This window comes from Eubalaena glacialis, chromosome 3 (genome assembly GCF_028564815.1).
Source record: "Eubalaena glacialis isolate mEubGla1 chromosome 3, mEubGla1.1.hap2.+ XY, whole genome shotgun sequence".
NCBI classification, from domain to species: Eukaryota; Metazoa; Chordata; class Mammalia; order Artiodactyla; family Balaenidae; genus Eubalaena; species Eubalaena glacialis.
The window spans coordinates 92,720,628-92,777,622 of NC_083718.1; the positions used below are offsets into that span (position 1 = coordinate 92,720,628).

Here is a 56,995-nt window from a genome sequence, read left to right on the forward strand (position 1 = left end):
ACTGAAAAGGACTGTGTCCAATTGTATGATACAGCTTTTCTGAAAACTTACATTTTTTAAAAAATGCCATTTACATTGTTCCCACTGCACCAGTAACTCAAGCTATTAAGAGTTACAAAGATCCTGCATTTTATTACGTTGTTCTTTCGAAAAGGACTCAATACAAAGTCAGTGTAAAAAAAATCAATATTCAATTTAAAACAGAAACAGTAATTTCACAAAGTCTGACATTCTCCTATGCAAAGACTGGGAGAGAGAGAAAAGAAATTCTTTAATTTAAACCTTTCTTCACCCTGCTGGGAAGGCAGGCACCAAAGCCATGAATCCAACTTAACCTCTTCTGGACTGGTAATTGAAGACAGGGTTGTAAGCACAGTTTTTTAGAATGCTGATGGATAGTGTCATTATTAACCATATGAATATACATGTATGGCACTTCTATTGCTGGGTTTCTGATGCAGCAGCCTCTGATACATTTAGTCTGGGACAGTATAACCTTTATGCAGCCAAAGTCTCTTATACATTCACCATCCCTTGCCCAGTCTCCCAAAATATATTCCTGAGAAAGACATTATCAAAAGGAATGTCCGGCTTGAAGGGACCTAAAGGCAAAACTAAGAAGAACAAAAGCACCATGGTTACATGGTATGTTTTTCATAAACGGAAGCCATGTAGTTAAATAGTACGTCTTGGCTCCACCCCATACCGACTGGCGCCTCCTTCCTGCTTTTCCAACACATCTTCTTGTTGACCTGAAGGCTGTGGAATCAAGAACGCTGTTTACTTTTCCAGGTACAGGTGTGTGACAAATATCGAAAGCCAATTTTGGTTTAAGACAGTAATAACAAACACTGCACCACTTGTGGAATGCATAAACCAGAAAGGGTACATGCGAACACGTGCACAAAGAGCATCTGACGGTGCCATCATTGGCTATAGCAAGGTGACTGGTTACCCTAAACACTGGGGAAAAGCGAGAGTGAACACTCTGCAAAGGTTTGCCGTGGATACAGGAAGGCAGATGGAGGAAATGAAGGCCGCTGCAGGGCTCGGCCCGTTGGCGCCTCCGCTCGCCCGGCCCGGCTGCTCCCCTGGGCCCGGGCCCAGGCAAGCCCACTGAAACCATCTAAGAAACAGACCAGGCCGGCATCATGCTGGATCACAAGCTCGGCTCCCTACTTTCCTTTCCCCAAATGCTGCAGCTTGCCCATTCCCTCTCCTCACTCCACTGCCAACTACGAGTGATTTAGCACCAGGACCTAAAGGAGCCCCTGCCCGGGTAGTAAGGGGCGGAGGTGATGAGCGCACAGTGACGGTGGTCAGCAGCCAGGGGCTGGATGCCGCAGCTGTCCCTTGGCAGGGCAGCTTGCTATGGAGCTTTGTGAGGACGCATCTCCCGGGAAACGGAGGCTCCGAGCTGAACTTGCCAGTCCCTGAGTCACAGCGTGGGTCTCCCCCCGGTGGGTGTGGGGCAGTGGGAGGAGGATCGGGGGGGAGGGGCTCCTGCCGCAGCCCAAAAGGGACATCCTAGCTGCCATGCCCTCCCTGGGACCTACCTGGGGGGTACTTCACCCTTCCCTACGTAAACAAACAATCCGTGGGGCGGACCTGAGGCTGTGCATGGAGCCCGAGGGCACACGTGAAGAGCCAGGTCCTGGGCGGCTCTGAAGGCTGGGCTCCCTGGCCGGGGCTGCCAGCCAGGTAAGGTGTGGTGTGTTTTGGGGGGGGGGGTGGGATGGAGTGGGGACAGGTAGGCCATCACAGGGTTAGGAAAGGGCTACCTGCTCAAGCTGATAGGCAAGCAGGTCAAAACCGGGGCAGGCAGATTCTCTCTTTGGGGAAAAAAATAAAATCATTAAGAGCTGTAAACTGACAGTACACGTTTGTCGTTGTGATCTTTCTCTGCAGAACCTAAGGCAACACAGAACAAAGATGAAGGCAGGCGTTTCGTGAACAGCCCGTGGCTCCCGTGGTGCCGGATGTTTACATATACAAACACGTGTGGACACGTCCTGTCTGGTTCCCTGAAACAGGACTAAGACGTGTCCCCAGAGGCCTACGAGTGGGATGGCCAGAAGCCAGGGCAGGGCTGGGTGCTGGACGAAAGGCAGGGACGAGTTGTAAGGCGAGGTTCCCAAGACCCTCCAGCTCCGCTTTGGTTTGCAGCTGTCACAGAAACGCCAGGGAACGGCTTCTTGAGACGTCCCATCCCCAAGTCAGATGTCATCAGTCACTTTTTTCCAGGACGGACATCTTCTGCTTCCTTCCAAATAAAGTGCAGATGGTCAAAGGACCCTGGTCTCTCACCTGCCAGTTCAGTCAGCAATGAAGAATAATAAAAACAAAGATGCCCCTCTGGTATACATAATATATCTCTCTATATACTTTTTTTTTTTTTTTAATAAAGCCACAAATATAGAACTTTTAAACCGACGTCTCGGACTGTAAGCGAAGGACAAATTTGTGAGACTTGGGGTCTATGAACTCTTCCGAGAGCATGATGAACGGGATTTTCTTCACATTGACTACGAGGCTGAAGTCCAAGCATTTGAGGACAAAAACGAGTCCATCCCGCAGCCCGCTGGTCACGGCCTCATCACTGACAAGCCGCCACTGCATGGCGAGCCAGCGCTCCCGGTCGTACTGCAGCGTGGGGCCCGTGCTGAGGTACCGCTCGAGGAAGGCCTGCAAGGACAAGCGGAGATGCTATTAGGGAGGGAGCACCCGCTCCAGGCCGTGCTGCTGGGGGCTGCCTGCTCTCACTCCTGGGAAATCATGTCCTCCCAACAAACCAGGACGGCCCCGCAGATCACACCCAATTCCATCAGGCCTGCCCAACGGAGTCCTTGCTGAGGAGGGGAGGCTCCCCCACTTCCTCACTCTCCAACCAGAGGCTGCCAACAGTGGTAAGCACAGAGGCGAGGAAGGTGGGGTGGCTGGTACCCACGTCTGCCCAGAAGCCATGGCTGAGGCACCAGCCGCCTTTAAGGGCCCGGGTCCCACGGCCCATGCCACGGCTTGTACCTGTTCATAGGTCGGCCTCCTCCCATCCCGAGAGCTCCTCGGGGCAGGTGTCAGGCACGGAGGAGCACTCTGGGAATGTGAGCAGGGATATACCCTGCACACACAAAAACACAGGGACACACAGGGATATACCTGCACACACAGGGATATACCTGCACACACAAAAACGCGTGCTCTGCCCTTACTGCTGTGTGCCTCTGGGTGAACCGTTTAACCTCTCTGTGGATGGAGGGCACGACAGCGCTAATGAACAGGGCTGCCGTGAGGACGGAGTGGCTGACTCTAACCATCTCACGGTGCCAGGCTGTTTTATGGTGGATGGAGTGTGCACGTGGCAAGTCCGGGGGATGGCCGGGCCCCACGTCCACCTCCCTGTCTCTCGGCTCCAGCAGGGCTGAGCTCCGTGGGTTCCTCGACGTTCCCCTCGACGTGTGCTGTTCCTCCTGCTGAATGTCGGCCTTCAGCAAACTCCTCCTGGCCCTTTAAATCTTCTCACACCACTCCCTGAACCTCTCAGACAGGCGAACATGTCCTCCTTTAAGTGCCTATAATCATGGGCATGACTCCCGGGTGACATTTTGCTTTCTGAACAATTACTGCCAACTTGCTTGTCTGAGGCCTACACTAAACTATACTCTCCTGGAAGGCAGGAACTATTTTTTAAATTTGGATTTTCCACGTGCCTGGCATATGCTGGGGGGCTCAACAGCATGTGTGTTGCACCAATAAATACATCGATTTAGCTTTGAGAAAGAAGAAGAACGAACGAACCAGGGATTCAGATAGAAAATATTAGGATAAAACATTCTGGTCCTTAACACAGGTCACAGATGGTTTCTAAATGGTATCCTCTTCCATCCACACCTCACTGCTGCTGCCAGGTACATTATTTCTGATCTATAAGCATATATTCTAAGGCAGGAGGGAGAGTTGTGCCTCTACTACAACACACACGCATATAAAAATAACTCCTATGTGGGAATTTCCTGGCGGCCCAATGGTTAGGACTCAGCGCTTTCACTGCTGGGACCCAGGTCGGGGAATTAAGACCCTGCAAGCCACGAGGCACGGCCAAAAAAAAAAAAAAACCAACTCTTATGAATCATAAGGAAAAGAAACAGCTCAACAGTTAGAGAAATGAAATTAATAAGACAATTTATAAAATAGAAAATTAAGATATGAAAAGATGTTCTATCACATTAATAGTTAAAGAAATATGACTTCAAATAATAAAAATGTATTTCCTTCCTCTTAGATGGGCAATGATCAAAAAGAATGATAACACCCAATGCTGGCAAGGGTAAGGGGGAAATAAATGGTCTCATATCCTAAAGGCAAAAGTGTAAAACACTAACACCCCTTAGAAGGACAATTAGGCAGGATCTGTACCTTTGATCCAGCTGTTCCTCTACTAGAAATTTATCCTTCAGAAATACTTGCATAAATGCACAGACTTATGTAAAAAAGAGATATTCACTGCAACACTGTTTAGACCAGGGGTTGGCAAACTTTTCTTTAAATGTAAATATTTTTGGTGTTGCAAAGGCGCACACTGTCACAACTACTCAACTCTGTTGTAGTAGAGAGAAAGCAGCCGTAGACAATCTGTAAACAAAAGGGTGTAGCTGTGTCCCAATAAAACTCGATTAACAAAAACCACCAACCCCTAGTTTAGACTAATGAAAGATCTTAATCCAAATGTGCATCAGTAGGCAATCCATTAAACAAACCATGGTATTCAGTGGAATAAGATGCAGCTATTACAGGGAATGAGTCAGATCTGTATGATGGAGATTGGGAAGTACTGACATGGAAAGATAGCCAAGAGACAGCTTTAAGAGAAAAAAGCAAGTTTCCAAACTTTACCTATATGGTATGAGATCCCATTTCTGTTTTTTTTTTTAAATCCATTTCTGCTTTAAAAACGCACACACACAAACACCTGAAAGAATATACCCCTACTCTTTATATCAGTAAGAACTGTCTGGGGTAGGGGAATGAAAACTTCGCTTTGTACATTATACTTTTCTTTAATGTTTGGATTTTTATACAAAGATTATTAGTTTTAATTCAGAAAAGTATACTTTTTTTTTAAAATAAATTTATTCACTTATTTATTTATCTATTTTTGGCTGTGTTGGGTCCTTGTTTCTGCGCGAGAGCCCTCCCCAGTTGCGGCGAGCGGGGGCCACTCCCCACCACGGTGCGCGGGCCTCTCACTATCGCGGCCTCTCCCGTTGCAGAGCACAGGCTCCAGACGCGCAGGCTCAGTAGTTGTGGCTCACAGGCCCAGTTGCTCCGCGGCATGTGGGATCTTCCCAGACCAGGGCTCGAACCCGTGTCCCCTGAATTGGCAGGCAGATTCTCAACCACTGCGCCACCAGGGAAGCCCAGTATACCTTTTTTAAATGAAAAAGAAAGCAACCAGGAAACTTAAAAAAGAAAAGAAAAAAACCTTGAAAAAAGGAAAACCACCACTTCCATTCTATGTGGTACGAGCTATCACTTTGCACATGCAGACATATTGTACTCACTTGCAACCACAGTGTTCAAAGTTTTTTGCATTCTGTTTTTTGTAACTTAATATTCTAACAAAGATACTTCCATGTTTTAACAGGTGAAATACCGTAATATGTAAGCCACTGTTCTATTTTTAAGTTATTTCCAGTTTGGATTTAATACAGATAATTTTGCAAAAATCACCTGCATATATATTCATGAGTATAGCTGACTGTGCTGAGTACTTTTTCTAGGAGAGGGATTAGTGAGTCAAAGAATATGGGAAATGTTATGGCTTCTTACTGAATATTTCCATATTGCTTTTCTAAGGATCGTTACTGGTTAGTGACAATGCAGCCAGCAGTTGTATATTACAAGGCAATGTATGAACACAGGTCCTTATACTAATAATATCACTACCAAGTGTTATATGTGTACTATATGCAAGCTCATTTACTTTCTACCACATGATTTACATGTCATGCTGCCATATTTAATATAATTCTCATACAACAATCCTATCAGGTAGGTACTATTATTATCCCCATTTTACAAAAGAGGAAACAAGTGAAGAATAACTTAGGCAAAGTCACAAACCAATTAGGTGGTGGAGCCAGGATTTGAACCCACTTGTTTGAAGAGAGGTCCTTTGCTGAACCCTTCCTCTACTTTGCCTCCTTGGCCACAGCCCTCTATTAGATGCATGGTTGTTTCTTGTAACATCCCCAAAAGTGTGCTCATGTCATAATCCAAAAGAGCATTCAGTAAAACTAACCCCCTAAGAGCCAAAACACCAAAGTGATGGCACGTTTTCTATTGTTGATAATAATGGCTATTTATTTGGTCCTTATATTATGACAGATGCTGTTTTAAGCACTTCACAGGAATGCACTCTCTTAGTTCTCATGACAACTCAGTGAGGTAGACATTAGTGTTATCCCCAATTTACAGACTAGCAAACTGAGGCACAGAGCCATCAGGCTCTTGGCCCAAGGTTTCCCACTAGTTGGTGGAGGTGCCAGGTTAGAGTGAGTCAGCTTGGCCCCAGAGTCCGCAGAGTAGCCTGAACTACTACCTGGACAGTCTCTAAGTGAAAGCCTTTCCTCTGCTTGAATCTAGAGGCCTTCAAAGGCACATTTTAAAAACGACTGTACCAAAACAACATAAAATAAGTGAGAATCATTAATTCTTATTAGTTGGTGCTTTAGAGAAGCCTTTGATTTTATCATTCCTGGTAATACCCTAAAGTGGGACTTTCCAAGCCCGGTGACAAGTCGCACCTTTGGGGTCATGCTGTTGGTGATGCAGAAGGCCAGGTGCTGCAGGATGCTCTCCATGCTGTGGTAGTGCTGTTGCCGGGTGGTGCGCAGGTACTTCTGCAGAGCCCGGGCCATGGAGGGGAAGATGGCCTGGGCGGCCTCCCTGGGGTCCATCACCTCCCCTGGGGCTTTCTGCTGCTCCTCAGCCTGGAGACGCTGGATGTGGATGAAGGCCTCCTCCACTGCAACCACCAGCCTGCAGGGGATGAAACACAGCAATCAGGACCGTGGTGCAGGGCTTGAGAACAGAGTCATACTGAACGTGGGATGACTCCTCCCAGTCTGCCACCAGCTCAGCCAAGGCTCCAGTCCTTAGCTGTCACTCCAGATGGTTGGGAGAGGAGGGAAGGGGAAAGGAAGGCAAAGGCAAAAATAATACGTGGGATGGGAGCTCCAGGGTGAGGAGGAAGGAGGCTGGGAGTCGGAGATGACTTCTGTTCTCCATTCTGCCACTAATTTACTTGGGAGACTCACTTCAGTCCCTTTCATCTTTACAATGAAGGGTTAGATGAAAAGAGTTTTAAGGCCCCTCAAACTCTGGCTACAAAAGGCTCTGCTTGCACTGAGAGGTGGCTGGTGGTGCAGAAGCAGCCTTACAGAGAGCCAGAGCTGTATCCCCGGATCCAGCCGCCCATACCAGCAGCCCCTGGGAGAAAAGAAGGAAGGGGCTCAGCACACATGATGAAAACCATCTTTGTCCACTTCTGCTAATGTGATCAGATCTTGAAAATCAGCAAGAGCCTGGGGATATAGGGCGGGCCACTCAAAGTTCGGGCTGAGGGCCAGCAGCTTCATCATCAGTTGGGAATTTTAAAGAAATGCAAATTCTTGGGTGGGCCCCACTCTAGACCTACTGAAAAAAGTTAAGTATCCGTTGCGGGTAGGGCCCCGGAACCTGAGATCTGTGTTTTAACAAGTCCTCCTGCTGATGCTTTTGAATGCTAAAGTACGAGAAACACTGGAGCAAGATTCCCTCCAAAGGCCCAAGCAGGTCATGTTTATAAACTGAAATTTCATTCTGGTTAAAAAAAAAGTCTTACAGAGAACAGACTGTGGGTTGCCAAGGGGGAGGGGGCTGGGGGAGGGAAGGACTGGGAGTTTGGGATTAGCAGATGCAAGCTGTTATACATAGGATGGATAAACAACAAGGTCTTACTGTATAGCACAGGGAACTGTATTCAATATCCTGTGATAAACCATAATGGAAAAGAATACAAAAAAGAATGTATGTATATGTATACCTGAGTCACTTTGCTGTATAGCAGAAATGAACACAACACTGTAAATCAACTACACTTCAATAAAATAAATTTTTAAAAAAGAGAATTAGTATGCCATTCAAAAGAAAAGTGTTACAGGCATGCTAGTTTTGGGGGGTGGGAAGTGTACCTTGCTCTCCGCTTCTTCACCCGCCGTTCATGTTCCGCCTCCTCATAATACAGCTCGTTGTGGCTCGAGTCCCTGCGCCGAGCAGCTGCGGCGATCATTGCCCGGGACTGACCAGTGGCGTTGTTACTGGGGCCTTTGGGGGAAAGGACGATGGAGGAAGGACAGTTTTAATGCCTTGGGGCTGCGAAACAGAGCAGAAATCTAGTCCACAGTCTGTCAGTACCGTCCGCCCATCCCCTGTGAAGCACATACACAAATCCCAAAAGTAACTTCCCAGAAGGGTGAACAGGACCCCTGCTCTGTGTTCAAAATGCTCACAAGAAGAAGGAAATCTCCCAAAACCCCAACTTGATGAGTGGAAATGGAAAAAGAACTCCGAAGGAGATGAAGAATGCTTGACGATCAAAATGCTGGCCAAAAATAGCACAGACTGTGCTGAAGGTGTTACTTACCACCTGTTACATAAAGTTCCATTTTGGCCATAAGGGCAGCTGGAACATGCATTTCAGCGACAAGACAATGGGAGAGAATGAGAGGGATGGGGGCAACAGGACAGAGGAAAAAGAGAGTCAATGGCCACAGAGACACTGACCACACACGTGCTGGAGTGTCATGGTAGCCACAACTTTTACAGAAAATACCCATGCTTGGGGTCTTGCAAAATGTCATGTTTATTAATACACACCTAGAACTCCTGGTCTCGTTCCCCTGACCACGGACTGTCTTAACTTTTCAGAAGGACGAGGCAGATCGTGTGCTTTCTTATGCTGCATCTACTTAATGGCCTGGCTTGCTAGTGGGATTCTGCACTAGGTTTGTGAAATTCACCAATCCTTTAGGATTCACAAGCAAGTGCACATCTCATAGAGCCAAAACAAAAAAAGGGGGAGGATATTGTCACTAAAACTGACACCGCCTATAAATCACTTGACTTGTTAACAGCATGATCCTCTTCTAGGCTTTGCAAGTTCTTGCCCTGACCCAAGGTACCTGGCAAGAAATGACACCGTGTCCTGTTTCTTGCACTTAACCATCTGATAGCCTGAAACACAGCTCTGATGTCCCCAGCCTGGCCTCCGGCCTCCAGCCACCCACTCAACTCTAGTTCTCAGCCAGGACTGACAAATGCCTGTAACAATCTCGCCAGAGGCCTGGATTATAGTCTTAATGGATTGAGGTAGCTGAATCTTCGGTAATTTATCCAAATTTTGAAAAGCAGCCTTCTTTTCCTATGAGCTTTCAATGTAAGATGTTCACAACAGGAGGCAGGAAACCCACATCACTACTGTTTCATGTAGTTTTCATAAAATCCTCAAATGAATGAATCTCCCACATATGCAGACTATCAATCAACATTTCTCTAAACATATCTTTGTCAGGGAAAAAAAAAAAAAAAAAGGAAAGGAAAGAAAGGAAGAAAAGGCAAAAGAAAAAGAAAAAAGGAAAAATTGTTCTGAAATGAGAACGTACAATACAGGCAGACCCTGAGAGGGGTAGGACCAAATGGAACATACAGTTTAGTCTAAGTACTGGGTTGGCCAACTGCTCCCTGCACCCACCAGAGACACCACTTCAAGGCACGTACCATCTACGTTGTAGACTTTCAGCCCAGCCATGTGCTTGGCTGCTCGGAATTTGGAGGCTGTTAGGAGGTTGGGGTTATAGATGGTGAAATCTTTATAGTAATTTTCCAGAACCACCAATGCTGCTCGCTGGATACTGAGAAAAGAAGGCAAAATTAATGCAGTTTTTCCAAGCAGGTCCTATGTGAAAAAAAAAATCCTCTTTTGGAGTCAGGTAAAATAACAGATCACCAAGGATAACCGCACATAGAAGGCTCCTGGGTTTCACCACATCTTTTGTCTCCAGGACAAGAATTTAAAGATGCAACTTAAGTCCCATCGTTCAGTGGCTTCTGTGCCTTCTCCCAGGCTACATCATTAGCCGCATCCCATCTAGCCAATAGGCGAGAAAGGAATGTTATACCTTCTCATTTAGATTTGCTTAGGCTACACAAAACGTTCCTCGTTTTCTCAGTTTACAGAAGAGCAAACTGAGGACCCCCCAAAAGGTCAAGGACTTACAGATGGCTGCAGAGCTACTGAGTGAAACAACAAAGTGTAGATTCAAGTTTGTCAGGTCCTAGAGCAGTGTTTCTACCTACACCTCATTGCCCCTGATGGAAGGAATGTAGGGTTTTCAGTTTTCTGTAGGTCAAAACAACACCCACACAGGGCAGAGTGCACTGGAAAAATACTGGCTGCAAACACTGGTTAATCCTGATTCCTACTCTTCGTCCCATCCATCCCAGACCAGCGAGAGCTCCCTCTTTCAGAGGAAACAAGACCCTTTTCCCTGAGCCCCCTGAGGCCTCAGCTGAGACCTCACTCTTCCTTGGTCTACAAGGCCTCCTGCTCCATGGGCTGCTGTCCCCAGTCCTCCGCAGGGGTGTGTGAAGAGGACTCCACTTGCCAGTGTCCTGCGATCTCTAACCTGTCACCAGCCTGGCCCCTCTGAGAGCAGCAGAGAAGAGGTAGCAGGGTGGGTGAAGGGGGCACCCATACTCAGTATCGGTCGCAAAAGAACATGTTCTTGGACACAGATACAGGACGCTCACCACTTCAAAGAGTGACCTGTAATAATACCGCCAGGGATTTTACATACCTCATCTCATTTGACCCTCACAATCATTCAAGGGAAGAAAACCAAGGCTCAAAAATCTATGACCTGCAAACAGGACACATCTACCAAACAGCAGAGCTGCAACTCCAATCTGCGCCTTCTCCCAGATGTGTGGCCACTGTAGGACAGTGTACGTATGCACTGACCTCTCCAGGTCTCTTAGATGTTCACCAAGCACCAGTGTGCTAATCTCCACACAGTTATTTGTATCTTGCCCTTTATATTTTTCTTCCTGTTTCCCTGCTAAGTAGGTGAGCTTGTAAGGATTATTTACAATAGCCTGGGTACCAGGATAGGGCTGCCTTCAATTCCTGGATGACCACACTGCCTTCTACAGCTCTCCGAGTGGCTCAGGGTTCTTCACACCAAGACAAGACAGCCCCTAACCCATCAGCTTGACACTCTGCCAACCCACTCCTCAGCTCCCCTTGGGGCTGTGCCCCCAGCGTTTAACATGGAGTCGAAAAACAATCTAGAAGTCAATCAGCTCATCTCCTTGAGAGCAGAGTCATGGCAATGATTTCTTACTCATATCCCCACAATGCCTCGATCCGTGATCTGCATTCAGTTGGGGCTTAGTATCAACATAGATATGCACACTCACGCGGGGCTGGGGAAATCTGGGAAGACCAACTTCCAATAACAGAAGTATAAGATTCCTAAGAGCAAATCCACATTCAAAAGCCCTAGTCATTTAGTTTTCCAGTCGCCCACTCACCACTCTCACATTTAAGAACCTATGTCAGCCAAGCTCTGGGAATGCAAAGATAGGGTGGGAGGAGCTTCTCCTTGCCGGCGTATGTGGAACAGAAGCTCTGTGACCACCAACTGGAATACACAGGGGCTGAGGAAGCACAGAGGAGGGCTTCTAACCACCTAGGACTTGGGTAGGCATAAGAGCAACTTCCTGAGGAAGTGAAGTGGCCCTTGAGTTGAGGTTTGTGTGTCATAGACCTTTGTGCAGAAGTCCCCTTGGCTTCCACAGACACCCCTGCCCAGTGGATCCCCGGCTCAGCATGGCCAGCCTCCTCTCTGTCGCTCTGTCTGTAACATTCTTCCACGGGCGGGGCACGTGCTGCTTCTCTACCTCCTGCTCTATCCTGAGGCTGACGGCGGCCTCTGCCTGCTCACCGGTCACACACAAACACTCCCTCCTATGCACCTCTACCCGCCTGCCCAGGCACTGCTTTTCCGAAGTCTCTGGGCTTTTTGGAGATGAGGAGCCCCTTTACACAGCAGTAGGTCTGTTCATGTGCACAGACTTGCCGCATGCAGGCTACTTCATCCCAGGCTCCTGTGCTGACATGGACACATCTCAAGGTGCCTGGATTCCAGCAGAGAAGTATTTCCCTGATCAAGATTTAAAACTTAAAAAGGCAACTCAGAGGTTATTCTCAGGCCTGTCTTCAAAGCAAACCCTCTTGTGGTTGTGGGGTTTGGCTTTTCTGTTCAGCCAGCCCGCAAGGAGGGGCCCAGGGCATCACACTACCTCAGCTGGGGCCTGAAAGGCAGAGAGGGAACGGCTGGACCGGAGCCTGGCGGCCCTGTTTCCCAACCTCTCTACCCCCAAAACCACCGTGCTGCCCAGAGAAGGGGTGTCTGTCCACACCCAGCTCTGGCAGGGGCCTTGCTCTCCAAACTGGGCAAGTCCACAATCAGCATTACGCCAGAGCCCTGGGCGGCCTGGGGAGGGCTCAGGGACTGGACAGGAGCCTCCCCAGGCTCAGGAGCCTTTGCTCAGACAACCAAACAAGGGGGAGAGCTCAGGTGATGTTTTCTTCCTCCAGCCCCGTCTCAACAGAGAGGCACCAGAAAGCCCCAGAATCAGCTGTGGACCTGCCCGCTTCCACAGGCTGACAAGCTAACACGGGAGCTAAAAAAAAAAAAAAAAAAAGTTGAGATTTGGATTGAAATCCAATCTGCCTTTCTTCACCTTTTTGAAGAGAGCAGACTATGTAATATACGATGTAAGCCTTGTTGGTGAGCCAGGATGATCACCAGCCCGAATTAAGTACTGGGCTGTGCCTCGTATGTATCAGAGGGGAGGTGTCAGAGCCCTTAGGAGACAGGGGCTCCTCCTGGTGCCCACGCTGCAGTCACCTTGAGTACTCACAGCCGTTTTTTCTCATTCTTCACCATGTCCTCCCTCACTACTGGCTACCAAAGTCATTCCTAGCTGCTGTCAACCTAGCTGCCTCAGGCAATGATCCTCTGTACTTGTACACCTTCCACCTTGGTATAAATAGAGAAAATGGGCTTTGCCGCACCGGAGTGAGGAGCTCTGCTCGGGCTAAGTGATGTCCGCTCCAGTACGGCAGTCCGATGTCGATTTCAACCCCAAGTCTAAGGGCTTTCTCATTTCTGTTCTGGCTCCCGATTCACGCTCTGGACTGGTTGAGTTTGTTAGATAACTTCAGGATAAAAGAAATCTACGACTACTATATCATTTGGCATCTACTGAGGGGACACCCTGCAGGGCACCCTAGCATCAGCCTAAGTTATGGCCCCACAATGCCAGGATGCAGGAGGACCCCTGTCCTCAGCCAGTGTCGGGGTTCAGAAGCCCCCTGCCTCTGCTCCTTGGCGTCTTCCAAATATGGCATCTCACAGGGCCAAAGCAGGGCTGATTTCTTGCAGGAAGCCTTTTCCAACCCTCCGGTCCCCACTGACCTGTCAGGGGAGTCACACGGGCGAGGCTCGCTCTCCAACAAGCCCCGGGAAAGTCCCCCACGCACAGGGACACCTGCGGTGGCTTCCCCACGGGGCATGGTACTTGTTGGCTCAACCTGCACATTTAGGAAACCCTAGTAATTGCCACAGGTATAGCGTCAGTTCTGAGCATGTATAAAACCATGGAGTTTCAGAGGCAGAGGGGCCTCAGAGATGAACAAAAGCAAACCCTTCAACTAGCCCCAGTCTCCGGACCAGACTGTCTCTGGGGGAGGAGGGAGGCAAGAAAAACCGAGCTGGTGAGAAATTTGCTGCCTCTCTTATGACTACCACAGTCATAGACAAAAGACAGTAACCTGACTAAACGATCCTCACGCAGAAACCCCGTATACAGGCAGGCGGAGCCTGACGTCCAGCCTGATTGTGGACATGGCCACATCAAAAACCCATGCCAAGGAGAACTTCCCCAAGATACGGAACTCTGAGCTCAATAATTACTGTGTTCCAATACACCCTCCCAGGGAAATACCCCTTTTCACAGACCACATATATTTGTGGAAGACAGCGCATGGATATGCATAGCTCGTAACAGAAATTCACTTGAGACCTGCACATAAAAACACAAGTATAGGAATCCCAGATATGCCTAGAAAAGGACAACATGGATGATGGCCTAGCCATGATCAGGACCAGAAGAAGTTGATGCTGTTCCCAGTGGGAAAGTAACCCCCTCAACTCTACTTGGTCCAAACTTGAGCTCGTGGATGAGACAGGGCAGCAATGGATCAGCACAAATGTCTGAGGGAATTCAACAGCCACGGCTGAATCTGAAACTCACCCTTGACCATGTTGCCTTACTGGTCTATTTTCTTTTCAGGACAAAGAGGGTGCAATGTGAAATGCTATGTCTAATCAGCTACAAAACATCCTCCAGTGTCAGTGACAACTGTCATACAAAACTGCCATGGCAATGGAGGAGAGGGCTCACCCTTGTGCTACATTTCTAAAACACATTTGGAGAGAAGCACCTCCGAACACAGTTCAAATTTTAGTTCATAAAACTCTGAAAGACATGTTTTTGAAAAATAAATTCTGAAAAACAAAACCAAACTAATGCCCGACGTATCTGTACCTCCGCAGCCTCCCCACTCTCTCTGACTGTGGGTTTAGGATGCACACTGTAAATGGTGCAGGCTCAGGGCCCAGAGAGCATGACCCTTGACTCTTCCATTTATTCTTTGACCTTGAACGAGTTAACTCATTTCTCCAAAGCTCAGATTCTTCATCTGTAAGATGAGAATATAACAACACAGAAAACCCTGCTATAACACGGTAAGTGGGCTCCAAAACAGTCAACTGTATAAATGTATTACTAAAAGGTTAATGAAGTGACTTGGGCCAGCCCGGTGCAGGTAGCTGGTCAGAAAATCTAGTGACAGACTGCAAGACCCAAATATACAGGTTTGGGCTGAGGTCTGGAGTCACCCGTGGTAGTTGTCTCATAAGCTTAATGTCAATGGGGACAATTCCAAATTCAATGACTTTCTGAGACTTCAACAGTTGGCACTGAGGCCAGGAAAAATACTGGAGACTCAGGAGTCCACCCTCCACTTTCTTATTTCCCAAGGAGAAGCTGCCTGCCTGGCTTAGGTTTTTGTTAAAGATTAAATGAGATAATATATTTTAAAGTGCCTGACCCAAAGCAAATGGCTTATGAACGGTAGCACCGTGAGCTTACACATCCGTGTTTGTTGGGGAGGCCAATCTGTCCCCTATGTGTACCTGCACTGCCCTCCCCACCAAGGGCTACCACGAGGGCACTACTACAGGAAATGAGCCAGGACCATTGCTTTCTTTAGGGACTTAGACCATAAAGTCATGCTACTCTCTGTTTTTATGCAGTATTTGCTGCCAACTCTCAGCCTCCTGAAAAATCAAACCTATAGCTACCGAGAGGCATCTGTGGTACAAAAAGTAGAAAAAGCACTGCCTTGGAGTCAGAAGGCCTGGATTCCAGATCTGATCCTGCTACTCTGTAAACCACATAAGTTACTTCCCCTTTCTGGGCCTGTCTCTTGGCTGATGATAGAGAGGGAATACCAACTACTGCATTTGGTTGTTGAGAAGAGCAAATGAAATACTGCCAGTGAAAACATTTATAAACTTACAGGATTATACAAATATAAAATAGTATCATATTACTAACGAGTGAGCATTTTGTAGCAAGGGATGGGGTTGGTTGTTGGCTAAACTATTCACACAGTTCCTGGACATAAAAGCATGACCCAATCTCCACTTATATATATATATATATTTTTTTTTTTTTTTGATTTATTTATTTTATTTTTGGCTGCATTGGGTCTTCGTTGCTGAGCACGGGCTCTTCTCTGGTTGCGGCGAGCGGGGGCTACTCTTCGTTGCGATGTGCAGGCTTCTCACTGGGTGGCTTCTCTTGTTGCAGAGCACGGGCTCTAGGCACGCGGGCTTCAGTAGTTGTGGCACACAGGCTCAGTAGTTGTGGCTCGCGGGCTCTAGAGCGCAGGCTCAGTAGTTGTGGTGCACGGGCTTAGCTGCTCCGCGGCATGTGGGATCTTCCCGGACCAGGGCTCGAACCCGAGTCCCCTGCATTGGCAGGCGGATTCTTAACCACTGTGCCACAGTGGTTAAGTCCCTCCACTTATATCAAATCAGAAAATTTTTGAAATGAAGAGAGTTTTAGCGTTCAGCCAAGCAGAGACTCAAGAATCGAAGAAATAGAGTCCCTCTAGTCCCAACTCGCAATCCAAGCACCAACTCTTTAAAACACCCCAGAAATCATTCAGCCTCTGCTTGAAAAGAAAATGTGCTCTCACTTTGTACTGAAATGACCTTATTTTAAGTTCTACCCATCGGTCCACCCACAGCTTCCTTCCGCACCCAAGCCCCTCTTTCTTGTGGAAGCCCATCATATACTCGAAGAAAACAACTGTGGACATAAACCTCCTTCCTTTTAACCTTCCTATTTTGCAGATAAGGGCCCTGAGGCCTAAAAAAGCATGTGCACACCACCCCGCCCCCCCCATACAGAGCTGTCTATTTCCTATTCATTCACTTTCCTCGGATTTGATTGTGGCTTCTGCAATTAAACTAGCACATGCTATTAAAATCAGAAATATTAAGGCTGTAAGAGCTCACCCAGTCAGGCCTCACACTCTGCAGCTTTAAGTTCTCCCAGAGCAGGGAGAAAAGGTGAGATAGGGCCAGGTGGGGAAGCCTTGTTCAGGTTTTAGCTACTTCTTTTCAAATGTTAATTGCTCCCTTGAGCTCTGTCAACAAAAACAGCTTTCCCAGTGTGTGAAAAATGAGCAAGCATTTCCTACATGCCAAAGCCCCATATAAACACTAGCTAGCTGCCTTTATTCTGACTGCCTGGGTATGTGCTGACAGGAAAGCTCTGGAGAGACAGTGTGCTGGTCATAGAGTGAAATCTGCAAAGGCCCCCCCTTCAGGGTTAGTGTTCATTATCCTGCCAATCAACTAAGGATGCTAACATTCAGAAAGATTCTAATGACCAGCCTTGACCACTCCATCCAAAGGCAAGTAGGAATTATGAGCACCTGCTAAGTCCTGCTAAGTCCCAAGTGCTGGGATGGATGTGAACACACCTCAAGGGGCTCACACTCCCGTCGGTGACAACCACCCAAACAGGTAAGTACAGCTGAGTGACATGGGGACCAAGACAGAGCATGTGAGTGGGGGTGGGGAGTTTCAGGTGAAGATCCACAGAGGAGGCAAAGCTGAGTCTCAAAAGATGAATGATGGTCACATCACATGGACGACAGCCTATAAAGCCAATTCCAGGCAGAGGAAGCAACGTAGGCAGAAACAGGCTGGTGTTCAACAATCCACCTAAATGGCTACAACAAGAGCAATGGGGTCACAGTGCTGAGTCCTAGGACAGCTCTGAGAAACCTGATGGGGTGGGTTGAAGAGCATCTCCCCAAAATCCGCATCTACCCAGAAACTCAGAATGTGACCTTATTGGTCTTTGCAGATGTAATTACAATTAGTTAATAAGATGAGGTCATACTGGTGTCTATATAAGAAGAAAATAGGACACACAGAGAAGGCCGTGTGATGACGGAGCTGAGATGGGAGGGATGCAGCTACAAGCCAAGGAACACCAAGGATTGCAGGCAGTGGCCAGAAGCGAGGAGGAGCAAGGGAGGGCTCTTCCCTGGTGCAGAGGGAACACGGCCCTACCAACACCTACGTTTCGGACTTCTAACCTTCAAAACTCAGAGAGAAAATTGGTTCAAGTCACTCAGTTTGTGGTCCTTTGCCAGTAGCTGTAGGAAGAGAATACACTTGTATTTAGGGAAAGCAGGATGGAGGCAGGTAGAGGGCAAGGCTGAGCTAAGGTTGGGTGGCCGAGGCGCTGCATGAATGGCAAAGGGGAGGGGGTGAGGAGAGAGGACGAGGGAGGGAAAGGTCGGTGGGGGCATGGGGGGGTAGCAGAGAGGGTGAGCCAGCTAAGAAGACCCAGAGGACAACGGCCGTAAAGGAGCCTGGGTACCACGGCTCTTTAAGGCATGCCTACTCGGTAGGTGAACTTTAGGCTGGAACCCAGGTCTTTGAGACAACTCTAACATGCAGGCTCCAAAATGAAAGTTGACTCAGCTTCTTGGGAAAATTCCCACCCTGGGAGAGAGCTTGATGCCCTCAGTTTCACCTGACTGCTACTTCTCCCCGGGACAGTCAACAAGGGTTACATCTTCCTGAATGTGTGGGCTTCACTGCTCCCTGGACTTGGAGATAAACCGACTTTGTGACAGAGAGTCAGAAGCATTTGCAGCAACATTCGTGTGAGTCCCAGAGAGGCACATATAATTAGCCCCTGAATGTTGCTGCCACCTCCTCTGCTGAGAACCGGACACACGAGTGTTCATACCTCCTGGCCCTCCTGTCCTTCAATTAAAATGTTTGTCTTACAGCTGCATTGGGGGCAGTAGCTTACACAAGTCCCACACAGACAACAGGCAGTAATCACCTGGGAACTTGAGAACAGGGAGCGGCAAAAACTGGAATCGGCTCCTGTTTACTGACAGGTCTGGGTTAGGATGCAGGAAGATCTGGGAGAAAGGCAGGATGTTCCGGGACCTTCTCATGACAGAGCAGGGGGGACACACGTGGCTGCCTGAGATCTTGAGATGCAAGGCCCATCCTGAGAGGGGACAGTGGCCAGCGTCCCTGTCCTGCTGGGGAGGCCCATGGAGGCCCTTCTCCAGGCCACATGGATCCTCCAGGGACCCAGGTGGGCCGGCTCCTCAGCTTCAGCGACCAAGTTCTCTGAATCGAGATTCAAAAACTGGCAGGTGTCCCTGGACGAGGCTTTGAACACCAGCTGCGGACAAGCGCTGCAGGGGATCCCCATTGAAAGATAGCGAACTGAGACCGGAAGCCGCATAGTTCTACGGGGGAAGGAGGTGAAATGTGCTGTCTGGCGGGGCACATAGGGCACTTCTCCAAGCCCTTCACTGTCCCGCTTTAAGTTCCTGCTAAGAAAGTGTAACCTGGGAAACACCCTCTCTAATAAAGCAAGCAAAGTCACACTGGGAGGAGACAGTCTGTGAGCACAGAAGTGGCCAATAGCTACATGCAACGCCCTGGTCCTCCTGGTCGCAGCAACTAAACAACGAGACGTGTGTCATTCCTCTAGGCTGCAACACGGAGAGACCACCGGGCGGTTCTGAGAATGCTGACAACACTGATGAGAAAGCCCCCACCTAGGGGATGATCCAGTCAGAGCTGGCTGTCCCATAACAGAAACAGCATCTTTCGATGCTGGCAGACCCCTTGCACTGGGGGGACCTATGAGATGTGCTTCCCCTCAAGTGGCAGCTTTGGCTACGACCACATCTGCCCAGAGAGCTAGCAGCCCACTTCCAGGCCAGGGCACAGGCCCCTCCCACAGGATCCAACCTGGGCTGCACCTGCCATGGGAACACAGCCTTCCAAGCTTTAAATCACTGAGCTAAATCACACCAGATAAACATCAAAGACGACCACCTGTTCTGGGTGCCTTGAAAAGCAGATTTAGATCGGGACCAAGAGCAGCTCCAGACCCACCCAAGATGCTCGGCTGGCCTGCCCTTATCCAGCCTCACATCCTCTTGACACGGGTACCTCTGGCCCTGGGAAGAACCGCAGGCACCCAAATGGAAAGGTCTGGAGGCCAAGGGCAACCAGTCTAGCCAATGGATCTCTGCTCACAGAGACCAAGCGAGGCCAATACGGAGCAGGATAGGGAAAGGGGACCCTGTTCACTTGCCCTCTTGAGTGTTAGCGTACCACACACACTGAACCAAATCACACCCATCAATCCGTGGCGGAGCGTGCAGAAAGCCAGGCAGGCCGAGGGGCGAGTCCTTGGGAAAACGGACCACACACCACTCCAGTGCGGATCCACCACCCGCCGCCAGGGGCTGGGGGTGGGGATGGGACCATGGAAACCAGGTTCACGTCCAGGGCTCCGTCCCCTTACTCTCCGCCTCAGAGCGAGGATCTGTGGGCAGACGCTGTGCGAGGGCAGCCTTCCCAGCTGTGGCTGCTGCCAGTAGGCAGCTGAGCAAACACAGGCCCGCAGTGTCCGGCACCTTCCACTCTCATTAAAGCCACTTTTAACAGGCACCACGGGGCCAAACCACAAACGGCAGCTCTGAGCCTGCCTTCGAAATTCTCCCACAGCAGAGCAGAGCCTGAGCAAAAATCTGCACACGCTACTCTTTAGCTCTTACTCGTTTTCATCCTTTGTTTCCTTAGGGAGTGGGGGTGGGGACTGCTAATATCTTTACTGAAAAGCAGCTACGCAAGAAGGCATATTTCCAAAACTGAGACTGCATGGGAAACCATGATCATAAAAAACATGAACCAAGACCTTTGGCGGTCATTTTAAAACACGCCCTCACTTCACAGGTGATGGAGCCAGGCCCACGACAGTTGGTGCTGGTCTTGAACGTGGGAGGGAGGGGCCCACAGCCCAGCGTGACAGCCAAGCCTGATCAGTGGGGTAATCACCAGCTTTGATATCATTTGACCCAGAATCACAGACGCAAGATTTCCAGTGGAGCTGGATATATCCTGGCGTTACTGGAGTAACCTTAACCTCCCCAGGAGACTCTCCTTTTTTCACTTCTAATTAGAAAACCAAAGTGCCATGGAGAGAAACAAGGCCCCCACTCAAGCTGGGAAGATGCAGGCATGAGCTGGAGAGAGGACAATAGGAGCTCTGTTTCATGGGGTTAAGCTCTGCTCATTGATCCGTGGTTTCCTGGGGCTTTAGGGTCAAAGGTCACCAGGGTGCCTAACGTTCTTGTCTTAGCTCGGGCTGCCATAACAAAATACCAGAGACTGAGTGGTTTAAACAACAGAAGCGTCTTTTCCTACAGTTCTGGAGCCTAGAAGTCCAAGCTCAAGGTCTGGCCAATTCAGTTTCTGCTGAGGGCTCTCTCCCTGGCTTGCAGACGGCTGCCTTCTCACTGTGCCCTCACATGGTATTTCCCCAGTCCGTGTGCACCAGGGGAGAGAGCGTGCAGGCAAGCTCTCTGGTGTCTCTCCTTCTAAGGCCACTAATTTTAGAAGATCTATGAACTCCCTTAACCTTAATTACTTCTTTGGAGGTCCTATATCCAAACATAGCCACACTGGGGTTTAGAGCTTCAACCAATGAATTTGGGGGTAACATTCCACCTCTGGTTCCCCCAAAATTCATGTCCTTCCTGCAAAACACATTAATTCCATCTCCACAGCCCCCAGTCTCTTAACTCATTCCAGCATCAACTCTCAGCCTAAAGTCCAAAGTCTTATCTAAATATCATCTAAATCAGATATGGGTAAGACTTGAGGCAAAATTCCTCTCCAGCTTCACAGTGAACCTGTGAAACCACACAAGTTATGTGCTTACAAAATTTCATGGTGGATCAGGCATAGGATAGACATTCCCATTCCAAAAGGGGGAGACTGGAAAGAAGGAGGGAGTAATGGGTCCGAAGCAAGTCCAAAACCTAGCAAGGCAAATTCCACCAGATTTTTTTTTTTTTTTGGCTGCGTTGGGTCTTCGCTGCTGCGTGAGGGCTTTTCTCTAGTTGCAGTGAGCGGGGGCTACTCTTCAGTGTGGCGCACGGGCTTCTCATTGCGGTGGGTTCTCTTGTTGCGGAGCACGGGCTCTAGGCATTCGGGCTTCAGTAGTTGTGGTGCACAGGCTCAGTAGTTGTGGTACACGGGCTTAGTCACTCCACGGCATGTGGGATCCTCCCGGGCCAGGGATCAAACCCGTGTCCCCTGCGTCGGCAAGTGGATTCTTAACCACTGCGCCACCAGGGAAGTCCCTACATAGATCTTAACGCTTGAGAATAATCCTCTTTGATTCAACACTTTGTCCTTGGGGCTCACTGTGGTGGCAACATCACCCTCCTAAGGCTCTGTGGGGTGGCCCTGCCAATGGAGCTGTCTGCACTGGGCACCTGGCCCACTGAAATCCAGGCAGGGGACCATCCTCTGAAACCAATGGGGAAGCAGCCTTGCCCCTGGCCCTGTGGTAGTAGTGATGAATCCGAATCACCTTTGGAGTCATTCTTCTCTTTTCTTGAAGGATAATGCATGTTCATAGCATTCCCTCATTCCACCCCACTTTCTCTGTTTCCTTTAGTCCCAGTTGACAGTGTTTCTACTGGTATAATCCCAGTAGTATAATCTTCTGCTGAGATGGCTGATTCCATCCCTGATTCACACCCATACTAATCTCCTTATCAAATGGCTGTCGGCCACCCCCTTGGTGTTCTCTTTAGTATATGCTTCATCATTTTTTTGCAATATGGATAGGCCGAGAATTTTCCAAATCTTCAAGTTCTGGTTACCGTTTGCTTAACAATTCCTTCTTCAGTTCATCTCTTTCCGCCCATTTTACTATAAGCAATAAGGAGGATCCAAGCTGTACCTTCAATGCTTTGCTTAGAACTCTCCTCAGCTAAATATCCAATCTCATTGCTTCTAAGTTCTACCTCCCACAAAAACACTAGAACATGCACATAATCCCGCCAAGTTCTTTGCCATTTTATCACAAAGATCACCTTTTCTCCATCATCCAATAACAGGTTCCTTGTTTCCTCCTTTCTAGCTATGAATTTTTCAAGGAACACATTCAGTCTGTATTAGTTCCTTTTCAACACAATGCTACAATCATACATGATCATAAATTTCCACTGTTTGAAAAGCAATCCAAGAATCATTTCTTCTAAAGCATGGGTGGTTCTGTGATCAGTAACCAGAACTTTGATTAAATGGTCCACAGTCAATGCCAATTTGTAAGATACTTTTAGTCTCAATGAATGAAGCATTGAGTTAAAAAACCTGCTGGCTGAATTAGGTACAATGGAGCTTCGGCAATATGAATATCTTACAGAATGGGTCACTGTGAATAGACAAGTTTCCCAGACGACTGAGACGAGAGCTAAATCTGCTTTTGTGGTTTCTGTCCTTGCTGATGACTACCAGCGATCACCCTCCATTGATGTTCATGTACCTCCTTATCGCAGCTCTTTCCCTGACTTGAAATATGTTACTTCTGGACTCTTGGAGATCTCTAAGTCAATAATTAAATTTTTTAGAACTGTAAGAATATGCAGGCTCTGAGACTGAGGGCCTGAGGTTGTTGTGGGAGCCTGCCACACAGTGAACCCCAATGAACCAACACTTCCAATATCCCCCACCTGGTGCAGTCTTTGCCCCTTAAATCTGGGCTGGGGCTCTGACTTGCTCTAAGAAGAGGATGCAGTGCAAGTAGTACTGGGCGAGTTCCAGGCCTAAGTCTTATATATAAGCCTGAGAGCTTCTGCTTGTGTGTTCTTAGGAGCCCTGAGAAGTTGTCTAGCTACACTAATGAAGACACTACTCCCCCAGAGGGAAGGCCCTCTGGGGAAGGAGAGAACCACAGAATACTTTGGACAAGAAAGCAGCAAAATCCCAGTGGATTCACCACATGACTGCACAGGGACCACTGGCCAGAGCAGCCAAAGAACCTCCCAGCTGAGCCCAGCCCACAGAACTATGAGAAAAGATAATAATGTTGCCCTAACTACTAAGGTTTGGGGTGGTTTTAACAGCCATAGATAAAAGAGGTCTTCTTTGGCAGGGGTCCCCAACCCCCAGGCCACAGACCAGTAGTGGTCCTCGGCCTGTTAGGAACCGGGCCACACAGCAGGAGGTGAGCAGCGGACGAGCGAGCAAAGCTTCATCTGCCGCTCCCCATCCCTCCCCATCGCTCCCCATCCCTCCCCTTACCGCCTGACCCGCCCCCCACCCCCACCCCCACCCCCCCCAGCTCATATCCGTGGAAAAATTGTCTTCCATGAAACCGGTCCCTGGTGCCAAAAAGGTTGGGGACTGCTATTCTTCAGGACATGTGACAAACAGAAAGTTAAAAATGTTTGACCAGGGGACTTCCCTGGTGGCACAGTGGTTAAGAATCCGCCTGCCAATGCAGGGGACACGGGTTCGAGCCCTGGTCCGGGAAGATCCCACATGCCACAGAGCAACTCAGCCCGTGCGCCACAACTACTGAGCCTGCGCTCTAGAGCCCGCGAGTCACAACTACTGAGCCTGTGAGCCACAACTACTGAAGCCTGTGTGCCTAGAGCCCGTGCTCCACAAGAGAAGCCACCGTAACGGGAAGCCCCTGCACCACAACAAAGTGTAGCCCCCGCTCGCCGCAACTAGAGAAAGCCCGCGTGCAGCAATGAAGACCCAACGCAGCTAAAAATAAATTAAAAAAAAAAAAAAAAAGAAAAAAAAAGTTTGACCAGACAAAGGCTCAAACCTACTTACTACTGTGGTTATAAGGCAGAGGTTTTGTTTGCTGAGCGACTGAATAAAAGAACCAATGGAGCTAAGGAATGACCGTAGAGTGGGAGCCAGCCATCTCTGACAATCCTCTTCACACCCTCCTTTCCAGCCCTGAAGCTATGATTTAAATGAGATAGAAAAAGGTGTACAAAAATATCTAGCACCCAGCCTGGTTCATGGTAAGCACTCAAAAAATGCTTACAAGTCCACTCATGCGTTCTTAAAGCAGTGACGTGAACATGAACACATCTGTTCAGGGGCACCATGGTGAAACGGTTAAGATCATTCTGGAACCAGCCTGGGCTCAGATCCTGGCTCCCACAATTACAAACTGTGTGGCCATAGACAACCTACATAACTCCTCCAAGCCTCAGTTTCCTCACCTGAAAATGAGGGTAACAGTGCCTATCTCACAGGATTGCTGTGATGATTCAATGAGTTACATGTTAAGAGCTTAGAAGGTGCCTGGCACATGTTAAGGTCTATGTCAGTGTTAACTGGTAAGGTTTCCATTGTTGTTGCTTTGTTCTGCATCTTGGATTCAGTCAGTCAATTACACTGGCTGCTATGCTCCAATATTTACAGGATTTACCTTTAAAGATTTCAAAACTGAGAAATCATTAATGAGGATCATTAAATGTCATTTTAAGTCTCTTTTTTCTTCTGGGTTTCTCCCCAGATACAGTCAGATCAAAACCTAGTGTTTGGTGAAATCCTGGAAAAGTTAGCAACTCGTTGCGAGAACTTGGCCAAGAAAAGTGACACGTGAGGTATGTGTGGAGAATTACGAACCCAATGTGCCAAGACCCCAGGATGCTGCAGAGAACACGGGGACGGAGTGTGATGCACAGGTAGGCGCTGGTTCCTTGCGGTCTCAAGCAGGTCCCTGAACCTATGGCTCGGGGCCCTCAATTGTAAAGGGGCGACACCACTACAGCACCTGCCCCCACCCCTGACAGCAGCGAGGAGGGGAAAGGGAGACATCCTGAAGAGCCCTGGTAATCCCTACGGCACTGGGCAAAGGTTAGGATGTATCTTAATCTACTTTGGGGTCTCACTTTGTACAACTGGAACCTTTTACATTTCTGAAAGTTTTCAAATAAGCCCAGACCCCCGTTCCTGCCAACAAGCAAGGCCCCTGCAAGTACCTTTTATGAGAGCTAAGGAGAAGCATATTTTAAGACACTAAAGAATAGACATTTTTCTGACTATTCTCAAAAATAGCTCAGTTGACTTTATAAAATCACCTTTGAAAACCAAACAACAAAAGAACTCGCCATCGCTCTGCATCCCAGCCCAGTAGGTCGCTGCTCCGGGGAGGGCCTTACATAACGGGAGAGTAGACTGGCCTGATTCCGGGCAGGTCTGGGGATGACCTGCTATTCTGATCCCTGGGACCTGCTTTGTGTCTATTCCGATTCCCCCTTCCCTCCTGTTTTGACACTTTACAAAAGGGCTTAGAAGTTCTATTTCTGGCCCAGTGAATCTTCCAGCCACCGATGGGTTTAGACCAGATTTAGCCCAATGCTCGGCGGGTGACAGGCCCACGGGGGCCAGCAGGGAGAGACGGATGCCGAGCCCGCCCCAGATCTCGCAGCCTGGCTGTCGCATGGGTGGCCGGCCCCGCCCGAGGGTTCTGGGAGTAAAGACACCTCTCCTTCCCTGGCCATCTTTCCACCCCACAGCCAGGGTCTCCATGTGAGGGGCAAGGGGGGCCTTATGAAGGCAGGAGAGGAGGAAAACAAATGGCCCTGCAGAGGGGCCGGAAGGAAGATACGGGGCCACCCCCGGGCTGCCTTCCGTCTCCCTGGGGAGCTGGGGTGAGTGGCTTCAGGGATAGCAGGTAAGGACTAGGCAGCTGTTTGGTCATGGTGAGGACAACCCCGAGGGGTCCGCGGCAAGCCCTGGGCCACACGGCACCGTGGGCCCTGCGTCTCCTCCCCAGGTCTACCCCTGGCTGGCGCAGCCATGTGGTGAGGCACTGGGACCACCCACAGTTTTCTGCACATACCGTGGCACACTGCCCTGGGGCTGTTTTGTGTGTCCCCTCCCCGCCTCCACCCTGATCCAGCACACAGAGCAAGCAGTCCTAGAGGGAGGAGGGACATGGGAGCCCACGGAGGGAGTCAGCCCCACTGCCTGGACTACCTAAAGTGGGAAGATTCCCTTCCCCTTTCCACCTCCGCAGGTGGGATTCACACAACTAGGGCTGAACCAATACACAAAACCACGGCAGGCCTCACAACGGGCCAGGGTATTAGCTACTTACATTTACAGAGTCCCAAATGTCACTCATCTCTCTGTGACCAGAGCTGGATTTCTCTCCACCCTCCTGACCTTTAGCAAAACCTGTCCAGTCCTGAGATTGATGTGTGGCCGGGCTTTATCGCTGTCACTGCCTGAAGTCCACCGCCCCCCATCCTCCTGTGTTCCCGTCGCCCATTCCAAGGCCTGTGTCTGCAACTGTGCACTTCACAGTGTGGCACTGGTCCCCCTCCAAGGAGTTCCGGGATAGAGTTTTGGAGGCAGCCACCCTGTGTCTCTGGAGCCCCCAGGTCCGGGCTCTGTAGGCAGCAGACGTTTAATACAAGTCTGCTGGTCATTCTCCGATGTAAAATATGGGGAAAGAAAGCTGCCTGAGATGAATAAGCAGCAGAGACTTACTTGCCTTCAGAGCCCCTCTGGTATCTGCAAAGGACTCAATACACCTGATTTTGCTGCGTAGAGCCTGGGACTCAGACACCGATTCCCTCCAAGGATCGGTCAAGGTGGCACAGGCCTTGAATGCGAAACCACCCCAGTCCTCAGGCGGTACATCTGAGCCAGAGGAATGAAAGAAGATTCGTGCCAACACCGAGATGGTTTGGCAGTATCACTGACTCCAAACCGGGGTTGGGCCACCTCCCCGGGGCCCCAGCCAAAAATATGACAAAGCCCATTGTTCTGATCTCCACTAAGGTGCCCTTGCCATCTTGGCTGCTTTGCAGTATCACAGCAGTAATAGCTACAACCAACAAAGTGCTTACCATACGCCAAGCAGGTTACACACGTCGACACACATGTTGATGCAGAGGAGGGAGGAGAGCCCTAGGAGAGGACAATGTCACACATCCCAGGTCATTCTCTCATCCGGTAACCATCTGAGTGCCAACCATGTGCTATGCTCTAGGCCAGGCACTGAGGATGCAAAGAAGAGTAAGACACGGCACCTGTCCTCAGGGAGCCCACAGTTTGTGGAAGAAAACATAGAAAAATAGGCCAATGACGCCACGTGAGAGATGCCATAATGGGGGCATTAACTTAGGTCTGGCTTCATGGCATCTAGTGGATCCTAAACAAAGCTAGTCATGTTCTTTTGTATAAATTACTTAAATTCCCTAAACCCCCATCTCCTCATCTGTAATATAGGGATTAATAGTACCCACACCAAAGAGTTCTGTGAAGACAATCTATACAAAGTGCTTACCTCGGGGTAAATAAAAACAAAATAAAATAAATAATGATGATCACTCTTTTAGTTAACCACAAAATAATTAGATTTTATGCACAGATTTAAAATATGACATCTTAATGTATTTCTAACTTCTTCTCACGCACATACATTTTTAAAACACTCAACTCTTCCAAATTTGTACTTGATTCTTTACTGGAGGATCACTAAGGTGACCATATAATTTATTGCCCAAACCAGGACACTTGTGAGAGTGGGGAGAAAAGGAATGATTAATAATTCCACTGGGACAATGGGGTAAACCAGATGTACCATTATGAACAAAATGGAACTGTTGATTACTCTATCGTTCACAGGCCAATTTCCGGAGCAAGGTCAGCAGCCATCACTAAGGCTTCCTTTCTCCATCATTTTTAAGGGCTGCCAACAACTTTGGAAATAGGCCCAACAAAACTCCAAGCTGGAAGAGAGCCAGTACCTGTGCCACCCCATCTAGAAATCAGGAAAGTCAATGCACATGAACAACCCCACCTCCACCCTGCCATACACACAGACACACAGACACACACACACAGACACACAGACACACACCTCCTCCCAAAACCTGAAAAAAAGAGTCAGAGCCCGGTCCTGGCTCTTGGCACCTGCCGTCACCCCTCACTTGTTGAAGACTAGCTGTCTTCTAGCAAGACATCAGTGGTCCTTCCGCCCCTAGACGATCCCCCTCACCTCAGGTGTCCAAAGCTGTAGAAGCGGGACTCGCCATCAGTGGAGCGGACCACCTGCAGCGTGAACATGGGCTGCAGCTGTCTGAGCTCCAGCAGGACAACGGCCAGGTAGTGGATGAAGAGGAGGGCGTCCACGAGGGAGACGGCGTATTGCACGATGCCCTGGTAATTTCGGTCCCGAGAGTCCAAAATGCGGACCCCGTAAAAAAGCCAATAGGAAACCACGAAGAGAAAGATGAGGACCAACAAGAGGGCACGGAACACGAAGATCCGCGGCACGTCAGCTCTCTGCTTGCGGAAAAACAGCGCCCAGGTCCCAATGAGCAGGATGAGGAGCTTGAATGCCATGGAGATGAAGAGTCCCTCGCAGATGGTGCCACAAGGCTCCAGCTCCTCCCGCCACAGGATGGGGGGCAGCAGGATGAAGGCGATGGGGGTGAGGAAGACCAGGAGTCCGAGCACCGTGGCGACGGTGAGGCCCAGGTAGCGCCTGCAGTCCAGCCCCACGCTGTCCTCCATGTCCTTGCTGATGCGGGCGATGTCCTCCTGCGAGATGCTGTGCTCCGACGTGCCCGTGATGGCCGTGGTGGTCTCCCCCCAGTTGTCATCCTGACAGGGAGAGAACAGTGAGGGTGAAGAGCCACATGGCAGGTCACGTGTAAAAGCCACAAAGCCCGCAGAGGCACGGGGGACAGGGAGGGCCCACCTCCTTCAACCAACCCACATGCGTGGGCTTCCTAGGAAATGGAGGCTTAGCTCTTTAAATAGAGGAAATTTTTTAACTTTAACAATTTTCATTGAAATTTTTCAAAATGTACTATATATTTACCTTTTCAAACAGAGAAAACATAATTTGACCTGTTTGTGTGTTTGGGTGATTCGTGACTACAACAGTGATTATCATCCACTGTGTTGGCATTCCTGAGAGGCTCGGGGATAGACAATCCTGCTGTTAGACTAACGTGTGCGAGCTCACCTACCGCCTAAGAAGAGAACCCTCTGCATTTCCTTCTTGATTCATGGCTGGGCGATAAAGCCTTACTTTAAAAGCCCAATCCCTGAGTGGGGAGTATTACTATGCCCTCCAGGAGCTCTGAGGAGGGAAGATCTTGCACAGGAGGGAAACTTACATGGCTACATACAAATCAAAAGCCACCTGTAGTTGGTACACACATCTTTTAAAACTCCATGATGTTTTCAATAAGTATCAAGCACTCTGACAACATTTCTCATTGAACAAGCTAAGCAGATGCAAGTATCTCTGGCCAGGACAGCTCAAAAATTCCTCCCTAAACACATGTTCTCAGGGCAAATTAAACATCAAGAGCATAAAAATACTGAGATTACTAAAATGTGTGCCTTTTACTTTCTTGCTTTCACTGTCTCACTTTCTCTTGCTTTTTAAAGTCTGAGGTAGTTTGGAGTGATTGTCTCTTCATTTAACATGATCCAGTTGTCAGGGTTTTAAACAATTTCGCTACTTCTCTAGCAACTACGACGTCATTCCAAAGCAACAACAGAGCAAGAAGACAATGAAAAGCCACATTGGGTCCAAAGAGGTTTTTGCCTCAGAAATTTGTGTATATGATTTAACTTGGAAAAAACAGTCAGCCATGGTGGTAAGTTGGGTGCAATTAATGCGTAAGATACCAATTTAGAAAAATCTAAGTTAATAGCTGAATCAGCAAGATAGAGCTCTCACAGCCAAACAATAACCTCAAATCTAGTAACAATCAAAAAAATTATGATTCATGAAATGTACAAGCTATGGCAAGAAATAGTGGTGGCGGCAGGGAAGGTCTGGACCTGCGAACAATAGTTCTTCAACTCGGAAAGTTACAAGTATCAAGTACTATGAGGGAAGTTACTAGTTAAGATAACAGCCACAAGCAACCGCTACTCTCTCACTGCTGGTGGAAGTTTAAAATGGTACAATCACTCTTGAAAACTGGTCTGGTAGTTTCATATAAATGTAGATTTACACTTAACCGTATGGCCCAGCAATTCTACTCCCAGATTTTTACCCCAAATAAATGAAAACATATGTCCACAAAAAGATTTGAACCAGAATGTTCATAACATCTTTATTTTCATGCCAAAAACGACACAACCCAAATGTCTATCCACCAGGAGAATAGATAACAAATTGTGGTATATTCATACACTAGAACACTACTCAGCAAAAATAAAAAAGAATGAATTGCTGAAACACAGCAAAACATGGATGAATCTCAAAGTTATTATGCCGAGTGAAAAAAAGTCCAAAACAAAAGAATATGATTCCAATTATATTAAATTCTAAAACAGGCAAAACTAATCTACAGTGATAGAAATCAAAGCAGGGCTTGCCTTAGAGGGGTTTGGGGGCAGGGGTTGACTGGGAAAGCATAAGAGAACTTTCTAGAGTGAAAGAAATATATCTCAATAGGAGTGTGGGTTATATGGATTTATTCAGCTATTACAACTTTTCAAACTGTACACTTAAGATCTGTTTATTTCTCTGTGTGAATTTACTTCAATTTTGAAAAAGAAGAAAACACAAGCACAAGAAGAAACAGCCACACATTCAAAGATGGACAACTTGCTTTAACATAAGGTGAGTTTACAGATTAGTAAAGTTACTTTGTAACACTCTTAGTGAAGGCAAACATTGGATTCCATGTTTTGTATTGGGCCTAATATTCAGTTGATCGGTGTTGAAATAATGATCACTAGTATTGTGGTCATTTTGTTAAGTAGCTGATTTAGCTACTCACCCTTTTTCCTGCCAAAGAGTTGCTAACTAAATCCCCTGTCCATTTTAAGAATATGTGCACATCTCTGCCTAAAAAATGAAGATGTCCAAGAATCTTCCCAAGACTGAGGTTCTTAGAAGAGAAAGGATCTTAGATCTTCTATCTCAATCCCCTGGATTTTCAATGAAGAGACTGAGGCCCACAAAGGTTGTGAATGCCCAAAGTCAAGTCACATAGCTGCTGAGAAATACAGCCTCAAAATGCCCACTTCAATGCTTTTCCCTGGTGTAAACACCAACAGCTTCCTAATGTAGCTTCCTAGTGAGCTACAAGATGTAGAGAAGATGACAGACGAAAATGCCTTCACAGTGGGCCACCAGCACCTCTGAATTCACATCCAGGAGGAAACTGACCCCTGCAGCACCTAAGGGTGGTCCAGTCTTAGGATTGGCCCCATCCATCCAACCATTCCTCTAGCCCTCTGGCTCTCCATCCCTATGATTGCCCCAGAGCCAAGGCAGGCTGTGCAATAGTAAGGACTAAAGGCATTTACTTACCACTGAACAAACCCCACATTCAACCACAACTGCAGCTTTGGCTTCTAAGAGCATCTTGCATGCTCTGAAGAATTCCAATTTCAGTCCATATATCTGCTTATAAATGCACATCTGTCTGTACCCATAGGTACACACAGACACATGCTTATCTATATCTTTACAGCTGTGTGGGCACACATCAGTTTATTTGGGGCCAAGGATAGACATGCATATACTTCAAGGGGCTGTGCAAACATGTTTCTGAGTATAGCTCAGATGTTTATTCAAATCAAGTAGACTGTGAGACAGTTGGGACCCAGAGAGAAGAACGCACACAATGTTTTAAAAAAATTAATAAATAGTCCATATTTTAAAATTGGATGATTTCACATAAAATCCTAACTTCCAGCTTTTCTTAAATATTGCAAGACCCAGGAACACTGAATTCCTGCATTCCTGCTGTTTCCTTGACAGAGGAAATGCATTCTCCAGGTGCCAGATTCCATCACTCCACGCCACAGGCATGACACTGACATGCCACACAGATTGCTATTTACTCCCAAGCTAGCCTGATATATTTTTGCCTCTTCTGTGTAACCCAGGGTCTATTTCACTCACCTATGTTTCCCTAGCAGGCATCTAAGTGTACAGCTCCAGGTTTAGTGAGGCTTCGTCTGGGCCGTCCTAACCTCTCAGCTCTTCTTCCTAACATGACTTAGGGTCTCTGGAGAGCGAGTTTCCTTCTCTCTTACACTGCTCTACTTTGGAATGAGTCTCAGCCTGCAGCCTGCAACTTTCCCTTCTCTGCTCTGTCGTCAGCCTTGCTGGCTTCTTTTCAACACCATTCAAGGCAGGCCAACCAATCACACTTCAGAAGAATCCTCAAGCTAGCCAATGGTAGGTCAGGCTGTCCTTAGACCAACAAGAAACCACAGGATATAGATAAACTAATTAACATGCTAGAAAAATAAAGATAAAAACCCAAGAGAACCTATTACAACAAGACTTAGGAAAACATTTACAGAAAAGAGGCTTGATCAAGTGCCAGTGTACTTACAGACTGCCTTTGATCCTTACCTGAGCTTCCTCCGTCCGAGTAGAATCATTTGCCAACAGGGGCTCTCCGGTGGGAGCTTGAATGGTGACAGATTTTTCTGACCCTCTGCCATCTTTATTCCGGGGTGATTTGTGCCTCTCTCTATTTCTTTCCCTGAAAAAAATAATGAAAGATAATCAGCTAGCACATTTATGCCATGTTAATTAACCCTCATCAAAACATGTTATAGGACTTCTTTGGTGGTGCAGTGGTTAAGAATCCACCCACCAACGCAGGGGACACTGGTTCAAGCCCTGGTCCGGGAAGATCTCACATACCGCTGAGCAACTAAGCCCGTGCGCCACAACTGCTGAGACTGCGTGCCACAACTACTGAAGCCCGCACACCTAGAGCCCGTGCTCTGCAACAAGAGAAGCCACTGCAACAAAGTGTAGCCCTGCTCGCTGCAACTAGAGAAAGCCCATGCGCAGCAACAAAGACCCACCGCAGCCAAAAATAAATAAATTAATTAAATTAAAAAAATATATTGTTAAAAAAAAATGTTATAAATTTCATTTTGAATTTAAGAAACTTCTACACACACACACACACGGTGCCAACACCCACCCATCCCACCCCCCGGCAAAGAGTAAACTGATCTTTTTTTTTTTTTTTCCTGTTTTTAATTGAGTCTGCACTTTATTTTTTTTATTTTCGGCTGCGTTGGGTCTCCGTTGCTGCGTGCGGGCTTTCTCTAGTTGCGGCGAGCAGGGGCTACTCTTCGTTGCGGTGCACGGGCTTCTCATTGCGGTGGCTTCTCTTGTTGCGGAGCACGGGCTCTAGGCGCATGGGCTTCAGTAGTTGTGGCACGTGGGCTCGGTAGTTTTGGCTCTCGGGCTCTAGAGCACAGGCTCAGTAGTTGTGGCGCACGGGCTTAGTTGCTCCGCGGCATGTGGGATCTTCCCAGACCAGGGCTCGAACCCGTGTCCCCTGCACTGGCAGGCGGATTCTTAACCACTGCACCACCAGGGAAGTCCGAGTAAGCTGATCTTTACTCCCTACTTACTATTTTCTTTCTGCTACTCCAAGACCCAAAAAAAGACTATCACTTCTTCTCTATCAACAGTGATCATATTTTTTCAAAGCCTAATACTGTGAACTTTAGAATTTCTGTAGGTAAGGCACATTTCATTGTAAAATTACTGACTTGATTTGATTATAATTTGCCTAAACTTATTTTCTAGGACTTTTTTTTATTGGAACAACACAGCAAAATACTTAAGCTTGGTCTGTCCAAAAAAATCTGGGACACACTGTCACCCTACACCTTTGGACAAGAAGAGAAGAAAGGAAACCCTAAACCAATACAGAGAATCAGCTACTTCTCATTCCTACAAATTCAAAACTAAAAGTCATTCCCATAGATTCTAGATGAACTTAAAGCACCCACAGAAACAGGCAAAATCTAGAGCAAATGACCCCAAGAGGTACACACACGGTTGTGTGTGTGTGTGTGTGTGTGTGTGTGTGTTTTCAGGCCCCCTAAGGAAAGCAGGCTGTTGCATCATTTTACCCCAGATGAACTTCCTAGGTGGTCTTCCAGGGTGACTATGAGCGTACCCTGCTGTGGGTCAATGCTGAAATTAGGAAAGGAATCAACCACTGTGCAAAGCCCAGGGGTCATGACCTGGGCATTAACCACCTATGGAGACTGGCACCCCTACCCCCAACTGTGAAGAGTCAACCCAGGAGCCCCACCAAAGGAGCCCCTCAGTGGCCAAGAATAAGTTCCCTCAAACTCCGACCCACAGGCCGCCCTGACATCAGTCCTCCTTCCTTCACCCATGCGCCCTCCTCCCCAAGGTCTCCCAGGCAGGACAGAAGCATTGCACACACACACTACAGAGACAGACGGTCAGATTTTGGCTCTGCCCCTACCTGATGTGTGAGCTTGCACAAGTTACTGAACCTGCCAATTAAAGAATGTCGCTCACCAGTGGCTCTAAAAGGATGAAGTCACTAGCCACTGCAGTTGCTGACCTTCGACACACCCTGAAAGGAATTCAGGGCAGAGATCAGGAATGAGGCACTCTGTGCTCTGGAAAAACTGGCAGAACAGCCCTTCAGACAGTTAGACATTTTCAGGAGAAAATTTTATGAACCCAATTTCTCGCATCTTCTCATATCTAGAAAAGCACTAAAATCATTAATGGAGATGTCTGCTCCTCATGACTAGCAGCAACCTTCTACCAAGACGTGTGCTTGCTTGCATGTACCCCTTTCGTCAAGTCATATATATGCTGACCTCCCCCACTACCTCTTCGGAGCAGTTCCTCAGAGCCAGCTGAGAGGCTGTCTCCCAGGCTTTAGTCCTCAGGAAGCCCCAAATAAAAGTGACCTCACAGCTCTCATGTTGTGTGTTTTATTTCAGTTGACAAGCCTCTGAAAAACCTCAGTTTCATCATCTATGCAATGGGGATATTGATCTCACCACACAGACACAGGGATGTGAAATAATACACTGTAGCTATTATTACTGCTATTACTATCCGCACATGGCAAAGAATGGTGATTTGACTTGGTGAAGCAGAGTATGTGTTCCTTGGAGATAGATGAAAAAGAAGCTTTTAACACACAATCAAACCCCCTCCCCCTGCACAGCATCCCTCCTATTAACCTACTACTTAGCCAACAAAGCCACATGCAGACGTTCTGTGGTCAAACTTCTGCTTTATCAATGTCTCCCTAGGATAAGCCCTGGTTAATTCCTTCAAAGGGCAGGGAGGCTTCAGTTGTCCCAGAGACGCTTTCAGTGATACCACCTCTAATCCCTGTAGCGTAATTTATCACTACAATCTATTGCTAAATTAGAGTCCAGAAATAAATGTGTTCTGGTCAACTCTGGTGTTTTAACTGGGCAACTAAGGAAACAGCTAAGAGATTTTGTTTGTTTATCCAGGGGTGTGTCTCACTGCCAATCACTCCACTGCCCATCCCAATTTAAAGAGCACTTTACCAAGTGCTTTCTTATATTAATCTTGTTCAATCCTAACAATAACCCTATGTGGTATTACCGTCTGCGTTTTATAAATGAGGAAACGGAGGCTCACAGAGGTTAAGTGACTCCCCAAAGCCATAGTAAGTGGCAGAGCAGGATGTGAACCCGCTGCCTCGATTCAGACCCGCTATGCTGCACTGATTTGAGGAGCTACTGGAAGATTCTGTAGCGTAAGTATTCCTTACGCTCATTCTCACACCCTGAACTTGAGGAACTTACCAGAGCTATGGAATCTGCCTTTGAAGCCACTGCTAGAAGTCATGACTGGACCATGACCTTGGAGAACACAAAGCAGTGCACCCAACACTCAGGGCTGCCAAAGACAACCACTTCAAAAGGACTCACTGTGGGAAACAATAAGCAATTTAGGAAAGATTTCCCATGTGTCTGATCAGTCTTAGAATGAGCTGTTTAGACTAAGTCTGGAATCACTGTTCCCCAGGACCCCACCTTGGCCAGGCCAGACCGAGGCACTCCTCCTCTTACTCTGTTTCCACTTTCCCCAACTGCTCTCACATCTATCACTGTCCTGCCATCTGCCAAGTCACGTGCTCCCCTAACCCATCAATCTCTTCACTAGTCCCATGGGTCAAACCCTGTGACAGCACAAATTCCACTGGAAATCAAAATTCTTTCACTGAGTGCCAGTTCCTGCAGGCTGAACACTACCAGGGCCAGAAGCGGGTAGGGAACCACCCAGGGCTGGAAACAGCCTCTCAGGGGCCAGCCATTCCTCGACCCGACCCCAACTGGCCCAGCCTGGCCCTTAAAGGACCCAACAGTCCCCAAAGGAGAAGCGATCTCTACAGTTCCCCTGGTAACATCAGAGGTAAACCAGATAAGAGCCTATTACCTGACAACCCCAGGAAGGTTTCTCATCCTCCAAGCCCAAAACCCTAAACCAGTGCTTCTCAAACTTGAATGTGCTGACAAGCCACCTGGGGTGCAGATTAAGTACAGATTCACTGGCCCCATCCCCAGAGAAATAGTCCAGAGGGGAGAGACCACAGGAATCTGCCCTTTTCGTCAGCACCCCAGGTGATTAGGAGGCAGGTGGTCCAGGAAACTTTGCCCAAGGCTCTCCCACCCGAATGCTCCTGGGGGACGAGGTTGCTGGAGCGACTACTCAGAAATTTCCCTGTTTGTAAAATGCCCTGTATACAGCAGGGGCTCAATAATGGGAGCTGTGAGTGCAGCGCTCAGCTATACAATGTTGCAATGTACAGTGTGGCTTCTATACTACAACAGCATGAAGTGGACGAGGCTGGGGGCAGGACTCAGGACAGTGTGCATCAGGCCCAGAGCCAAGAGCCTTCCATACACTGTCAAGTGAGGGGCCGATGGAAAGCTCACCCTATCAGCTCAATGTGGGCTGCATGTTGTGCTGGTCCTTGTCAAGGGAGAAAGACCTGTTGTACAGCTTTTATAAAAATCACTGGTCCTGAATTACTGCTCTGAATTACTGTCTGAGCCTGGACTACATAGAGAAGTCCAACAAAAAGGCTGCCTTCCAAATGCTTTCCAGCATGCAGAGCTATGAGCCCAGTATGGCTGCTGCTTCACTGCATCGGTACCCAAACGTTCAACCCCAGAGCTCCAACTGCCGTGATGTCAAGGACGTGCCAAGTACCCTCCAGGAGAGGGCCCGCCAGTGGTGAAGACCATCAGTCCACGGTGTCTAAGAGAAATAGGAGACAGGGAGTAGGCTACCAAACCACTGAAAGGATTTTTCAAACACATGTGCACTTGGTGTTTTTCCAACTCCACCCGAGTTGTCTGGATCACCTATGCATCTTTGCTGGGCAGGTGTGTCAGGCACAGGAATCCTTGTATCTTTATCTCTGAGCCTGTCTCCATGCATCATCTGCCCGTATGTGTAAAGATAAGTCAGGGGTGGGGGGCAAGCAATAACATGCTGGACGCCTGGGCATGTGTCTGTACCTGCACGTGTGTGAGTGTGTAAATGCTTGTATTCAGGCGATTCTAGAGCTGAGCCCTGGGGGTGCTGCTGTAAAGCCCGTCTCACTCTGACCAGAATCCCCGTCGATTCCTAGACCGTTCCCACTCACAGTCAGCATTTCCTGGGAAGATGATTTTGCCCTCTTTCTGTTGTTTGTCTATTTCTATTTGGGGAAAGCCAGACCCACCGGTTACTCTTCCCTTTCCTTCTCTACCACCACCCACTACCTGTCCTTTCTCGCCACCAGCTGCGACTGCCGGGGCCTGGCTGCTTCCTCTCGGCACTGCCTCGGGTGCGAGGGCTGGGCACAGCACAAACTGACTTGGAAGCGGCCTCGGAACAAAAGCACAGATCCCCCTACCGCTCAGGCAGCCTCTTTTGGACAATGCATTTTAGTACATTAGTCACATGGCTTACCCTCCACTCCCTTTTTTCCCTATCAGTTACTCCTGCCGCTCTCCACCCAGCACAGCCCAGGGAGGAAAGCAGGGCTTCCAAAGGAGGAATAAATGGGGCCTTAAACCTGAGGGTCCCTACCAACCTCATAACTTCAGGCAAATAATGCTGTCTCTCTGCGTCTCAATTGTATCACCTGTTGAACGGGGGTCCCACCTCCCACCGTTCTGGGACTGCTGTGAGGAGGGGGGATAATGACCAAGGGTCCTAACAGGCACTCTCAAACTGGTCATGAACGGTACTGGCAGCCGCTGTATTGAACTCGGGGAACTGGTGCTCCAAAACCCAAAGGTTAGGCGAGGTCGGCTGGAGTCTGTGCCGTTTTCCCAGCAAGTTAACTGGATACCCTCTGGAGATCACAAAACCAGACCACTAACCTCTTTGTTAGAAAAGAGTCACTTGTCATCTGCTTAGAACCTAGCCAGTCGTCCAACGATGATCTTGGTGTCATCAGGCATATCAAGTTTGCTGCCCTTCATTATTCCCCTCTGACAGTTCTACTAAGATTCCCAAAGAGCAAGCTCCCTCTCCTTTCCTACTCTGCCATTCAAACTCCCAACAAATCCCTGAGCAAAGCAGCCCTCACAGGGACACTCCTGAGTGACAGAGACCCTCTGCTGGGTCCAGGGCACGTCTCTGGAAGGCTACTACTACTCCCCAATACCACCCTGACAAAGGACTCCTGGCACCTACTCTCTATGGATTACAAACTCTGCCCCACAGTCACTATGCCCTACAGGGCTGCCTGTCAGGGAATCCAACTCAGAGGCTGTTGCTTTTCTAAAGATGCCAGGAAGTTCACCTATAAATCTCGAATCTCTCACCCCGAGCTCTTCTGAGTAGGCATTCAGCAACACCCTTGATTAAATTATTAAAGGTCTCAGCTTGTATTATCATTTGCCAAGTACTTTCCGCAGGGGTCCAAGAAGGCCCTCAGAGCTCTGCATGCTGTTTTCATTGAAAGTTATAGTCTCCTAAAGTTACCACAAGAGCACTGCAGTATCAATTTCTGCGGGCCCCAAGGGGCCTGAGGAAACAGCAGCGCAGAGCAATGACAGTCGGGACATGATCTAGATAAAGGAGGCCAGAGACGGTTCCTCCTCTGAACACTGCAAGGCGTCCCTCTCTACTCATCCCCAAGCACCAAGAGAACCCCAAATTCCCACTCCACTCATCACAGTGTAGGATGGGGAAGCTTGGCACACTGACAAGGGAATTGCTTTTTCCAGTTAAGTTCAAAGATTGGACATTTTTACACAGCTGTTTCTAGTATTTTAGAACAAATCTGATATGTTTACCCACTGATTGAAATTTGTGATTAAATGTTTCTCACCAGAGGGTTCCTGACTTTCTCAGGATCTGGGCTCTGGCATGTTACTTTACGCCTCACTCAGCAGCCCTCCTTGCTGTTTCCCATGCTGACTAGAAAGCCTTGCCTGGGCTCCAGCACAAGCTCATTTACCTCTTTTCCCCAGATTGTTATGATTATAAGAGCAATACATGAAATTTAGAAAATAAGGAAAGTTAAAAAAACACACACACACACAACTATAATCCCAATAGTTGCACACCTAGAGACAGGCATGGTCCATCTGTTACCATTCATTGTATCATAAGAATATATAACCATTATATGTACAAAGTTTTGAATCTTGTTTTTTAATAACATGGCATCATATATATTTTCTCATGTCATTAAATAATCTTTGAAAGTCCTTCTTTTACACTCATTCCATTTCTACTTTTAATCACAAAATATACACTTGTAAAAGACTGAACAAGTGCAGAAAGATAAAGCATAAATGAAAGTTCCTATCAGTCATCATCCTGTGTGGACCCCTTCCCTGTGGATGGCCGCTTTGGGCAGCTCGGACACTATCCTTCCAGACCCCTTTCTGCGTGTGTACATCCATACATGCTCACAAACGAATAAATCAATTAGATATCCATCTCTTACTGCTGTTTTACAAAACAAAATCCTGCTCTGCATTCAGCTGCTTGTATGGGGAACTGCTCAGTCAGGGAAACACCACTATAATCACCATTCCCAGCCATCGCAGGGCTGTGACCCCAGGTGGGCCTTTGAATGTGGTGCTGAAATGCCAAGGCCATTGATGGCATTAATACAGCCACTGGTTAGTGACCTACTATGTGCTGTGTTAAATGCTTCACAAGCATGATCTCATTTAACCCTCTCAATAGCCCTGCTATACCCATTTTACAGATGAGGACTCTAAGTAAGAGGTAGCACTGCAATTTTATCAACTGCACTCTTCACCAGTACAGTACCACCTCTTCATTCATTCATTTCCTCGTTTCTCTCCTCACCATTCTGCAGGTCTGTAATACTGCAGGCCTTATGAACACCAGTGCAGACCTGTTCATTCCTCACAGAGAAGGGGAAATTTGGCCCCATCACCGAGGTCGGAGTTTTCAAAACCCAGGCCTGCTCACTGGGAAGACTAGTCAGAGAGAAATAAATAAGGCACCAGGCCAATCCTGCCACTTCAGTGGATAAGCCTCAGGCAAATGCATAAGGGACAATGAGTCAGCAGCTCTGGGTGAGAAGCAACAAATTAACTCTTTTTTTTTTTTTGAACTTTCACTTACATTCTTGGTAAAGCTTTGAGAGAACTGTCATCTGCGAAAAGTACTTAGAAATGAAAAACATTTCCACTGAAGGGAGAAACTTTAATTTAGAATCAACTGTGAGAAATTAAAGTCATCAACTGCAATGGTGGCTATAAAATGTGAATTGGTGGTGTAGCTCCTCCCAACGCCTGTTAAATGCCCTTAAAGCTCAGCTTCTCACGCACCAGTGGACTGAACCTCTGGCGACAGCTGCCCTGCAGTGGGACTGTTTGAAAGTGAGCCCAGGCAGCCTGAGAAACCTGCAAGTTTCCCCCAAAGGAAAAGTGGAACAAGCAGTAGCTTACATACCCTTGTCTGTGAGATTTTTTCGAATGACTAGAATAGTAAGAATATCCAGAATACGTGGATTCGGTATCCATAGCAATGGAGAGCTTGCTCTTGCTGAAGGAGCAGGTACTGTTTCTCCTTAGAGGTAGAGAATCTCACCTACTGCACTCCTCCTCAGACCTCAAAGGGCCTGGGAATCAAGGACTTACTCTTCGGCAGGAACGAATTCTGGGAAAACAGGGGAAAAAAAAGATATCAACCTTCAAAGCCAAACCCAAGGGGCCAGAAGATAAGTGACAGTAGTAATCTCCTCTCTGGGGTCTCTGTGACGGAACAAGTGAGCAAGGGTGAGGCTCCTGAGTGCTAAATGCAAGCAGCCAGCTTGCCCAGGTGTCTGGGAGGGAGACAGGTGGGTGCCGGGCAAGCCCAACCCCCACCCCGCGGCAGCGGGAAACCGGAGGTGGGAGAGACCTGGCCCTTGGCCATCTCCCAGACACAGCCCGGCCTTCCTGGCATCCCAGCCCTAGACACCGTGCCCAGCTCCCACTGCCAGTGTGCTGGTTACAAAACAATACCCAGGGAAGCAGCTTTAAAGGGATTTGCTCAGAGTTTCCGAAAGCCACTGGGGGAAAAAAAAAAAAAAAGGGTTCTCAATCTCTTTAATCCAGGAATCCAAACTCCTGAGAATTTATCTCAGGGAACTAATCTCTTTTTTTAAAAGAAAAACTATGATTAGCACATTGTCTTAAATAGTGAAAAGCTAGAAACACTCTCAATGCCCCCCAAACAGAGGACTAGGTCAGGGAAACATGATTCATTCACCCAAAGAAATATCATAGAGCTGTTTAAAATGATAATTATGAAGAACAGAAATTTGTATGATATAGTGATAAATTTAAAAAGCAGGCTACATACAGCATTGCAGATAGACACTGAAATCTACATTCCAGTTACAATCACATAAAATCACTTATGTAAGGACAAGGATGACAGAACATCAGAAAACGAAAGCAGGTGATTTATTAGCTGCAGGTTCCTGGGCCTTCTCCCACATTTTCATTAGATATTTCTATGCAATAAAAATAAATTGGAAACGTTTCCAAGTACATTCCTGAGCCCCACATGTTAAACCTTTACTTCGAGAGAAAGGAGTTCTGCACCCCTCACCCCAGAGCTGGTCTCCACCCCACAGGGCTCCTCCTTCCAGCGCCCCTGGAAGCTGACACTGCAAACAGAGCCAGTGAGATCAGTGTGAAGAAAAAACAAAGAAGCTGCAAATGCCATACCTCTACCCCCACTGGGAGTAGGCCAAGGCTCCTGAGCAATGACCAGCCAGTCTGGAGGGAATCACCCACAAACCACCACTGGCCAACACAGTCCGAGCCTCAGTACCACCTAGGTTGTGTTTGCCCTTGTCATTCATTCCCTAGGGTCTGTCACCTAGGGCTAGCCTCCCTTGTCCTGATGTCCTGACTCATTATTTCATGTCTGCTCTCCTGCATGAGCCCAAGGTGAGCAGTGGGGAGACCCGGGGTCTAGCCAGGGCTCCTCACTGTCAAGTACACATGGGATAAGCCACCTGCCTTCTTGAGCCTCGGTTTCCTCATCTGTCAAATGGGGATAAACCCACCAGCCATGGACTTCACAGGGTTGATCTGGAGATATAAGCTGATACAGTATCAGGAGCTGGGTTCCAATCCCAGGCTTTACTCATCTGTTAGCTATACGACCTCAGTCAAATTATTAAATCTCTCTGAACCCACATCTGTAAAAGGTGAATAAAAGGGCTCATGCAAGAAACAAACAAGCTACAACTGTGACCACTCCCAGCACCGGCTCCGATACTCTGGATAAGGGACATTTGGGGTTATCAGGACTCCCGTGACCAGTCCCCAACCTAGAGGCTCTCCTTGTCTCTCTCAGTAAGAGAAAGGCATGGAAAGGAGCAAGGCAGAGCGGGTGCCCATGCTCACCTTCCCACCTGAGGCTCACCTGCGGCCAGACAGCGCTGGGCTTGCATCCCAGTGCTGTCCACGGCTTGGTAACTAGCTGTGTCCCCCCTCGGAGCCTCAGGTCTCCTCATCCGTAAAATGGAAATAAGGCAGCCTATTTTGTGCGGTGACTGTAAAGAATCAAATGTGGAAAAAAACCCCACTGTGGGCACTTTAAAAACATGTTAGTTTTGCTCTTGGACCTTCCCCCACTTTTCTAGAAGACTTTAAGAGGCGGCTCATCTTTTTTTTCTCCCAACTCTTCCTCCCAGCATGTTCACTAGCAATTTCAATGAGCTTTCAGCACCTTAGACTCTCACTGCCTTTCTGGGCTATGCTGCTTGTTCTTCTCCATACCTGGCAGACGCCAGCCTCAGGAGGTGAGCCAAGATCTCCAGACCTGCCCTGAATGAGCCTCTTTCCCCAAAGGCCCTTCACCCAGCTCTCTGCTGACCTGCAGGTTCCAACACCCGGCTGCCTGGCCCAGAAACCTGACTGCTGTCTTCTACATCCAGAATTGACCATCCACAACGTCTATACTTTTTTCTGCCCTCCAACCCGTTAACTCTCGAGTCTCTTTTCCATCCCAGCTTTTAACTATTTCTGGCTAAATGCTGCTGGGGTGTCTCAGAGGCAGGTGGCCCAGGCGCCGAAGACCTGGGCTGATCCTATTCACGTTCCCTGGCCGTGACACCATGGGGCAGACACTTACCTCTCTGAGCTTATCTCCCCACCCTCCCACCCCCCTGACCCCCCCCCCTGTAAAATGAGGCCATTTAATATGATTTCTTCCTAGGGTTGCTGTTAAGCATTAAAGGAAGCTCCCAAAATAAAGCCTCTGGCACATGCTAATCCAAATTTCATTCCCCTACTGCAAGAGGACGTCATCCTTCATCCTCATTAAAACCTCCGGCCATCCGTTAAGGCAACTCCAGGCATGTCCCTCAAAGGAAATCATGGGTTCCCAAGTGCTCTTTGGGGGAAAGCTTTACCTCCACTCTACCAGCTGCCCTTGTCTGGTTTCTCTCTCACAATTCCTGCCTATACTTATCAAAGGGGTGGTTTGCAAATGCTGCCATTTCCTCCCTCTTGTCACCCCAATCCTCCATCTTCAACACTCCACTGAAACAGCTCTAAGTTGGCCAGAGATTGCCAGGAGCCAAATCCAAAGGTCCCATCCTTGTCCTCCTTCCCCCCAGACCTTCTTAACCCATGTGTTCATTCATCCGCCTCCACGTTTAGTGGGGCTACGAGAGACCTGCTAGGCGATGCTTGGTTACAGCGATGACAATGGCACACAGCACACGGCTGCCCTCGCGGAGCTCCCTGCTGCCTCTCCTCCGATTTGATGGTGTTTATGCTACTCCTCCTCCAACAGTCCTTCCCCTCTCCCCCATCAAGTTATCTTTTAAGACTCAAAACTCACCCATTATTCTCCTCCGTCCATGGATTTACTCTAGGATAAGCTCCACGGAGACAGGAGCTACTGTTTACCTACCCCAGGATACACTGAACAGAAGAGGTACCCAACAAATACTTACTGAAAGGATAAATCCCCAACGCACATTTCCTACTCAGATGCCTCTTGCTCCGCTTGGGATTATCATCACCCCCACGATGCTCTCCGGTGCCCCGGACTGTTCTTTTCAATTTCCTCCACTGGCGCCATACAAACATCCTACTGACCCTATAGAGCCAACCCAGCACCATTTTCACAACTCTCTCCCCACTTCATCCCACACATTCTACTGTCACTAAATGCCCTCTGTCCCCTGGGATCCACCCCTCAGTCTCCCAGTTCTCAGGCCACCCACTTCCTCCAGGCTCCACGGACACAGGGCTAAACTATTACAAAGCCTGCAGGTTTCCTCACAGAATCCAGTCTCTAGAGAGTTCGGGCCCCTTCTGCGTCACACTGTCTCTATCAGACCTATCAATTCTTGTCCAAGATCTCAGTGAGGATTAAGAAGCAGCAACCAGAGGCAGATGGACAAAATCCAGAGCGAACTCATCTCAAAAGCCAATGGAAGAGTTTCGACATAGTTAAGAGAAAAACACATCCTGAAGCTTATCATTGCAGCAGTACATTTACAAGATAGTTCCCTTGTATGCACAAGAAATTAGCAGAACTCAGATAAGGTCAGAGGGAGGCCTTATCAGGAAGACAATAAAGTAATGAAAAGGAATCAGGTTCTCTGGGTAATAAACTGATAGGCTGCTGCACTGGCTTGAATAGGATAGGGTCATATAAAGGTGTAAATGTGGATCCTGGAATCTGGAACTATCTGTCTATCACACTGACCCCTGACATGACCCAGACTGTGCCTGGCTCTGGCTCGGCAGCTGTCAGAGTGATCTTTCAAATCACGACGTGGACGTCACTTCCCTGCTTAAAACCCCTCCACGGTGTTCCACTGCGCTTCAAATAAAACTCAAAATCCTTCACTTGGTCTGCCAGGCCCTGCCCACCTCTCCAGCTGGGCTTTCCTTCTCTACCCGAGGTTCTCTAAGGCACCCGGCTCTCTGCAGCCTCAGTATATCTGCTCTACTCACTCTTCACCCACCTCATTTTGCCCAATTCCTACTCATCCCTATCAGCTGAAATACAGCTTCTTTCAAGGGCCTTTCCGGTCCTCCGGCCTCGCCTGGCCCTTTCCCAGCTCCCTGTACTTCTTGATATCCCAATTTCCAATTACGCAGGGACTGGCTCCTGTAGAGACAGTAAGCTCCACAAGGGCAGGGGGCCTCTTTCATTACTCTCTCTCCAGCTCCTGGAGCACAAGAGGCTCTCTGTAAATGTGTGCTGAATGAAGGAAGGGTTTAGGTGGCAGATCTCGGGACGTGGAGCCCATAGGTTCACTGTGGAAGAAACCTTAGAGGTCGTCTATTTTAAATCCTCAGTTTTACAACTGAAGAAAAAGATGCAGAGATTACATTCCACGGTATCCGAACCACCAAGAGTTGAGCTGCTCTGCTGCTTGCACAAGTCTTACTCAGCGCCAAAGGTTATATGCCAGACACAGTAAGAACTGGCATCAGTCTCTGCCTCCCCCAGTCCTCCTGTCATTTATCCCTTCCGGGCTGCAAGCAAACACCAGGATAGGGCTAGAGCTTGTCAAATCACATCTCATGAAGGTCAGAGGGCAGTGTTGAGACAGGTGCAAGAGCACTTTTGACTAAGTGGCAGCATCTTAAATCTGGAATTCCCCGGCAAAAATGTCAGAGGATCTCCTTCACCCCCCCTTTATTAAAAGCAAAGTGGGGATCAGTGGCCTCGAAGAGAATCCGCCCCTAAAGTCACATTCACTCACATAAAATATACCTGACTCCTACTTAAAAGGAAAACACAGTGTTCAGAAAATCATATGAGGGAAATAATATGTTATGGTAATGACAGTGGTAAACATAAGCTAACCTTCTCAGAAAAGGAAATTATAAAAATGTCAACAGCTCTGCCTAGAGCTATTAAGTGAACTTGGGTTGGAGGGTAGAAAGTTACCTTGCAAGGGGTACAGAGACACACGCTGAATTTAAAGAGCCATTCTGCGCCTTCTGCAGTGGATATATTTCTAAGGGAAGCAACTGTGTTTACATATACTGTGCACATCACTTTGAATATTTGATTTTTATCATATATATAATTCTAAAGGGTTTACACCATTTATTATTTTTATTGTTTTCAAGCTAACATGTTTCTCAAGGTACCCATTTTTAATTACGTGGCACTCAAGGGGAAAAGGATAATTTAGATAATTTTGTTTAGTCAACTTTTCTTCTACAGGGGACAAGCAATGAGCACAGGTTTTGAAGTTAGATTGTCACTGTTCAAATCCTGGCTCTGCTACTTATCAGCTGTGTGACCTCAGATTAAGTACTTAACCTTTCTGTGCCTGTTTCCCTAATTATAACAACAGAATTATATTTTACTTACCTTATAGGCTCAAGGTGGGTTAAATGAGATCATTCATAATCATTCAGACTAATGCCTAGCACACGGTAAGCACTCACAACTGGTAAGCATTATTACTACTTAGTAAAGTTAAATTCCTTCCATTGGAAAGAACACCTTTGTAAGGCACATGACTTATGTATCATTTTCATTAAACTTATGTACTTTTTTTAGTCTATGTGAGTCTACCTTTAATGAATCCCATTACCTAGAGTTAACTAATTTATTGATTTCCATTCTTTTCCTTGCAGGCCTTCTTTTACCATCCCCAGGTTAGAAATGAGTATCAGAGAAAACTGTGTGTGTTTTATTGGGTTTATCTGGAGGACCTCAGCGTTGTAAGGGAGGATGGGAAGAAGTATTTTGCTGAACTTGTGGTCTATAAACCGTAACACATCATCCAGGCCACTGATGTGGCGATCAGAAAGATTGTGGCATTTGCAACAAACCCAGTGATTCTTTCATTACAACAGTGCTCTTATAAATGAGTGATTCCGGGCCACTATTCACAAGGAAAGAAAATGTCAACCTCATTTTACCTGTCTTGCCAATGATTTCAACTCACCTTGCCAGAATATCTCCTCTTGGCTCCAGTCATCAACTACCTCTGAAACACCCTTAACAGCTGGGTATAGATTTCCAAAAGCTGTGAATGGTTAATGTGTCTGGAGTTCTTACGATGTATATTTGTTTTCAAGTGACCCCCTTGTCCCCTGCCAGATTTTTAAGCTTCGGAAAAGTAAATTTCGTAAGTACTACCTCCCCTGTAAATTCCATGATGCCGGGTCCAATGACTGCTGTCCAATAAGTGGTATTCAGAAGGACACCGATGGAGACAGACCTCAGCTGAACATACATGCACCTTTTCATCAGGCTTCAGGTGAGACCAAAGCCACTACTAGAAACATGGTCCAACCCCACGTCCACCTAATCCTGTCTTGTCCACCTTCTGGAAAATGGCACAGCACGACGCCCATACACAACTAGTCCCCTAGCCACAGCTAGTTCACTTTATAGAGAGAGAAGGGCCATAATAATCTAATGGTTCATAGTTAATCGAGTGCTTCGTATGTATTAGGAACTGTTTTAAGTCATTTGCATATAATATCTCACTTAATCCTCAGAACAAGCCTTATATGGGAGAAAAAATATGAATTTCATGTTACAGTTAAGAAAACCAAGGTGGCATACCTGGTAAGTGCTGGAGCCGGGTCTTGAACTCTGAGAGTCTAATTCCAGAACCTGTGCTCTTGACTATGGAAACTATATAGCAATGTAGCAATTATCTGACTTGTTTATTTACAGAGAGGAGGGGAGGTAACAATCACAAATTGTCCCAAACCACACATAACCCACAAAGAATTCTGCAATTTCAACTCCTACTCACAGGTTCAGTGTCCCAAGCATTGTGGGGAGTCCAAAAGAAAAGAAATGAATCTGAAATAGTTCTAACTCCAAGGAGCTTACAGCCTAAAGGTAGAACCTGCCTATTAAAATACAATGTGATAAGTGCCCACTCAACCCAAATGCTGCTGAGGTCTGGGATAACAAACAGGGTGTGTGTTTGTGTGTGTTGGGGGATGGAGGGGAGAATACCTTCCTCACTCAACATTTGTTTATTCTCCAGTGGACCAGGGTGACCTGGCATTGCTTCTTGGTCAGGAAACCTTCCTTTACGGTTTCATCCTTTTGCTCAAGTACACAAGGCAATGAAAATGTATTGCCTGGCAAGCAGTCCTTACAAATATGCTATTCTCAAAATTCTCCCATTTTACTTACAAATTAAGTTGCAACCAAGTCACACTGCCAACACTGTAACAGTGAAAATTTCACCCTAGCTGTTTCACTAATTATATTGAGAGACATCAAAGTCTAGGAATGCTAAATGCTTATGGATAGGTGAAGAGTGTTATTTCTTTGAACTGGAGAATAAACCGTTTCCTCCCACAAATCAAAGCCCCAACTATATCACATTGATTTAATTCAATTCTAAAAACTCTAATTAGTGGTTACATAAAATGACTAATTACATCTCCCTGGATTCAGACAGTTTCTGCCATCTCACTTAAAGAGCCTAGGAGCTGTGTAATCAAACAACCCACCCACCGGAAGGAGAATGCTAATTAGCATTGTTGATTGGTGACACAAGTTATAATATTTTTCCAGCAACCCTGTAAAATTTATAAACACATTAGTGAAAATGCCAGATTCTTTACAGCGTGCTAGCTTTTGGAATAAATGTCTAAAAATACATGCATTTCCAATCACAGCCCCCCAAAAGGGGTTTAACAAAATGCACGTGCCAGCCACACAATCATCATAATGAAGAGCTCTAACATCTCTAAACAAGCGGCTAAACGAGCTCACAACACCTTCGCGGGGTGGGCTTTATACCTGGTTTGAAGCTGTGAAAACTGAGCCACAGGTTTCTCGGCTCCAAGTCTCACTAGCTCATCTCCGGGCCGCCAGGCCGCGGCTCCGCCCCACTCCTGCCTCCGCCACCGACGCGTATAAATTTTTATAAAGCTTCACACTTCTCCGGACACGTTTGCTTGGGGCAGTTTAAAGCCTGCAGGAGGAAATGAGTTCCTGCCCGTGGCGAAGGCTGCCCCGAGGCGGTGAGATTGTCTCCAACCCGGACGCCTCGGGCAGAGACTAGCCGGACGCCTCCTGCTCCACCCCGGCGTTTTTGAAAGTAAACTCCTACCTGCCTGTTGCGCTCTCCGATGCGCAACCGGACTCGCCCCCCGCCCGCCTCCAGGGCCAGCTCCCTTCTGTAAGCGAGGTGGGAACACAGGCCAGCTCTGTGCCGGTTTCTGGCCCAGGGTCGGGCGGGCCCCCGGGCGCGGGCTGTTCCCGGGTCGAGCCCCACGGCGGGGTGGGAACCACGGAGCGCGCCCGGCTCCCGGGGTGCGCAGGGCGGTCCGGCCCCAGCCCCGCAGGGCCGGTGCCTCAGCGCGGGTGCCTGCAGGAACGCTCGGCCACTCCCTGCCGGCCGGGGCGCGCACCCCAAAGTGCAGCCAGGGGAGAAGCGAGCGTCCGAGGAGTGGGGAGGAAATGCCCGGACCGAGGAAGTGGGGTGCGCGGGGAGCGCGGCCCCGGGGCGGGAGGGGCGCACCTCGCGGGGATGGGAGAGGAGTGGGGTCCCGGGAAGCACGGCTCGGGCTATGGACCGCGGGAGGGAAGGAGGCTCCCGGCCAGAGGCGGGAGGAGGGCAGTGAACCGGGGTCTGAGTCCGGGGTGGGGCTGCGGGAGGAGGACTAAGGGGCTCGCGGGGTCGCGCGTCCGGGTGGGGGCGTCTCCCCGCGGGAGGTCTGCACCCCGCGCCCGCCGCCCCGCCGCGCCCGGCCTGCGGCGGGACTCACCTCCGGGCCGGCCGTGCGGGCTCCGCGGCCCGCGGTCTCGGCTCGCAGCGGCCCCGACTCTGCGGCCTGCACTGCGCTCCTGTAGAGGCAGAGCCCCGCCGCCGCCGCCGCTGCACTGCTGCTTTCCGCTTCCTGTCCCGGCGCCGCCCCGCAGCCCGAGCCCAGCCCTGCGAGCCCGGCGCGGCCGCGAGCCAAGAGCAGCGAGCGCGGCCGGCCCAGCCGAGGGCCCGGCCCACCTGCAGCGCAGGGCGGGGCCCGCCGGCGTCTCCCCGCAACCCCCAGGCTCTCCGCGCCCCGGACACACACACACACTCACACTCAAACACACACACCGACTCACACACACACCCGCGCAGGCACACTCGTACCCACACAGACCTTAGGGGCTGACCACACACACACTCATCCACACATCACAAACACATGGTCAGGGATTGACCCCCCCAGCACCCCAACATACTTGCACGCTCAAGCTTACACACTCATGCACACACAGACTCACAATCATGCACAAAATTCAAGCCTGTCTGCCCCCACTGGAGCCTCAAAACACATACATTTGCCCAGCAGCCCAGGGACTAACCCCCTCCACATACACACACACACACACACACACACTCAAATACACATATTCCAAGAACCAGCCCACAAATATCCATATATACCCACACCTCAACCCACATACACACTCACACTTAAACTCACATGCAGCTCAGGAAACGACCCCACATATAACCAGGCACACCCAGACCCCCTGTAGGCCCCCAAAACTGACCCTACCCCCCCTCCTCCCTTTAACAGCGTGGTCACTGCCCCCCAACCCCAGTATCCTAGAAGCTACTAGAAGAGCACACCTCTGAAGGCAGGCAGCCCCAGGTTCCAATCCTGATTCAACCAGGTCTGCTTCTAAGTCTTTGTTTCCCCGTCTGAAAAGCAGAGAGGAAGATAAAGCCAGCCTTTGCAGGATAGTGGTGAGGATTATGAAAAGTGGCTGGTGCCCAGTAGACACTGAACAGTTGCCAACTATTCATATGAATATTTACACTCTTCTTACTTAGTTGTCTTGTGTGGGTGAATAGGGTTAGGGATCCATGTGGAGAGTCTGGAATCTGGCTGGGACCCAAAGCAGCTTACATGGCAGCGCTGCCCAGTAGAGGTGGTGTATAATGAAGTAGTGTGGGCAGTGGGGTGGGGAAACATACCCACGCTGAACTAGCCTTAGTTACGGAACTTTAGCCCCCAAAGCCCTCACTCTTCCCTCACCACCTCTTCCCCATCCTCCCTAGTCCCCATTCTCTCTCCCATATATATTATATTTCTTGAGGACATTATATGTTCAGTGTAGGTGATCTTCATGCAGCCCCATCCGGCCACCAGGCTTACTGCTCACTCTTGGCCGTGTAAGGCGTCTGACCCTCCCCCTCGCCAGCCTCTTACCTGTCTCCTGAGGGCAGCCAGCTTCCTAAGGGTAAAGCCCATTGTCTGTCCACCCGAATCAGTGCTCAGGTGCAGAAATGTAGAGTTTTATAAAAACATGTCTCTTTCATCTTTAAAGTGTAGACCCTTCAAAGTTATAACAGGCCAGGGACTTCCAATTGTAGTTATGACATTACTGAATAGCCCCCATGAGATCTACAGATCCTCAATGGATTTTCATGAAAAGTGATTTTAGTACACTTTAGTGTATTATGTCTACCTTACCATGTGGTGCTTTTGTGGGAAAGAGAGGTAGTGCAAAATAAACCCTTTTTTAAGATAATAAATTCACCTCTAAATGCCATCTACTGTTTGTTTTTATCCGACAATCTCAAGTATTCGAGTTTAAAAGATGAGTTGGAAAACTTCTCAGGAACTGAATGATTGTATAACCCGGCTCCCATTACCTGTCACAAAGTGGGTCAGCCTTAACCTGGGGTTCGGTTAGCAGACTTACCGAACTCTTGCCTAGACTCTAGCTTAACCTTAATCAGTAAAAAAGGTAATATTGGGGGCTCCATCTGCCACTCCTTGGTCTTATCATTTGTGCCAAAGTCAGTTGGGGAAAGGGGGTACTATGTACTGGGTGCTCTCAAGACAACAGCGTGACTGTAATTCCACAAATTCATGCATATATCTCTCTCCCTTCCTGCCCATTCTTGCAGATTTCCCAAACCCTAAAATGCTACCCACTAAAGTTCTTCCTGCTACCAAGGTCCAACACAAATGCTGTCTCTATAAAGCCTTCTCCAGTTCTCCCAACGAGAAAACGTTCTCTTCTCCTCATTTGAATTCTCTGGATTTTTATGTTCACCTTCTACTGTGTATTGGTTATTTTGTCTCACTCAATAATGTGTAAATGCTAAGTCTTTATCTCTTTTCTGTCACAGGTCTTTCCACATAGTAGTCATTTTGAAAACTACTTAGCAGATGAATGAATGGCTATAAAATACCACTTGCCCCGGGAAATTAATAATCTAATCAGGAAATAATCTAATTGGAAAGTAATCTAATTGGAAAGTTATGACATGTGCACATAAAGATAGTTAACAACAAAAGAATATATAAAATGCTAAATGCACTATTGGCACACTTTTTACGAAGTCACTTATCCAGCCTCAAGAATTCTGAATACACCTAAAAAACAGGAGTTAAGTGAAAAAGGCCTCTGATCAACTGAATAGGTTGCATAAATTTGTGCTTTAAAACCGATAGACTTTGGGACTTCCCTGGTGGTGCAGTGGTTAAGAATCCGCCTGCTAATACAGGGCACAGGGGTTCGAACCTGGGAAGATCCCACATGCCGCGGAGCAACTAAGCCCGCGTGCCACATCTACTGAGCCTGCGCTCTAGAGCCCGCGAACCACAGCTACTGAGCCCACGTGCCACAGCTACTGAAGCCTGAGCGCCTAGTGCCCCTGCTCTGCAACAAGAGAAGCCACTGCAATGAGAAGCCCACGCGCTGCAACGAAGAGTAACCCCCGCTCGCTGCAACTAGAGAAAGCCCGCGCGCAGCAACGAAGACCCAACGCAGCCAAAAATAAATAAAAAATTTTAAAAACCAAAACAAATAGACTTTGTACATAGGAGAATCTCTCATGCCCTCACTTAAGACACTGTTTACATGTAGTTTACAAATATTTCTATAAACTTTGTCGTCTGATTCCTAAGCCTGCTGTAGGTTAGAAACACATTAAAAGAGAGCAGGAGGTGACCTCAGGAGATCCCAGGGACCACAAAGGGTGGTCACTGCAAAGACTGTTTAACTCCAAAACTCATGCCCTTTCCTTTTACCAGTTCCTCCTCTTGGTACATTATCACATCACAGAATACCGATGACCCTGAGTTATAAAAGTTAGATGGATATTCTGTAGATAGTACTCTATTTAAGAAGACAGGGAAGGTGTTGAAAAAAAATTAGATTTCCATCCAAAATGTTTGAAATGTTAAGAAGTGCTGGTTCTTTAAAAGTTCATTTTCTGTAAAATCTACATATGTGTAATATCTGCTTCTAGGTTAATAATGCCAGTGATGAGGTGCTAAAATATGGGTTATTGGTGCCCACAGGGAGAGTCACACGGGTCTGAATGGTCAGGGTCAACTTGTCCATGAGGACAAGAAAAGAAAAGAAGGAAAAGAGGAAAGAAAGAAGTGGAATGGGGACAGGTGGAGGACAGTGGCTGGAACAGTGACTGGCTTATCTCAAGTACTTGCTTAATCAATGTGAGTTGAATAAATGGGTAAATAGTATTTCTGTTTGGAGTCTGGGCAGGGGTGTGGAGAGAACGGTGTCTGAGATAGAGTCAAGGGCAGTGAGCAGAGTGGTTAAGCTCAAGAAAAGGGCTCATGCTGAGACATAGAGGATTCAAAGTTGAGTGGCTGGGATTAGAAGATGGAGAACTTCGAATCCAATATTAGTGTCTGAACTTTTTAAAATGGGCTAGCGATGTGATCAAGTATTCATCCACCCATCCATTCATTCAAAAACACATACTTAGTACCTACTAGAGGCAGGCAATGTATGAGCTACGGAGAAACAAAAGTAGATAATGTAACATTGATCCGTGATTCGACAAGTTAGTCAACAAATATTTATTGAGCACTTATTTTTTAAAATTAATTAATTAATTTATATTTAGCTGCGTTGGTTCTTCGTTGCTGCATGTGGGCTTTTCTCTAGTTGCAGCGAGAGGGAGCTACTCTGTTTTGGTGCGCGGGCTTCTCATTGTGGTGGCTTCTCCTGTTGTGGAGCACAGGCTCTAGGCGCTTGGGCTTCAGTAGTTGTGGCACGTGGACTCAGTAGTTGTGGCGCATGGGCTTAGTTGCTCCGCGGCACATGGGATCTTCCCGGACCAGGGATCGAACCCGTGTCTCCTGCACTGGCAGGCGGATTCTTAACCGCTGCACCACCAGGGAAGTCCCTATTGAGCACTTATTACGTGCCAGTCACTATTCTAGGCTCTGGGGATACATCAAAATAGACAAAAGCTTCTGCCCTCATGGAGTTTATATTCTAGTGAGGGGGAGATGGGCAAATGAGCAGCATGTCAGATGGTTTAACAAGTGCTCAGGAGAGAACAAAGCGGGATGGGAGACAGGGGTGGGGGTGGGGTGTGCCCCTCGCTGTCCTGGAGGATGTCTTACTGTAGCTTCAGCAGAGCCTCACAGTGGAAGAGGAGAGCGCTGGGACTGGGACCAGAGCAGCACAGAGAAAGGGGCCAGCTTAGCCTGAAGAAGCGGCGTGGCTTCACCCGGCCGTGACCCTGGGAGCAAAGCTTGAAGGATGAGTATTTGACAGAGGAAACGGGAGGAAGCATTCTGGGTACAGGCACAGAAGCGTGGCAGAGTACGTCCAGGAAGCCATGTCTGACGGTGTGCCGCGCTGATGCGCCGGAGGAGAGTGGGGGCGGGGTGGCACAGGAGGCCGTGCAGAGCCGCAGGTCTGGAAGGATGAGGCACCGGAATGCCGCTGGTGTCCGGAAGGGCAGGAAGGAAGCTCTGAAGCAGCACGGCTCCTCGGGGGCCTGCCAGCAGTTTGGCCTGGGGAGAGCATACGGGAGGAAGCAGGGCTGGGATGGGTGGAAGGGGGCAGCACGACCTGGCAAAAGGGGGCAGAGTCCGGAGCTCGCAGGGCTCTATGTGGTGAGCTTAAAAGTGTGGGTTTTATCTGGTAGGCAATGGGGAGCCATTGAAGATTTTTACGGAGAGGAATAAGATGAGCTGACTTTGCGGTTTGGAGAGTGGCTTCTTGAGGAAAGAGTGAAGGCAGAGGGACCAAATAGGAGAGACATAGGGAGCCTGAAGTGATGAATGGGCCTGAGTTACTGCAGCCTTTGGAGGCAAATATCAATCACAAATGGGGAACAGAGAGGAAGAAGAAGTTCAAGGAGAAAAGGTAAGTTCAGTTTTAGGTATGTTGAGTGTAAGTATCTTTGGGAGGTGCAGGTGCAAACAATAAGAGGTCACATTTATTGAGCATTTATTATATGCCAGCACTGTTCTGAGTATTTTATAGGTCTTATTCATCCTTCACAGCAACCCATGTTTTAGGTATTATATCATCTATATCCATTTTACAGAGAAGGAAGCTCAGGCATAGAAAGGTTAAATAAACGGCAGGAGATCATGCAGCTGCTGACAGGTGGCGCTAGGCTTTGACCCCAGTTTTGCTGACCACAGACTCCCCGCCTTTAATCCATCAGCTATACTGCTTCTTGGCAGTGTACATTTAGAACTCAGGAGGAGACGGGCTACTGACAATGAATATAGTTTTCGGAGATTACATGTGGTTGACAATGAAGTAGAGAAAAGAGCAAGAGGTGGGTAGAAAACTGCAGAACATGTGAGGCAGAGAGATATGACAGGGACTTGCAGAGGTGACAGGTGTCATAGTTGTTTTGTTTCGAAATAGGAAATCCTGAAGCCTGTTTATAGACCAGGGAGAAGAAATCTTAAATTTCAAAATTTAAGACGGGAGGGGTAACTTGGGGGATGGGTGGGAGGACTAGCCTTGTAAATGTAGAGACAGAGGTGAGCCTAATGTGAGCATGGAGAGTCAAGGGCATCTCAGTATTCTCCATGAAGTAGGAAGCAAGTGGCTCTAACGGAGCCTGGGAGGCCAGGAGATGGAGTCCAGAGAGAGGAGGTATATCTGATGGCTTCTCAGGGGCCCTTTGAACATCTGATTGCCACTGGGATGGAAATTACAGAAAATGCACATTCCCTTTTTTTTTGCAAACCATTTGAATGGACTCACAGACTCAAGGCCTCTAAAGGACCCCAGACATTGTCCTCTCTACAGCCTCTTCCATGTCTAAGAATTGTTATCTTTAATGAGTTAAGTTTGAGGTGAGAGTGGGATGCCCAAATAGAAA

At 48.1% G+C, this 56,995-nt stretch overlaps 1 protein-coding gene across 3 annotated transcripts; it reads right to left on the reverse strand.

Annotated features, from left to right (window-relative positions):
- Positions 1 to 216: 216 nt before the first annotated feature.
- VANGL1 (VANGL planar cell polarity protein 1) lies at positions 217 to 50,731 on the reverse strand. 3 transcript variants are annotated; one of them, XM_061186129.1, is made up of 9 exons: positions 49,675 to 49,736; positions 41,362 to 41,568; positions 32,989 to 33,121; positions 28,642 to 29,249; positions 9,817 to 9,950; positions 8,232 to 8,364; positions 6,804 to 7,038; positions 5,245 to 5,423; positions 2,624 to 2,685 (listed from the first exon to the last, which is right to left on the reverse strand). In XM_061186129.1, the coding sequence occupies exons 2-8, from the start codon at positions 41,430 to 41,432 to the stop codon at positions 5,292 to 5,294; spliced, it is 1,446 nt and encodes a 481-aa protein (XP_061042112.1). In that variant the 5' UTR covers positions 41,433 to 41,568; positions 49,675 to 49,736; the 3' UTR covers positions 2,624 to 2,685; positions 5,245 to 5,291. The 3 variants fall into 3 exon arrangements, with proteins under 3 accessions (XP_061042111.1, XP_061042110.1, XP_061042112.1); XM_061186128.1 differs by lacking the exons at positions 5,245 to 5,423; positions 49,675 to 49,736 and adding an exon at positions 50,646 to 50,731 and having other exon boundaries at positions 217 to 2,685; XM_061186127.1 differs by lacking the exon at positions 5,245 to 5,423 and having other exon boundaries at positions 217 to 2,685.
- Between the last annotated feature and the right edge of the window lie 6,264 nt (positions 50,732 to 56,995).

What these genes read in the sequence shown, in the direction of transcription:
- VANGL1 (XM_061186128.1), bottom strand. Translation starts at nt 41,432, where the DNA reads ATGGATACCGAATCCACGTATTCTGGATATTCTTACTATTCTAGTCAT. An exon ending in AAAAAATCTCACAGACAAGG is followed by an intron (nt 33,122 to 41,361) that starts GTATGTAAGCTA and finishes TATTTTTTTCAG; the next exon opens with GGAAAGAAATAGAGAGAGGC. An exon ending in GAAAGTCTACAACGTAGATG is followed by an intron (nt 8,365 to 9,816) that starts GTACGTGCCTTG and finishes TTTCCCCCAAAG; the next exon opens with GCCCCAGTAACAACGCCACT.